This window comes from Pipistrellus hanaki (assembly GCF_964339955.1).
Source record: "Pipistrellus hanaki genome assembly, chromosome: 13".
NCBI lineage: Eukaryota > Metazoa > Chordata > Mammalia > Chiroptera > Vespertilionidae > Pipistrellus > Pipistrellus hanaki.
Genome location: NC_140515.1, coordinates 51124886 through 51187305, shown reverse-complemented (window position 1 = coordinate 51187305; position 62420 = coordinate 51124886). Strand labels below are relative to the sequence as shown.

Here is a 62420-nt window from a genome sequence, read left to right as displayed (position 1 = left end):
GGATTTATATTATAAATGGTTGTGTGTCCTGTGGTGATGATAACCCAGTAGGAGAGGATGCTCTTCTAGACACCCCTTGAGGTCCTTCCCAGGCCTAGCCTGGTCTTCTGCTTCTCATCTAACTGACCTCCATCGAACTGGTGTGTATCTGCAGCCAGCTGTGAATAAGAGGGGATCTCAGCTTCCAAGGTGTCCATCCTTTACATCTTGAACTTTATCACCTGATCCTGTGTGCCCTGCTCTTGGTAATCTTAGCTGTAGACTTACCTGACTCCCTGAGAGCATTGAACCTCACAAGTGATGATAACCTCCTGCTACCGTCCCTGGTTTCTTTCCTGAGCCATGCAGACACACTCAGCAAGCCATGGGGCTCAAGACAGTGCCATAGTCACCGTAATAGTAGCAACTGCCATTTAGTGAATGAGACTTCAGCACTGGCTCATTCAGGTGCCACCCCATGAATACTCACAATGCCCAGAGGGGGATGCCAGGGTCACACCCATCAGACAAGTGGAAGCTAAGGCTCTGAGAGATTTAGCCAGCCTGTCCCTCGGGACACCTCTCTAGTACTGGCCCATCACAGGTAAGTTTGTTTGAACTGTACAGAGACAGAGGATGGAAGTTTTCATGAAAAAAAAAAACAAAACATTTAACTTCTATTCATTAACTTCCTCCATCCTTTAGGTTTGTTTCCAAGCAGATGTCAGGTGTTCCCAGTTTCCTGGAGGCCTTTGGCTATTTGATTGCCCACCTCGCAGGTGCTCACTTGAAAGTGGGAAGGAGGTAGGAGCGTGTTTGTTGTTGCTTTGCACAAAGTCCCTTTTCCTGGATGAGAGCTACAACGAAGAACCCAGTGTCAGGGATTCTTTCCCACCATGTCACTGGGCTTGTCACCCCAGGAGTGGGACTCCTGGGACAGTACAGGGCTGGGCCACATCCAAGAGTCCCGCCCATGGAATGTTCCTGATTTCACACGGGAGGAAACAGCAGACCGCACTGGTGACTTCTGCAGCTTTACGTAGAGCTCCTGGGTCAGAGCTTGGGAAAACCCTTGATTCCTTCCGCTGGGAGATCTGTGAAAGGTGGGACCCCGTGAACACAAGGGGAGCATGCGATCTGCTGTGCCTGACGCCGAACATCTGAACCTGGGACCAACCGCAGGTGCGCCGACCTTGGTTGTCAATTCTCTTGGCTCATCAAACCTCAGCTCTTAGGAGCCCAATCAGGTTAGAGTTTTCAGGGAGTCCTGGGTTTCCAACTACGTACTTTCCCAGGGGAACTCTCCTCTTCCTCCTATCAAGGGCTTGCAAGCAAAATTTTTAAAGCAGTAGCAATTCCGTTGGAAGAGAAGTAGGCGCTGCAGATTCTGGGCTGTCAGGTCTGGGCCCCAAGGGCACAGCTTGTGAGTAGGCAGCACACAGCCCGGAGAAGTGAAGCGAGTGTGTGTGTGTGTGTGTGTGTGTGTGTGTAGGGGGCTGGGGCATGGGGGATGAGGGTGCAAGTGGCTGAATTTCTCATTCCTTCTGTTTCTAATTTGCATTTAATTAAAAGGAAAAGATGCACAGGCTGCCCCAGGGGGAGTCCAGGTGGAACTAAGTCCTGGCAATGTAGTCCCAGGGAACTGCAATCTGCAAATATGTTTGAGAAGGAGTCTTTGCCAAAGGACCAACGCTGTATTGTCTACCCTTCTTCCAGGAGGTATTTTAAAAACGAAAATGGGAGCCTGCAGTCTCAAAGGGTGAACAAATCCCTTTCTGATCCTGCACTGGTGGGAGTAGGTGTGTGTGGGTGCGTCAGCGGGGAGGGGCAGGGACCTGCATAGTGAGGAGGGGATGGCCTATTTGGTGTAAGGAGAGGAGAACAGAGGCCTTCTTGATTAGGGCCGTCACCCCACGCATGATAAGCAGGATGCGTCTGAAACGGTCATGATGCTTGTTTGAGCATGGCCTCCTGTGCCCCTGCCTCACTGTGCTGCCCAGCCAATCCACCAGTGGGCTCTCCAGGGGCCCAGCCACCCTTTGTCCACATGGGGAGGCTAGAGAAAATGCAGGAGGCCCTGCAGAGTGAGGCACCTGGCTGTTTTCCAGCCCGGATCTGGGGCTGTGTGTCAGTCTCAGCTTCAAGCAGAGGCACCTCCCCTGCGGTGGCAGTGAACTAGTTTCTCTGGGAAACCCATCTCCAGGCCCTCTGACAGCCCGTGGGCGGCTCTGAGCTCCGCCATGCTCACATCAAGAAGTGAAACTTCTGCCAGGACCGGTTTGGCTCAGTGGATAGAGTGTCTACCTTGGTTGCAGGCACATCCCCAGTAGGGGGTGTGCAAGAAGCAGCTGATCGATGATTCTCTCTCATCGATGTTCTAACTCTCTATCCCTCTCTCTTCCTCTCTGTGAAAAATCAATAAAATATATTTAAAAAAGAAAAAAGAAAAAAAAAAAAGAAGTGCAACTTCTATCAAACTTGGTTGCCTTCCCATAGGTGCCCCCAGGAATTAAGATCACAAGATGATTTTGACACTTGGGACTCCATCTATTCCTGGTCTCAAATTGTCACGTAGTCCCTTTCCCTTTAAGAAAGCTCGTGAGCTACTTCAGCGTAGAGATCATGGGGTCTGTGTGGAGCACCCCCCACTGGCATTTGGAACCAGGTGAAACACGGCTGCCTTTGTATGTAAGCTTCCTGGTGACCTTGAGAAGCCCGGGGTGTCCGCTTTGCAGATGTAGAGACTGGGGTGCGGAGAGGATAAGCTGCCTGCTCATGCCCTTCCCTCACCACTGTCAGCGCCCTGCTCTGTCCCTCGCTAGCACAGTATCAACACAAGGAATGCTATTTGCTGCCCCACCATGTCCTTGACAGCTCTCAGACTCGCCCTTCCTGCCAGCCAAGACTGAGCCGTGCACCCATCTGGGATCTGGTACAGCATCAGTACCACTGACTCCTGCAACTCCAGTTAAACCTCTTACCTGTCCCACCACACCCAAGCATCCTCAGCCCTGAGCAGCACCCAGCACAGATGCCTCTGAAGGAAGATGACAACTGTCAGGCAGGACATGAGACCACCCTCTCCAATCTCAGCCTCCACGCTGGCAGGCCACTATTTGCTTGCTCCTTCTCTCAGGCTCTTTGCAGCCAAGCTCAATCATGCCCCTACTCACTTTCTCACCTAAGAAACACCCCTACCTCATTTCTCCTGTGCCCCCTATTGTCTCAGCTTTCTTCCACTCCCCTCCTGTGGTAGATTATATTTCCCCCAAACCGGCTCAGCAATGTTTCTAGTCCCACAAAGTCTAGTGCTACTGGGACTTTGACAAACCTCATCAAGAGATAGTCTACCTTCGCACCCTTTGAACTGAGTGGGACTTTCTTAGTTTCTTTAGGAACATAACATGGCAGAAGAAAAACTGCACCATTTTCAAGGCTAGGTCATAAAAAGTTATATAGTCTCCACCTGCCTCTCTCTCTCAGAGAGCCCAGCCACCATGTTGTAAGGAAGCCCAAGCAGCCATTGGGAGAGGCCTCCTGTTCCAGCCAATAGCCCCAGCTAAGTGCTCAGCCAATAGCTGCCATCAACCACTAGACATGTAAGCGACTTCAGCTTCTAGCCCTTGCCCCCTTGATATCAACAGAGACAGACTATGCTCACCCAGGCCTACTCCAGTTGTAGACCTGTAAGCAAAATAAATTTTTTAAGTCATGATGTTTTGGGGTAGTTTGCTGTGCAGCCATAGTAACTGGAACACCCTAATGGGTTTTTAATCCCAATAATTAATAATAATTGATATATCTCTTTTCTGATTACCTCCCCGTCTTTCTTCACAAGCTTTTAGGCTGGTCTACTGTTTGTTCCAACTGTTATTTTGCGTCTTGGGCAGCAGCAACTAACACGTTTGTTTTTTAGCCTATAAGTGTTTTCAAATGCCGCAAGATCCCTGCCTCTGGCTGCTGCTTAGTACGTATCTTGTAGGATGAAGTCCATAAGACCACAGGGAATAAGACCTTGTGTGTTGTAGTTTTAACAAAGACCATCTTGATCCAGTTTTGAGGCTATGGCTAGAGGCTGGTAAATTCTCCTTCCTGAGCAGCCAATTCAGTTCCCACACCCTCACTTCCGCTGTCAGGCTTTCACATTCATGGCCACTGTACACCTGCCCTACAGTCCCAGGGCCAGGGAACTCAATGAAACCAGGTACAATAGCTCATGGCAGAAGAAAAACTGCATTCTTTCCAAGGCTAGGTCATAAAAAGTGATATGGCTTCCACCTTGCTAGAGACCAGCAATCAAAAGATAGAAATTATGTAAAGGAAGTGAATAGAACTTTTGGAGTTGAAAAGGACAACTGGAAATGAAAAGAAATCACATTTAGACACATCATAATCACACAGACACAAGGGCTAAATCAGCTGAAAGGGAGGGTGTAAACAAGAGAGACATGGAACAGTCTTTCTGGCCAAGGTCCGCTTAGTCTCGTGCTTAGCATTTCGACATGGTTCTTTTTGAAAAGATGTTTCAGTCTTGCCTTCTTCCATGGACCAACAGTTCGAACTCTGCCCCTTATGAGCGCTTCTCTTCCTTTCTCTCCTTCAAGGACCTACTGAGCGAGACCATCCAGACACCACGGTGCTCTGGGTGAGAGCTGTCTTGCTTAGCAGCAGTTGGCTTTGCTTACCTGGTCCAAGCTCTTTGGGAGGTTTGTGTGAGACATGTCTGGGTTGCCTAGCAACAGGGCTCAGATGACAACAATCTGCTGAAATGACAGAGGGATCCACCCCCAAGGTGCTTCTCTTCTTCCTTCAGAGGATGAGGACTGGAGTCTTCAGTTGCCAAGACCAGGCCAGGCCAGAAGCACTTGAGAAGCTCACCTTTCTTAGCTCCTTAGTCACTTTCTGTCCCAGCTTTCTGCTTAGGGTTTATCACAATTAGTAGCTATCTCTTTTGTTTTCTTCTTTATTATATGTTTTCTCACATTGGAACACAAGTTCCTTGAGAGTTGGAATGTTGTCTGTTTTATTCACTTCTGTACCTTTAGCACCTAGATGTGAACCTGTCCTAAGACCATCGGAAAACACAGATATTTACATTACGATTCATTAACAGGAGCAAAATTACAGTTATGAAGTAGCAACGAAAATGATTTTATGGTTGGAGGTCACCACAACATGAGGAACTATATTATAGGGTCGCGGCATTAGGAAGGTTGAGAACCACTGCAGCCACTGCAAAGACAGAAAGAAATCTCACCTCTGTATAGCCAAGCAGCTACAACCCATGACATACATGACCATTGGGGAGACTCCTTGTGGCTGCCTTTATTGGAGAAACACACTTCTCAACCTCCTCCCCTTCCAGGAGCCATCTTTTCAGGCTGAAATCTTCTGATCCTGTGTAGGTATTTGCCACTTAATAATATAGGTGCATATCCATTTCCTCATTCCCTGCCACTGGCATATAACCTGTCCTGTCCCTCAGTGCTCTGGGTCGGCCTGTCACTCCTCTGCTGTGTGAGCTCACCCATGGCGGCTGTAGCATGAGCAGGTGGTATTGAGTTCCCCCAGGGGAGAAGCAGACTCTCAGCCTGATCTGGAAGGACCCCCTATGAAGCAATGCAGGTGATGCAGGGAACTGAGCCCACAGGCATGTTCTTCTATAAATTTCCCTTTTGATTTGGAAACTAGGGTCTGGTTAAGTGTGGCAGCCATCTGCTGGAGGCCCCAGGTCCCCTGGGGTGGGGGGTGGGGGGTGGGTGTGGCTTTTGCTTTATTTTCTTTCTTTTAACTCTGTTCTTTTAAGGGCAGTAAATGTGGCAAGGTAAATATATGGGGGAAACTAATGGAAGGTAAGGATCATTTATTAAGATTTGTCATGTAGAGTTATGCTGGTGCCTTCTCTGTTGGGAAGATTGGTAATTAAGAATCTTCCTGGCAGGGGAGAGGGAGACACCTGTACAGATGGATATTTATGATGCCATTAGGAAGGGAAATTTAAACCCTGTCTTTAGGCAGATAGCGGAGGGTGGAGAGTGTTCTTTATGTTTATTCTCTCTCAATTGCCTTCAGCAACAAATAACCCTTTATGCCAAGTGGCATATTTTAAGATGGCACATTCTGATCCCCTTCAGTGGTGTTTTATGTCCTAGAAGATTGTCTAATTAGTTTTTGCTTATGTAAAGAAGTGAGATTATCTATTTTAAACATATGATACAGAGAAGCGAACCTATCATAAGAGGACAATCAATGAATTTCTATAAGCTGAGCATGTCAGTGTAATCAGACCCTAGAGCCCTCCTTGTCTCCCCCTCCCCCCCCAAGCCTCCTTCTAGTCACAACTCCTACAATGATAACTACTACTACCCTGCCTTCTAACTTCCTATATTAGTTTTGCCTGGTTTATACCTTACTAGAGGCCTGGTGCACAAAATTCATGCATGGGTAGGGTTCCTATGCCTGGCTGGTGATCAGAGCAAATCGAGGCCTTCCGACTACCAGCTGGGGTCTTCCTTCATTCCGTGCTGCCCTATGGTGATCAGTGCACATCATAGCAAGCAATCGAATTGCCGGTCTCCTGGTCGAACTCCTGAGAGGACACTTTGTATATTAGTCTAATATGTGTGTGTGTGTGTGTGTGTGTATACACATACACACACATATATATTAGAGGCCCAGTGCATGAAATTTCGTGCACTGGGTAGGGGGATCCCTCAGCCCTGGTAGTCCAGGATCCCTTGGGGAGCAGGCCTAAGCTGGCAGTCAGACATCCCTCTTGCAGTCCAGGACCCCTTGCTCCTTACCACCCACCTGCAGCGGAGGTGGGAGAGGCTCCTGCCACCACCTTAGCACTGCTTTGGAAGCTGGAGAGGCTTCTGTCAGCACCACTGCGCTCACCAGCTGTGAGCCAGGCTTCTGGCTAAGCGGTGCTCCCCCTGTGGGGGTGCTCTGACCAACTGGGGGCAGCACCTGTGTTGAGCATCTGCCCACTAATGGTCAGTGCACATCATAGCAACCGGTTGTTCCGCTGTTTGGTTGATTTGCATAGTAGGATTTTATTATATAGGATATAGATATGAATGGAATCAGACAGTTTGTAGTTTTCCATCTGGCTTCTTTTACTCAATAGTGTGTTTATGAGATTCACTCATTTTTGTTGATGTATGGTACTTCATTGTGTGAATGTACATCTCCATCTATTTAAACCATTCTATGATTGATGAGCATTTGGGTAGTGTGTGGTTTGTGGGCTATTATGAATAGTAAGGTATACAAACATCTTTGTTCATATCTTTTGGTGAACATATATATGTATTTCTATATACCTATGATATGGTCATTTTTAGTAGATACTGCTCAATGATTTTTCCCAAAATGGTTGAGTTACTATTGGTTTTCTCTTTGATTTTTAAAATTGTGGCAAAATACACATAATATTAAATTTACTACATTAACCATCTTAAGTGTACAGTGAGTTATATTAAATATGTTCATAATATTGTACAACCATCTATCTCCATAATTCTGTCCATTTTGTGAAACTAAAACTCTATACCCATTGAAAAACGACTCTCCATTCCCTCCTCCCTGGACCTGATTTTTTATGTTAATGTTTTTGAAAACCATGATAAACTTTATTATTTATTCTAATAGTTGATTCTGTTGTGTCTTTGTTCATGATACCCTTCCTTTCATTGAAAAGTTTTTAGATCATTGCGTAGGAACACTTTGGCGTTGCTATATGATTTGGTGTGTTCATTATGTAACTTGGATGAGAATTACCTCACTTTTCAGAGTTGCCCACTGATCTAATTAGCACTAAGTAAATCATCCTTTAGGTTTGTGTGAGGAAATAAGCCACACTAAGTATATCCTTTCTTAAAATGTATTTCCTCCAAGTTCTCTGCCATTTTTCAATTTTTCTGTTTGTTTTCTGATTCCCATCGTGCTGCTGTTTTTCTGTGTAGCTGATAAAAAAGTCTCATGTGGGGAAACTGGCATTTACTAAATGCCAGCTCAGTAGGAGGCATTAAACAAGGTACATTACCAGGGGGTGTGGTATACTAAATAAGCATAGCTCATATTTTTTTACTTCTAACTGCTAATTTTAAGTTTTGTAGCTGACTGTTCTCATTATTGGTCCCTTGTAAGTAAAAGAATGTCTGAAGCTCAGTGTCACTAGGTCTATAACCATAGACAAAGCCCACCTTACAAGAAATCCGTGCTCTAGCCTATCATTTCTTTCTTTTTTTTTTTTTTAAAGAAATATATTTTATTGATTTTTTACAGAGAGGAAGAGAGAGGGATAGAGAGTTAGAAACATCGATGAGAGAGAATCGTCGATCAGCTTCCTCTTGCACACCCCCCACTGGGGATGTGCCTGCAACCAAGGTACACGTCCTTGACCGGAATTGAACCTGGGATAGAGCAGGCCAACGCTCTATCCAATGAGCCAAACTGGTTTCGGCATAGTCTCTCATTTCTTACCTTTTCCTTTTTTTGTTGTTTTTGTTTTGTTAATCCTTACCCACGCATATTTTTCCCATTGAATTTTTCTTTCTTTTTAGAGAGAGTGGAAGGGAAGGGAGAGATAATGAAACATCAATGTGAGAGAGACCATCGATTGGTGGCCTCAATCAGGGCCAAGGATGGAGCCTACAACAGAGGTACATCCCCTTGACCAGAATCGAACCCGGGGCCCTATAGTCCAAGGACCAATGTTTCTTGCAGGGCACTTTTGGGATAAAGCCTCTACCACTGGTGAACCGATAGTTCTCTCTCCAATCAGGCGAGGGCTTCTTCATTGTAACTGCAGACTCCTGGTTTCTCAAGGTTAGCTAAGATAATGTAGGTCAAGCCCTTGGCACAATGTTAGACTCTCAGGCATTCGGCTCAGCCTCTCCAGTCCTAAATCCTGCTTGTCCTTCTAGAATGGACTCGTAGACAATACCTAAGGCAACCAACCCACAGACTGGCTGCTTCTTGTGCATCCCCCAAACCAGCCCATGGGAGATAATCTTAAATTACTTGCTCAGACAAGTTTTGGGATAATAGAATGTAATCTCTCCTTTATCCACTCCTTCCAGCCTGTTTTTGTACATTATATAAAGAGAATTGGGTAATACGTATTCTATTATCTGGCTTCTTTCACTCAAAATAGTGTCCATGAGATTCATCTGTTGTAGTTGTGCCTGTAGATTGCTCATTCTCATTGCTTGAATGTACCAAAATTGGTTTATCCATTGTAGTGTGGATGAGCATGTGGATAGGAGCTAGTTTGGCTGTTATGAGTCGTAGGGAATATTTGTCACGGTGTCTAGATAAAGATGTATTTTTGGAATACATTGAGGACATCATTGCAGGTCACAGGATGGATGGATGTTCAGCGTTAGTCGACACTGTAAACCTATTTTCCAAAGTGGTGGCATCAATTTACATTCTCATCAGCAGGGTATGAGCATTTCAGGTTGCTGGTCCTCTCCCTCATTTGCCACACATGCCCTCCCTGCTCCTCGGGCTGCGGGAGGTCCTGTCAGCCCTGCCAGCTTTGGGGTGGGGGTTTCTCAGTGTGGGGGTTTCTCTCTCCAGACTCACTTATAGTTTGTGTTTTGCATCTTTTAAATTTTAGCCACTTTGTGTACTTTGTAGTGGTATCTCGCTGTGTATTTAATTTGCATTATCCAAACGAGTAAACAGGGAGCATCTTTTCAAATGTTTATTAGCCATTGAAGACTTTTATGCAAGAGCATGACTCAGGGACATTTGCATTCCAAGAAATGCTCTCCAGCTTCTGGTGTGGAATAGCTGGGCGAAGAGCAAGGTTCTAAGTGGAGATACGAATGAGGGGCTCATGGCCGTGATCCAGGCAGAAGGTGACAGGAGGTTGGACTAGGGTGCTGGTAGCTCAGATGTGGATGGATTTGCTACTTTAAAGGTAATATTGACAGGACTTGGTAAAGGAATAGGTGCAGGGGCTGAGAGAAGAAAGTATAAAAATTATAACAGTAAAATTTCTGGGGAGCCCACCATCCCTTCCTATCTATATTTAGGTTGCTATCATTATATATTTTTTCTTTAAGATTTTTTTTGTTACGCTCCAAAGACTGCAAAAACACACTTTAATTGGAAAAAAGAAACACCCCGTATAAATGCGTGTTTAAAAAAGACAGTTCATTTGCATATGGTAATTGAAAATGACCTTGCCATTATTCATTTTTTATTTGACTTATTTTCCAGGGTTTGTAAATTTTTAGTTTTCAGATGACTCAGAAATGAAACCAGACAAGGATCTAGATAAATATTTCTTTGGTGGTGAGAGAATTCTCGGAAGCGCAGAGACCTTCAGAGACCGGCTGGAGGAGTCAAGTGTTTCAAGGGGTGTCTTAAGAGCTGCTCTTTCTGGGGTTCATCTCCATGCCAATTTTAGGAAGGATGCAAACCCCATGGGAATCCAAAGGACCACCCGGGATCTTAAGTGCACCCACACTGAGAAACCCCCGCCCCAAAGCTGGCAGGGCTGAGAGGACCTCCCGCGGCCCGAGGAGCAGGGAGGGCATGTGTGGCAAATGAGGGAGAGGACCAGCAACCTGATTCTTGGCCAAAGCTCAACAGGCTTTGGCCATGAGTGGCCATCCCTTCCTCTTATAATTTTTATTCTTTTAGGTAAGTCCAAAATCATCATTTCCTGTTAAGACATGAAGCTCGATCTTAACTGGGACAATGAGTCCTAACCTAGGCTTTCAACAGGGGAAATATGCACCTATGTGACCGTGGGCTTCCACCCAAGACTAGTATGGCAGACAGCCACCATCACGGGAGGTGTCCTGTCCACAGTGTTCATGTTGGACTGGAGGATGTGGCGGGCAGCCCTGCCTATGAACTTTTTCCTTGGGTCCCTTTCCTGGGGGGAGTGCCTGCTTCCCCTGAACTGACTACCTGAGCGCGCCAGCCTAATGGGCTTCATTCAGCTCATGCAGGCTGAGCAGAGGGAAGGATCCTTGGGAGTCTCTTAGCTGTTCCCTGGAATGTTCCTGAGTCATGTTGCGTTTACCATGGCTTAGGGCTCACAGGAGTCCCTGGTGTCTATGAACAGAGTAGCATCATTTTTATGTCCCTGGAACACATTTTTTTCCCATTGACCTGGTTTCTTATGGTAAAGTCCCATGATGCAATGACATCTGTCTCTAACACCCTTAAAGATGGACTTTTTCACTGAGAATGGGAAATGGTACAGTGAGTTCCCACACTTGCATTCTCTCAGGATTTCCTGTTTGATACAGATGCTTTCCTCTAACAATTTCCCAAATATAAAGAGAAGTCAAATGTCAAAATGTCATCTGATGACATTTGTTCTCTAAACAAATCAGTGTACTCTAGTTGTGTCCCTTAAAAAAAATTATATATATATATATATATATATATATATATATATATATATATTTATTTTATTTTATTTTATTTTATTATTATTATTTTTTTTAATTTAATTTAATTTAATTTTTTTTTCAGAGAGGAAGGGAGACTGAGAGAGATAGAAACATCAATAATGAGAGAGAATAATTGATCAGCTACTTCCTGCGCATCCTCCATTGGGGATTGAGCCCACATCTCAGCCATGTGCCCTGATTGGAATCAAACCATGACCTCCTGGTTCGTAAGTCGATGCTCAACCATTGAATCACATCAGTCAGGCCATCAATCTTTTCATTACAGTCTTTAAAATTAACGTCTTGGCTGAAACCGGTTTGACTCAGTGGATAGAGCGTCAGTCTGCGGACTGAAAGGTCCCAGGTTCGATTCCGGTCAAGGGCATGTACATTGGTTGCAGGCACATCCCCGGTGGGGAGTGTGCAGGAGGCAGCTGGTCGATGTTTCTCTCTCATCGATGTTTCTAGCTTTCTATCCCTCTCCCTTCCTCTCTGTGAAAATTCAATAAAATATATTAAAAATAATAACAAAATAAATTAATGTGTTTGTTTAACATGCTTATTTGGGAATTAAAGAAGCATTTAGACCACTGTGAACCACTGTGGCACAGATCACACAATGTACCAACTTTAAGTTCAAAATATCATCACGATTTTCAAATATTACAAAGCATGACATGGAAATGTCAACACTAATAGCAATAGTTTCAGATTATGTAGAAGAGTTTTGTGTTCCCCACCTACCCCCACCAGAGTATCCATCTCTTCATCTGAACAGTAGGGCCGGCTCACACTCTGTCTCATTCTTTCCCTGTCTAATTCTTTCTTTCCTCTTAGTCACAATTTGGATGTTGGACTCGGGCTGTCCTCCAGAAATCCTGGAGCAATTTCTCCCCAAAGACTCGGCTCAGAGTCTGTGAGTTCACCAGGTACACTGTGCCCAGAGCCCAGGAGGACGGCTGTGTGAGTGGGGAGGGAACTGCCTGCTCTCCTGGTTTGTGCTCTGTGGACTTGGCCTCGGAAAGAACTTCACGGTCTGGTGCACTGTTTGAATGTGGCTGTTAAACAGGCTCAATAACCTGATATTAATTTATTTCTCTGATGAGTAAAGAAAAGGAAATATTGTGTGTGTGTGGGGGAAATCCTACCCAATGAGAGAGTCATTTGTACCACAGCTCAAATACCCAATGAAATGAGAATATCTTAGCTTTGCTTTCATAGTATTTACAATGGTGACATCTTAGTTTTGCAGTTATAATCTCGACTCTCTACAATACTGGATTGACACTTGCCATTTGGAATCATAGAATAGGATTTTTATTATATGATTTGTGATATGAAAAAAATTCACAATCTCATCTTTAAAAATTTTTTTAATACTCATCTGAGGATATTTTTCCATTAGTTTTTAAAAAGAGTGAAAGGAAGGGGAGAAAGAAAGAGAGAGGAAAAGAGGGAGAGAGGGGGGGGAGAGAGAGAGAGAGAGAGAGAGAGAGAGACAAAGAGAGAAACATTGATGTGAGAGAGAGACACAATTGGTTGCCTTTGCACATGCCCCAACCAGGGCTGCAACCTAGGTACATGCCCTTCTAGGCCTCTTCAGTCCCGAGGCTGGCACTCTTTCTGCTGAGCCAAACCAGCAAGGGCTCCATAATTTAATATCAACACATTTCTGCTCGAGTGTGGGAAAAGCAGAGTCATTCTTGTCCATTTCCTCTCCCAGCATGCAGATGGGGCCGGCACTGTGATCTAATCACGTCTGTGATTTTCACCGGCTCCTCTGCCACGGCCCCAGGGGACCTGCTGCTGACCGCTGACTGTTCCCTATCAAAGCCGTGTGTGGGTGGGCCTGTGAGAGCAGGCCCTTAATTGTGTAAAAACATTCTTTTTTGCTTCAGATGGGGCTGATGCCCTCACCTCAACCCTTATTTCCCAATTCACAACCCAGCTGCCAAAACAACCTCTTCTCCCGGAGCGTGAAAATCATAGCGTGCGTCTCCCTTCCGTGTGCCACGCAGGTGTCAAGGGCTGAATTATACAAACTTCCAGTCGCAGCACGGAATGTGCAGCCCAGGGAATATGGCCAATAACATGTAACAACTTCATATAGGGCAGATGGTGTCTATTCTCAGCATGGTGATCGATTACATTGGAAGGTATATAAATGCTGAGTCACTATGCTTATACCTGAAACTAATATAATATGTGTATATTAGTTATAATACATTAGTTACACCTGATGTAACTAATGTTGCATGTCAACTATAATTTTAAAAAATGAGTTGGATTGTATTTTGTGGTTTAAATCTAAGTTGAGGTAACTTCTATCACGCTCACACATAATACAGATTTCTCTTTCCTGTTGTGCCCAACTTTTTAAAAACTTTATACAAAAAGATTGCCCAAGATGATATTGAAAAATAATTCCACCCGCCTTACCATTTTGGTTCAGTGGGCAAAGCGTTGGCCTGCAGACTGAAGTGTCCCAGGTTTGATTCCAATTAAGGAATCATGTACCTTGGTTGTGGGCACATACTCAGTGGAGAGTGTGCAGGAGGCAACTGATTGATATTTCTCTCTCATCAGTGTTTCTGACTCTCTGTCCCTCTCCCTTCCTTTCTGTAAAAAATCAATAAAATATATTAAAAAAGGAAAAAGAAAAAGAATGACACCCAAGTTAGAGACGATGGCATAGTGACTGCATATGGTGGGCTCTATGCCACCGGAATTGTCTTTGATACGATGGCTCCTAGAAACTCAAAGGTAATCTGGGTAAAAGAAAAACCATGTTGGTTTGAGAAATGGCTTCCAATCTCATGAGCAAGGCAACTTCTCTGACATTGCATATACAGTCTATCTACATCATGCATATATTTCAGGGTTCCAGTCTAATCAGTCAACACGGAGTCTTTTTGAAAAAATAGAACCATGTAAGTATATTTCATAAGGATATGGTTTCTCTTAATTTTTTAAAATTAGATTACGGCCGGCACCGGTTTGGCTCAGTGGATAGAGCGTCGGCCTGCGGACTGAAAGGTCCCGGGTTCGATTCCGGTCAAGGGCATGTACCTTGGTTGCGGGCACATCCCCAGTAGGGGGTGTGCAAGAGGCAGCTGGTCAATGATTCTCTCTCATTGATGTTTCTGGCTCTCTATCCATCTCCCTTCCTCTCTGTGAAAAATCAATAAAATATATTTTTAAAAAAATTAGATTACGAATTGAGGGAATCCTGGGATGGAGGGTCACATCTATCTTATTTGAAATGGATTTTACCTCGGTATCGATTTCTCTTCTTTGTTTCTAATGCTATTGTGTCCTTAGTGATTGAACATAGCAAGTACCCCTGAAGACTTGATAATTATTCATTGGAAAAATATATGAATACATTGACCAGGCGGCAAGATATGGTGGGAGGAGCATGGGCAATGGAATCAGACAGACCGGATTCCAATTTTGCTTCTGCAACTTATTGGGCTGTTGGGTGACTTTGGGTGAATTTCTTAGGCTCTTTAATGCTCAGCGTTCTCAAGTCTTTAAAAACAGGAGACAGCCTCAGAAAAATGGCAAGAATGATCCTATCTCAAGATATGAGGTTTAAGGGAAATGACTCACCTGGAAGCTTCTGATAGTTTGGAAATGTTTGTCTCTCCCCTCACATCGATCTTCTCTACTTGGTGGAGATTTTGAGCATGTTCAGAGAGGCGAGTGGGTTAGACCCTGAAAGTGTTACATTTAAACAGAAGGACTGTCTTGAAGTTGAGATTGAGGAGCTTTCATTTTTCCCCCAGAAAAGCTTTCATCCTTATTAAACCTATCAATAAGTAGATTTTGGTGGCTTGCTCTTCTCTGTTTCATACTGAGCCTAGCTAGAATATGCTGCCACAAGGGCTGCAAATTTTTTTCCTGTAAAGAACCATATAATAAATATTTTCAGCTTTGTGGGATATACAGTCTCTGTTAGAAGTGTTCAAAAGTAGCAAAGACAACCTATATATCAGGGGTCTTCAAACTACGGCCCGCGGGCCACATGCGGCCCGCAGAGGAGTCTGATCCGGCCCGCCAGGTTTTTTGGGCAGTGAGCGCAGCCGAGGTGTTACAGTAGAAATTAGTAGTTCATATAGTCCGGCCCTCCAGCTCTCTGAGGGACCGTGATCTGGCCCCCACTTTAAAAAGTTTGAGGACCCCTGCTATATATAGAAAAGCATAATAGGCAAATAGACTGGATGGTGGAATGACCACTCCCTATGACACACACTGACCACCAGGGGGTAGACGCTCAGTGTAGGAGCTGCCCCCAACCCACAGGCCCCAATCTAGTGATTGGGGCCTGCCGGCCAACCTCTTGGTCCCTTCCCCTGGGCCGCCAAGCTCTAATCACCCGATGGGGGATGGGGAACGGGGGTGGGGCGTGGGCAGCAGATGCAGGTGGTGTCAGGCCAAGGTGGATGTGATCTCCCCGCTGGTAGCCCCCGCACACAGGATGTGTCAGTGGCAGCGGGCAGGACCAGCCTGCCAACAGCCTGGGAAGATGGGCCCTGATCACAGGCCAGGCCAAGGGACCCTCCCTGTGCATGAATTTCATGCACGGGGCCTCTAGTATATAAATGAAAGGTATGGCTGTATTCTAATAAAACTTTATTTATACAGACTGACAGTGGGTGAGTTTGTCTGTGAGGTCCAATGTAGCTTGCAGACCCCTGCCCTAGAGCAGCAACCTTCAGCTAAATATTAAAACCAGGAAATGTCTGTCCACTTTCTCTCTGTTTAACCATGAGGACAGCACCTACATCTTAGGTGACTTCTATTCTTTAACATAAAGATGAACAGGGGGAATTTAATGCCAACTGAATCATTGATAAATTTATTTTAAATTATTATATAAGAGAATTGGAGCCTCTAATTTAGAAATTCCTTTATAGCATTCCCAGTGTCAGTGTGTCCCATATATAGGCATGCACCATATATGCATTTTGCAAATGTGCATGTGCATTTATGTGCTTATGGTCTTATCCTGGAGTCTTAGGACTGAATAGCATTTACTTATTATATCTCTCCTTTTTGCTTTTTAAGGGAATTTGGTATTTCAATAGAGAACCCACGTATTTTTGTACTACAGCTTCGCCTTTTCAGACTTAGGCCTAGTTCAGTTTCCTAGCTCTTCTATCTAATTATAGGCAGTGTTGTCAGAAATTCTGAGTAAGTTTTAAAAGTAACATAGTATTGCCGAAACTGGTTTGGCTCAGTGGATAGAGCGTCTGCCTTCGGACTGAGGGGGTCCCACGTTCAATTCCATTCAAGGGTACATCTCCAGTGGGGGGTGTGCAGGAGGCAGCTGATTGATATTTCTCTCTCATCAATGTTTCTGTCTCTCTGTCTCTCTCCCTTCCTCTCTGTAAAAAATAATTAAAATATGTTTTAAAAAAAGAATACAATTTTAAAATAAATAAATAAAAATAACATAGTATCCTGTAATACCTGAAATCTTGCTCTGAATTTACAATGAGACTGCAAGGACTTGAGAATGTCTTGGACTTCCCTTTTGTTACTGTTCCATACTTGAAAACTCATGAGTAGGTTTGCAAATGAATGTGGTTTTATTGCCATAATACAGAAACAATGATCTGCATCTTGCTTCTACAGCACTGAGTGCCATATTTCTGGGCATCAGGATAGCCCAGATGGCAATTTCAGCAGACACTGGGATTCATTTGAAAGCAAGAGATTGTATCCAGGAAGGTAACATGTTTTGATGCATTCCTTACACCATGTCTTCATCCATCTGACACACAGTTATCTGAACTAGAGTGAGAAGGTAGATTACACGCATTAAAGACGTTCACAGGAAATCCTCTATTAGTATTTTATCCTAGGCAGTGGGTTTTGACTTTTTTTTTTTTTTTTTTTTTTTTTTAAATCTTTTCAAAGATTGACTTCTTCTTTTTGAAAACCTTTCACTAGTGTGGACTCGGGTTGCCTGTGGTGGTGAGTCTTTCACACCAGACTGAGGCATTTGGGCTGACTTGGCCAGTAGATAAGAATCACTGGCTGAATGGAATGTGCCAGGGACTGGGTTAGGTGTCAGCACTGGGGAGAGATCAGATTGGCCGTGCAGTCATTTCAAGCACCCTACTTTCCTATCTTTCTCGGGGTAAGGAGGGCAGAATGGTTGAGATTTGAATCATGGCTTGGCTGTTTCCTCATTGTGAGGAACGGGTGCTGGAGTCAGGGCTGCACCGGGCAGGTGGAGCAGTGTGTGGAAAGAGAGGGTGGCCACGACAAAGCAAGGGCATCACAGTAACTGGAGCCCTGCGTATCCATGTGGAAATGGCAGAAGGGGAGGGTTAGCAGGTAGACAAGACCAGAAGTTGAAGGGCCTTGAAGAGCATTCTAGCCTGACCAGTGTGGCTCAGTGGTTAAATGTTGACCCATGAACCAACAAGGCACTTGCCTGAGTTTTGGGCTCAATCCTCAATGGGGGTGTTCAAGAGGTAGCTGGTCGATGTTTCTCTCTCATTGATGTTTCTATCTCTCGATTTCTTTCCCTTCCTCTTTCTCTAAAATAAATAAGAATGTAAAGAAAGATCATTCTAAGGGGTTTAGATTTTAACTCTCAGGGGACTTGGAGCCACTGGCAGATTTCCAGTGGAGAAATTATGTAATCATAGAGAGTAATATTGAGCACAATTTCTTTGTCTCCAGGAAGGCTGATGATCTGGGAGTAAGAATGGAAAGGATGTAAGCATGTAGGGGAGGAAATGTTTGGGATGGTCAAGATGGGATGGCAAGAGAGTGTGAACAAGGCAGTGGCAGGGAGATGGGAGGAGGACGGGGAGAGAGCAGTGGATTTGGTGACTGGAAGTGGAGTTGACAGTATCTCAACATTTCTCTCTTGCTCTCTTTGTTGTTAATCCTCATCTGAAATTTTTCATTGATTTTTTTTTAGAGAGAGTGGAAGGGAGAGAAAGAGACAGAGGAAGAGAAACACTGATGTGAGAGAGACACATAGATTAGTTACCTATGCACACGCCCCGACCAGGCCAGGGATGGAGCCTGCATTCGAGATACATGCCCTTGCCCGGAATGAAATCCACGACCCTTAGTCTGCAGGCCGACACTCTTTTCACTGAGCCAAATTGGCTAGGACTCAATGTTTCTCTTAATAGAAACATAGCAGCACATTGAAGTTTAGGTCTGCTGCGTGTTTCCCCACATTTTTCTGGGACAGGTAGCTTACCTGGGTTATTGACAGGAGCACATACGGGCAAACCAACCCACAGGAGCACATTCCAACCCTATCTTCACATTACGTCCAATAACATCCCATTGGCCAAAGTCAGTGAGCTTAAAATCAAGGTTAGGGAAGTGCACTCCATGTACTATAAAAGGTGGTTGTCTAATTCTACTGAGGGATAGAGTGAAGAGTTGAAAGTAATAATATAACCTACCACGGACATGATGTCTGAAACCCAGGACCAAAGGAGGAGGTGGAGAGGGACAAAGGAGTATATCTATTCAGAGCATTTGCATCTCTAAGGAGCCCATCTGAAACTCTGACACAACACTTCCAATTCTATTAGCCAGGGACGTTTCATATAGCCAGTCCTGGCTGCAAGGGAGGCTGGGAAATCTACTCTTTATTCTAGGTTGCAGTGTGCTTGGCTGAAAATCAGGGTCTGTTACTAGGTCAGAAAGAGAGAATAGGTATTGAGTAAGCAATTAGCAATTTCTTCCACTGCTCACCCAGATGCATCTGGTTTATCCCTCACTGTTTTGCGGTAACCCGATGATTTGAGTTAAGGTGTTCATTGTAATTGTTTAAAGTATATCACTAATCAGCATATAAATGGTTAGGAGCCAGGATTCCTGTTTGTGAAAGGGATGTTGCAGATTGGAGAGGGTGCAGTCTGGGCTGAGGGACACCTTCCCTCTCGCCCCTCCAGTGCACAAATTTCGTGCACCAGGACTCTAGTAACTAATAACAATAGAAGAATTGTAACAATATTTTGTAGTAAAAGTTATGTGAATGACTTCGAGCCATTCTTACGTAAAATAATGGTTACTTGAACACAAGCACTGTGTTACCACAACAGTGGGCCTGGCCACTAGGTGACTAATGGGTGCCTCGTGTCTGTATACAGTGTGATCATACAGTTGGCCCTGGGACTGAAGGGTCCTAGGCTCGATTCCAGTCAAGGCCATGCACCCCAGTTTCAGGCTCAATCCCTGTGCAGTAGGCAACCAATCAATGTCTCTCCCCCTTCTTCCACTCTTCCTGAAAAATCAATGGGAAAAGATCCTTGGGTGAGGATTAACAACAACAATAACAAAAAGTGAAACCACAGGTAAAGGGGCCCACTGTGGGTTCATTTATTTATTTATTTTAGGTTGGCAAACAAGAGTTATTTGTTTGAAGGTAAGCCAGGTTTTGCGGTGCAAAAGATAAAAGCGATGTGGACAGTGATGTCTTCAAACTGTAGGCTCTTTCTTCAGGCTTTTTTCCTCCACGTTCCCTTGTCAGGGAGGCTTTACTTAAAATGACAACACTCCCCATTCCTTGATATTTTCATTATGTCTCCCCCCCCACACACACACCCCCTCACTAAAAGGAGAGGGACTCAGAGGCTGGTCATTTGTCATTTTGTTCACTGTTGGTGAACCCATCGCTGAAAATGGCCCTTGATGATCAACCTTGGGCCATGGAACAAGCTAGAAGCAGAAGTTCCTTTTCATACAGTAGCTTTATGAGGACGGTGAAGCCATGTTGTGCCTGAGGTAAGGAGTCTGAGAAGAAGAGGCAATGTGTGAACATGGCAACCTGCAAGCGTGAAAAGAGATGGGTCCTTAGGTCATTCCTCAGGATGAAGCAACAAGGAGCGGCCTCCTGACTTCTGTGAGTTAGGGAGAGAGAGAGAGAGAGAGAGAGAGAGAGAGAGAGAGAGAGAGAGAGAGAGAGAGAGAGAGAGAGAGAGAGAGAGAGAAGAGAGAGAGAGAGAGAGAGAGAGACTGCCTCTGAGAGCTGACCCGGCACTATCAGCTCAGACTCGGTATTCTGCGGGATCTGAACAAATTCACAGAACACCAACACTGGGCAAGGCCACTCTGTGAATTGATGGATGGCCACAAAATCAAGATCAGGCTGAAAATGGAACTCCCCTTTGACCCAGCAATCCCACTTCCAGGAATATATCCCAAGAAATCAGAAACACCAATCAGAAAGGACATATGCATCCCTATGTTCATAGCAGCACAATTACAATAGCTAAGATTTGGGAAACAGCCTATGTGCCCAACTGCAGATGAGTGGATTAAAAAACTCTGGTACATCTACACCAATCATGTCAAACTCCTGGCCCAAGGACCACATGCCTCATTCATTTGGCCCATATTAGCCTTTGAGTTTGACATGCTTGATCTACACAGTGGAATACTATGCTGCTGTAAAAAAAGAACGCTTATCATTCCCAACAACATGGATGGACGTGGAGAGCATTATGCTAAGCAAAATAAGCCAGTTGGAGAAAGATAAATATCACATGATCTCACTCATTTTTGGAAAATAATAAACAATATAAACTGATGAACATAAACAGATCCAGATACAGAGAAGCATCGAACAGACCGTCAAACTTCAGAGGAAAAGCAGGGGGAAAGGAAGGGGTAAGAGATCAAAGGACTTGTATGCATGCATATAAGCATAACCAATGGACACAGACACTAGGGGGGTGAGGGCATATGCTGGGGACTGGGGGTGGCTGGGGAGAGGGCAATGGGAGAAAAGGAGCATATGCAATACTATCTGTAACACTAAAGTTTAGACAATAAAGAAGAAGAAAAAGACCAGGCTGTGATCCAGCTCGTGGACGTGTGGAGAGAAGGGCACGGCTTTCCCTTGCATTCATCATCTCTCCCAGCCTGGGAGCCCGTGGAGAATATGGTGTATGGTGACCCCTCACCCCCCTTCCCTGGCTGTGTGGCTACAGACCTGGGGATCTACAAATATGAGGGTTGGGCACATGGTGCTGGGAAGGGGCATAGAGGTATGAGCAGCTGATGGTACCCGGAAGATGGGGGGTGGAGGGATGCTTTGCAGCCTGTGTCTCTGAGGCCTCGAGTGTGGACCAGAGTGTGCGCAGGTCTCCGGATCCGGGGGCACCCAGGATGGAGGGCAGCTATGGGCCTAGAGCCAGTGTGACAGCAGCAGCGGGAATGGGGTAGGAAGGAGGAAGGGCGTGGAGCGGACAGTTTGGACTCTGCCAGGAGGGGCGAGGATTGCCGGGGCGCTTGGTCTGCTGGTTGCAGAGAGCGTGGGCGAGACGCATGTTCAAAGCCCGACCCCGCCTGGCTCCTTGGTGTGCGCGCCGGGGAGGAGTGGAAAGGCGGGGCCGGGCGGGGCCGGGCGGGGAGAGGCGGGCTCTGCGGGGTCCCCGGGGACGCGTGGAGGCGCTCCCTGTAGTGGGTGCCAGCGCACGCCCTGAGCCGGCCCCGCCCGGTCCCCAGGGCCCCCGCGGCGCCCACCCGGCCGGGCGCAGAGTCGGGAGCTGCGGGGCGAGCGCGCGGTTGCTAAGCCAGGCGCCCCCGGAGCGGTCCCGTGGCCGCCGGCGGGGCGGGCGGGGCGGGGCGGCGGGAGCCTAAGAGCAGAGCGGCGGCGGGCTCCCGGCTGCAGGCATCGCGCCCCGCCTCCCGCGCCCGCTGGACCGTCGAGCCGCTGCCCGCTGCCCGCGCCCAGCGCGCACCATGCCCGCCGCCGCGCCCGCCCCGCGCCCGCCGCCCCCCGCCCTGCCGGCCCCCGGCGGCCCCGCGCCGCCTGCCCCTCCGGGTAAGTGCCTGCGCTCCTGCGGGGCCCCGGGGGAGGTTGTCGCCGCCTTGGTGGGGGTGGGAGCACTCTGTCTCCTGAACTTGGGACGCAGCTCCGTGCGGGGTGGGGACACGCGGGGGTGATCGGCCCGCGGGGGTGCTCCAAGTGCGGTGTGTGTGTGTATGTGTGTGTGCGTGTGTATATGTGTGCGTGTGTGTGCGCGTCTACACCAGCTGAGACTCGCTTGCTCGGGGAGAATGCTGTCCGGAGCTGCCCTCTCTCGCCAGCCCGAAGGGGCTTCCGGAGAGACGCGTGGGCATCTGGCGAGGTGAGGCGGACTTCAGAGGGGAAGGCACCACCAGAGAGGGCGCTGAGGTTTCCTGCACCTCGCCCCCTGCCAGGTGCTTTCCCTGAAGTTGACCTCATTTCATCCACTGCACAAACCCGAGCCCGGTTGTCCCAGCTGAGAGGACCGAGGTGCCCAGACTCCTGAGTTGTGCCCAAGGCCACAGGGCCTGGAGCGGGAGAGCTGGGATTTGAACCCAGGTCTCCAGAGCTCTCTGACCCAGCTAAAGGGAAGGGGACTCTCCTTAGAGCTAGGCAAAGAAACACACAGAAGACCATCAGGAAAAAGGATAGAGGCAAAGCATTTGGGAATTAACAGGAAAAAACAAAACTGAGTTGGTGAACTATTTCATTAATTAACCACCAATAGAGGAGCGCATTGACACTGCCTTCCACGTCTGGCGCTGGGGGCGGTGTTGGGAGGTGGGCAGAGGCGGCTGGAGACACCTTTTCGGAGGACCCACCTGTTGGGAGTGGGGGGTGAGAAGTTGTGGAGAGAACTCAGTTGTTATTCATCCCCACGTTAGTCATCCCTCTCCCTTCCCCCCTCCCTGTTGGCCCCATTTCCTTTCTTTGAGGTGTTGTCCAGGATGACAGCTGTCACAAGGGAAGCTGGGTCCTGCCTTGAGAATACTGGCATTGGGTGGTCTCCTGCTTTGACAACTGTTAGGAGCTGATCTGTTGGGCTGCTGTTGTGTGAAGGATGGTGGTCACAATCAATGGGGCATCTAGAGCAGTAGCCAAGCGTGGCGCTTATCCTTCGGGGCAAGAGAGCAAGAAATGGGTCCTGGGAAGTAAACAAGGGAAGAGGTGTTGGGTTTGCCTGGCAGCACCACCTCAGAAAAGCATTTCAACTCGATATTTGGATTGGCCTGGGGGGTGCCCTCCGACGCTCCCCTGGGGAAAGAACAGAGGCAGGACAGGACTTCTGGAAGATGCTCTGCCACTGGTGCCATTTAGGTGTGAAAGGTCGCTGGGTCAGGGTCTTTGTTGGCGAGCTAAAGGAAGTGCAGGACTGGTGAGGGTTCCTGCCTGAGAACCCCACGGGGCTGCAGAGTAACAGAGATGGAGTCTCAGCATTATCATGGCCAGAACTTTGGCAAAACTTGGAGAAAGAGATCTTGGATAGTGGGCTGTCATAGATGCTTCGTGCTGCACTGTGTTTCCTCAGAGACCTTTGTGCCCATCGGTACCCTGGTCCCAGCTGCCAGCCCCTCCTCTTGGTTGGAGGATGACCTTGGGCCGCTGGAGTCAGCTTGTCTGGAGGGAGGAGCGGAGAGCATGGAGTGGCTGGGAATTGACATCTCCCAGGGGGCAGCCCTGACCAATGACGGAGACACTGCAGTATAAATAGTCCGGCTCCCCTGCCCTTGGTTGGGACACTGGAGACGGAGCATCCTTTGTCTGCAGAGACTCACGGTGGAGCTGTGTCAGTTGACTTCCATGGGTCTTTGCTGGGCTTGCTTTTCTTTCTCCTCTCACTTCTTTCCTCCCCTACTTGTTTTCCTAGTGATACTTCCTAATAAAACACTTTCATGGGGATTCTTATTCCAGGACCGGATTCTAGAGAATCAAACAACAAAAACAAACAAAAAACATGGACCCTCTCACTCGCAACATTATTTTTCTCTTGGAGGAAAACTGTATCATTAATCTTGGGTAGGCTGAGCAGGCCCGTAGAGAGCCCTTGTACGCATTCCCACAAGGTGCCTCCTTCCGGGCAGAGGGAGCCCTGTGCCCAGGCATGGGGTTAGCAGGGAGGGGTTCAGTGCCCCTTAGCCCCCTCATCTTTGTGCCCTCAGTGCTGCATGCAGTGCCCAGCAGAAGGGGTGGCACGGTGCTTGGGCCGCTCTGCTCAGAAAAGCAAAACCAAGTTGGTACCCAACTATTCTGAGCCTCAGAGTTCCTTAGTTGTCCTGAGATCTCATTTCTTGGCTTCTCTCATCCCTCTTTTTCCCAGTTCAAGGAATCTCCCCCAACCCCATGTTTTCCTAAATATTTGGATATTTCCGGCACAGGTTTTGCTTTTTTTCTGGTGCAATGTCGAGCTGGTTAAATGTCTTAGCTTCTTTCTAAAGCCACTAGGTGGGAAGAAAAGGCTGTCTTGGCCAATGGACAAAAGCGGCAGGGGGTGGTGTCAGGTCAGAGAGGGTGGGCAGGTCTCCACCCGCCTGGCCTCCCAGGGGGCCTCTGCCTGACGGGCTCACTGAGTCAGGGCTTGGGTGGGCTGCTGTGGGCAAAGGCTCTTGCCTGATGAGAGTTCTTTTCCCTGCATCCATGGGGCCAGGATATCTGGCATCAGGGTTTCCCCACCTTTTCCTTTGGTGGCCTAAATTTGGCCCATCTGGTGGTAAAGCATGTGGGGGAGTTCTTGGGAAAGTTTTTATTTTTATTTTTTTAAGCTACCTGGTAATGTAGGTCAGAGGAGGAAGTTACCAGGAGAGTGGAAGAGAGGAAGAGAGGGAAGAAGACATCTGTCCTGGGAGCCAGGGACTGAGGGCTCTGGCCCTTTTTGCCTAATCAGGCACACACGTCTTGGTCTTTCCCAGGTTCGAAGAAAGCCCCGGAGATCTGAGGCTTTCTGGTTTCCTGGGGCAAGTCATCGACTTCTGTGGGAACCTCAGTGTGTTCACCTTTATTAACTTACTAATAATTGTCCAGCCAACCTCAGAGGGCTGTTTGATGATAAAAGGGAAAACCATTTCATGGCTTCATCAACCTTATTGAGCAAGCCCGTAAAACCCGTGCCCAGGAGAACCGGCTGTGTCTCGGGGACCGTGGAGTACAGGAGGCCTCGTGGTGTGTGCAGTCAGGGATGGGGTAGAGAGAGCACCAGCTCAGCAGCTGTATGAAGGGCAGGGAGGTCTCCAGAGCTGCTGCGGCTGGTCTTGAAGGCTGCATGTTCAAGAAGGCTGATGGACTCAAGGGCTCTGTACATGGCAGGGTGCCATGCCATGTGTCATTTCGGGGATTCGAGCTCTTGAGTCCATGAAAACTGCCTTCTCATCTTGGCTCTGAAACTTCACAGCTGTGTGATTCGGAGCAAGGTACCCAATCGCTCTGAGCCTCTGATTCCTCATTGATAAAATGGGCCTAGTCATGTTCCGAGAATGTGGTGAGGTTAAAGCTCTTTGCAGATATTATTGTAAACAAAAGGATTGCTTTCAAGTTATCTTTTAGGCGGGAGAGACGCTGTCTGGGTTCTTAGGGATTTGGGATGCTATGTGCTATGCCACCTGAGTTGTATGATGGCTCAATGCTCTCATCAGTTTCCTCTCCCCATATTTAGTCCGATTTGTTATTTTTCTCATTAGCCTGTGACAGTTAAAAGTATATTTCTTGTTGCCTACTACATCATCAATACAAGAATACGTATGGTGGCAGCACTTGGTCATCATGTGGTCATTTGGATGAGCCAGAATATGTTCCATTGATTTTTCTATTGATGATCTTTAAAAAGGTGATCATGAAAATGAAAGCACCAAGTGAAGCGGGAAATGATTGTAGAGAACATCTGAGTCCCCCAGGACATGTGTGAGGCTTCCCCAGAATTTGAGAACAGGTGGAAATCCGCCAGAGTGTTTCGTGGAGGGGAGATGACCCGCTCTGTGGTTTAGAGACATCACTGTCCAGGTGTGTGTGTGTGTGTGTGTGTGTGTGTGTGTGTGTGTGTGTGTGTGAGGGGGGTGGGGTAGGAAGGCCGGAGACAGATGGATCAGGTGAAATGTGATGAGGATGGGCTCCCTTACTTGAGTGAGAGGCATATTGGAGGTGGAATCCACAGGCCTGGGAGATTGACCGGCTGTGGGAGGGGAGGGAAGAGAAGAGGAGGAAGAGAGGACGCTTAGTCACAGGGATCTGGGCAGCTGATGGTGTTGCTGACCACACGTGTCCACAGAAGGAATGGGAGAGCCCAAGGCCAGAGCTGTGTTCAGCCACATTCATCAGCCCATCTTTCCTAACTGTCTCGAGCATTCCTAAGCCAATTTCTCAGGGACTGCTGCCTGTTGTGGTGTCTATTTGTTGGGCACATTTAATTAGCATTCATTTGGATGAGTAGCTTGCTTAGGCTTTCTGTTGTGTCTGCTGGTGAGGGTTCTAGTGACCTTTTGCCTAATTAAGTGCACACTTTTTGCGTGTGTTCCACATGTTGGAAGAAAGTGACAGAAACTGAGAGAAGTGTGGATGGTTCTGTGTTAGAAGCCGTCACAGTATGTAACGTGAGGTTGGCTCTCTGCCTTTAGTTAGTAAGAGCACCAACAAGCAACTTTCCACTCTTGTGTTTTTGGATGCAGATGCTCCACATTCTCCAAGGAGACAGCAGGCTGGGTGCAGGTTAATAATCTCTGGGTAATTACATAACAGGGAACGTGGAGACTCAGCACTCTGGGGAGGAGAGGGGCTGAACACGAGGTCACTCAATCAAACAAAAATTTCACAAACTGCTCTGGCTGGTATGGCGCAGTGTGTAGGATCTTGTCCGTGCACCGAAAGATTGCTGGTTTGATTCCTGGTCAGGGCACATGCCTGGGTTGTCGGCTTGATCCCCAGTAGGGGATGTGCAGGAGGCAGCCAATTTATATTCCGCTTTCACGTAGATGTTTCTTTCTCTCTCTCCCTCTCCCTTCCCCTCTCTACCTCTAAAAATCAATCAGTAAATCTTAAAATATGTTACAAACTGAAAACAAATCCTTGTGGCGGAATCATGTGTTACTTAAAGTTTTCAGCGTTAAATAATTTAAACTGTAACTTGGTGATTCCTCTTTGTATGAATTATTAACCTAATGCACCAACTGTTGGGAGCCCTGTGAGCCGGCAGTGGCATTGACCTGATTGCTCTCGCTCATGACAAACGTCTGCTTGTCTCTTGGCCTTGGTACAGGCATCACTTTCATGGCAGAGCCCCTGTCACCCCCAGAGACCACACACTACTGGAGGATGGGCACTGTGCCTTTTGTCATGGGATCCCCCCAAAGTAGCAGGGCGTTTTCCCTGACAGCCATCTCCACACCCTTGAGCTGGTCCAGGGCACCTTTCAAGAAGCATCTTTGGGCCTCAGCGCAGGTTGGAGGAGCGAATTCCCTGGCAGTCATCGCCTTGGCTTTAAGAGTGTCTTTGCAAGAATAGATTGGATGAAGCTGGTTGTTCAGTGTATTCCAGATGCTGAGTTGCTTTCTGATCGGCTGCAACCAGAATCATCCTCTGGAGTTTGCATCTCTGCATCTGAGGCAGAGACAGTGGGCGCTTCCCAGATATCACGTGCTCCCCTTCTTAAGCAGATGCTGTCACTCCCTGTCCGTAGTCCCTGTTCTGACAGTTGCCCTGCAATCCACTGCAACCCTTTGTGAGAACTTTCTCTAGTGCAGGGGCATGGTTGGCCCATTCTTGGGGCAACTACTAGGATGATGAAGCTGATTTGTTACTGCAGCAGAGCTTTGCCTATGCTGACTAATATATCTTCAGGAACTGAGCTCTGCCTCCGTAAGCCCTACCCAGCATACTCCATGCTCCAAACAACTTTTAGTTCAAGGACCTGAACACACCAAACTGTGTGTCATTCTCAGGTGGAGCCCAGGCACTGCCATCACATCTCTCCCACTGCTCAGCATCCTTGGTAAGGTCTGAGCTGGAGGAAGGCTGCTCAGTCCACACTGGAATTCGTTGGAACAAGAAGCTTTATTATGGAAGCCACTGAGCTTCTTGGCATCTGTTGGTTGGGGCACCTTCCTACCTGACCCATGGCATCAGCACTGTCCCTTTGGGGGTGCCAATATGTAGGTCAGCCCATCAACCACCTGCATCCTGTAGGGCAGGGAAGAACTCTTGGGATCGTTTACTTGTGTTCTCCTTTAATGTTTCTAAATTTCCAAACTCCTCTTCTCTTCAGTGGTTTGATGTATATTTAAGTTCACTTACGTTTGGCTATTTTTGGTTTATCCCCACCCAAGGACATTTTCCCATTGATTTTTGGGAGAGTAGAAGGAAGAAGGAGAGACAGAGAAAGAGAAACATCCATGTAAGAGAGGCACATCAATTGGTTGCCTCCTGCACATGCCCTGATCAGGGCCAGGGATTGAACCTACAACCAAGGTATGTGTCCTTAATCAGAATTGGACCCATGACCCTTTAGTCCTTGGGCTGAGGCTCTATTCCCTGAGCCAAACTGGCTACGGCTGCCTATGGCTTTTAATTAATATGAAATTGTTTGATATAAACTTGTGAAATAAAAATCCAAATTCATTTTATCTCCAAATTAATAACCAATTGTTTTAATCTTAAATAAAAATTATTTTTATCTTCCTGATTAGCTTGTAATGATCTTTTATTATACATTAGATTCTCATGTTGAAAAGTATCTATTTTGGGGTTACAGTTTTCTTTTTACTTAAATTCAGCTATTCTTGTATAAGTACCAAGATGCTGTAATTATAGCTCTGTAATATATTTTACTATGTTCATTACTCATCACTCATTTCTCTTCTGTCTTCCTTCAACAATCCTATTAGTGCATCACACCGACAAATTACAGTGGGAAAGAATTGATGTGTTCAGCTTATTAGTACTTCACACTCTGGGATGGACAGTCATTGAATTGGATCTTCTATGCCCTCTCTCAGTTTTGTAGTTTTCCTTGCGTTGATCATATACATTTCTTGCTAAAGTAATTCCTAGGAATCCTTTTTACTTTGACATTATACATGTTCTTTAAAAAAATATTTTATTGATTTTTTACAGAGAGAAAGGGAGAGAGAGAGAACATCAATGAGAGAACATCAGCTGCCTCCTGCATGCCCCCTACTGGAGATGTGCCCACAACCAAGGTATGTGCCCTTGACCGGAATTGAATCTGTCCACAGGCTAACAGTGGACAGGCTAACACTCTATCCACTGAGCCATACCGGTTTCGGTGACATTATACATGTTCTTATTTTTAAGTTGTATTTTTTCCAACTGGTTATTGCTATTATATAGGAAAGCATAATCTATATGGTTAAAAATTTTGGCTTTATAGTTTGTCTACTTTCTAATTATATTTTGAAGTAAAATCATACAGAACTATTTCATGACATTCCATGTACTCTAATTGTCTTTGCAGGTGGCACAGAATAAACAGATAGAGACATTCTAGAACTGAAATAAATCCGGGGAGGGAGAGAATAAGGGGTAGAGAGAGGAGGACACGAGGAGTTGGGCTGCATAGGAATCAGGGGGTCCCGCCCACTTGGCAGGTGCAGTTATAGGTGCCTGAGAACAAACAGCCTGGGCTCATCCTGTTTTCTCGTGGAGACATAATCGCTTACAAGTTTCAGCGTTTCTTGTAGGTGTCTCTGACTGTCCTAGACATTACTAGCCTTCATCATAGTCTTCCCTTTGCCAGCTGACACTTGCTGGTGAGAACATGCTGGTGAGTCTGGATAATAAAAGATAATGGCAGGATGCCGGTTCTTCAATGATCCTGAAGACAGGCCTGGCCAGTCAGACTGGCTAATGGAAAACCAAATAAAAGGCCGCCACAGCCCTGCTCAGTGTCTCACCTTGGGTTCGAGTTATGATAACCCCAATCATTGGCCATACTGATTTCAAGAGAAAAAAGAAACAGAAAGACACCCAGTGCAGTAGATGGAGATGAAGCTCCTTTTCCTTTTCTTTAAAGAAAATATATATATTTTTTATTGATTTCAGAGAGGGAGAGAGAGAGATAGAAACATCAACAAGGAGAGAGAATCATTGACTTCCTGCCTCCTGCACACCCCCCACTAGGGATTGAACCTGCAATCTAGGTATGTGCGCTGACTGAGAATGGAACCGTGACCTCCTGGTTCATAGGTGGATGCTCAACCACCTTGCCATGCGGGCTGGGCTCCTTTTTCTTTTTGGAACTGGGAGCCAAGAGGTGCAGACCCCCCAGCAATCTCATGATGAGGCCGCTCCTGAGTAGGAGGTTACACGAGTGCTGTGTGCTGGCTATTAGGATCTTGTAGTCCTTACTTTTAATGCCATTAATATTACTTTAAAACTCAAAGGAGTTGATTGTTTTCTTTCCTATTTAAAAAATATCTTTGATTGATTTTTTACAGAGAGGAAGGGAGAGGGAGAGAGAGAGTTAGAAACATCAATGAGAGAGAAACATCAATTAGCTGCCTCCTGCACACTCCCCACCGGGGATGTGCCCGCAACCAAGGTATATGCCTTTGATCAGAATCGAACCTGGGTCCCTTTAGTCCGCAGGTCGATGCTCCCTCCATTGAGCCAAACCGATTAGGGCTGATTGTTTTCTATAAGAACAGCATAACTGAAGATGTTTTATAGGTCTTGAAGATGATGATCTTTTCCAAGCATGTCCTCTAGCGTGAAAGGAAAACACGAGTCCCCACTCACATTAAGGGGAAATACAGAATAAGAAACCCCCTCTCCCCAAGAACCAGTGGGGTGACCCCTGTGGTTCCCATGTTCTCTGCCACCTTTGTGAGTTGCTTGCTTTTTCCCAGTTGCTTTGTCTACATTACAAAGCGCCGGCAGCCGGCGGCCAGGTGGCTGCCTGGTTCTCTTTATTTAGTTGTGCTTTCCTCATCACAAGTACAAAGTAGGTGTGTTTGAGAGGCTGTTTTCAGAAGGGACGGGAGTGTTCCTGTTGAGGTGGAGCAGGCTGGGTGAGGAGACAGACCCATGTCTCTTTATCTTGCCCCCAGGCTGTTCTCCTGGCCGTAAACACAATGGATGATGCTCAACCACAGAGCCACATGGGTTGGGCTCCTTTAAGTAGGCCTAAGTGAGGATGTTATTAAAGGAACAAGTATATACTTGATGGATTTTTATCTCCAAAGGGGAGAAAAAGAGAGTTTTATATTTGTCATGCTGCCTTCAATAAGTGTCAAACATTCTCAGCAGGTTCTGGCTATCTGGAGGCTGATGTTATGTTTCTTTAACCTACAATTAACTACCACCCGCTAAGAAATTCAAGCAGTAATAGGTCTGTTGTTTCATAGCTATTCATTCATTTATTCATTCATTCATTCATAGAGAGCAAGGGAGAAAGAGAAACATCTATGTGAGAAAGACACATAAATTGGTTGCCTCCCACATGTACCCCGACCAGGGCTGGGATCAAACCTGTAACCCAGGTACATGGCTTTGACCAGGAATGGAAGCCTCAACCCGTCAGGACACAGGTAGACCATGGCTACCTTTTGTTTTTAATGAAATATGAGAGGAAGGATGGCTTCTACTTAAGAATTTGGAAAAAAAATAAAAATAAAAAGCCCTCACACACTCAGTGCTCATTCTTCTTTTAAAATTTAAAGGCCTTTCATAATTTTGGGCAATGGTGTGGGTTTAGGTTCCTTAGAAGCAGAACCTCAGGGTAGGAGTGTGTGTGCGTGATTTTTCGGGGGGTGGGGTGAGGGGCTGCTGTCAGGAGAAGAAGGGAGCGAGGGGAGCAGGCGTGGTCGTACCCACAGGAGCTCGGGGGCATGAATTGTACCTGAGCTGGTAGGACCTTAGAGTGAGGGGCTGGGCTTTTGTACCCTTCCCTGTGCCCATGGGTCATGGCCTGCCCTCTGAGGCACATTGCGTGTGTCACTCCCTGGGTGGAGCGGCTCCCAGCGGAGGGTAGTTCCTGGGATAAGTGAGCTGTGGTGGCCCCTTAACAGCCAACATTCATAAGAGCTGGTGGGTGGGTGGGGCCGCTGTCCGGTGAAGGGCTGTGGGTGGGTACCTACAGCACCCACAGCTGTGCTGGCCCTGTAGCGTGCTCCTCACTGAAACATGGAAAGTCCCGAGGACAGGGTGCTTTGATCGCCCAGCACGTTCTGATGATGATGCACCCAATGGGGAGGCTGCTTTCATTAGCTGATTTCCTGGGTTCTTTCGCCCAACACCTGCTTGTGCCAGCCCACCCCAGACCTGGCACCAGGTCTGTGCATTTGGTATCTCCCCAAGAAAGGCCCATTTATGTGGTAGAGCCCATCCCTTCAGATTACATATTCCTGGCAAAGCCAAGAGACAGCGTCGCAAGGGAGCCTGCAGCTCCTCCACCACTCCTAGGGAAGCCAGACCTGCCCCCCCCCCCCCCCCCCCCGCCCACCCTCCCAAGGCCCTGAAGGCAGCATCTTGGTGAAAACTTTTATTGATGCCCTCGGAAGGCCTGGGCTGTCTGAGGGAACGATGGATGGTTCTGCCCTCTGGCGTTGGCTTCTCAGCAGAGGGGCTGGCTCGCCTTGGTGCCCCTGTTGGCCATCTGTTTTAATCAGCAAGTATGAGTGCTTCCCACAGGCAGGTCTCCTAGGCCAGTGGTTGGCAAACTCATTAGTCAACAGAGCCAAAGATACATAGTACAACGATTGAAATTTCTTTTGAGAGCCCCATTTTTTAAACTAAAACTATATCGGTAGGTACATTGTTATTAACTTAATTAGGGTACTCCTGAGCTGGCCTTTGCTAAAAACTCAAGGGACCAAAGAGCCGCATGTGGCTCAAGAGCCGCAGTTTGCCAACCACTGCCCTAGGCCCATCATTTTGTTACGGTCTTCACAGCCATCTGGGAGCTGGGCAGGGGGTGGCCATGCGGGCCCCATGCCAGGGAGGACCATGGACACTGAGATGTAGGCCAGGCCCTTCTTGGCTCTGGCACCAAGGTGGGTATTGGGGCCACAGCTAGAGCTTCGGGGTGCCTGTTGGATGCCTTTTTACCCTGAGGGTTGTGGTACCATGACTTTCCTACTTTAAAAAAGTATATATTTTATTTTATTTTATTTATTTATTTATTTATTTATTTTTAATATATTTTATTGATTTTTTACAGAGAGGAAGAGAAAGGGATAGAAAGCTAGAAACATCGATGAGAGAGATACATTGACCAGCTGCCTCCTGCACACCCCCTTCGGGGGATGTGCCTGCAACCAATGTACATGCCCTGACCGGAATCGAACCTGGGACCTTTTAGTCCGCAGGCCGACGCTCTATCCACTGAGCCAAACCGGTTTCGGCAAGTATATATTTTAAATTGATTTCAGAGAGGAAGGGAGAGGGAGAGAGAGATAGAAACACCAATGATGAGAGAGAATCATTGATCGGCTACCTCCTGTACGCCCCCTACTGGGGATCGAGCCTGCAACCTGGGCATGTGCCCTGACTGAGAATTGAACCGTGACCTCCTGGTTCATAGGTCGACACTCAACTACTGAGCCATGCCGCCGGCGGGGCTCCTGCTTTTAAGTAAGAGGAAACCCAAGCCCAGTTTAAATTTTCTAATGGAAGAAAAGTTTGCACCATAATCTTCTTTACCCCAGCCTCGCTCTCCTTTGTTTGGAATCTTAAAACACTTTGGGGAGCTGTTGTTTTTAGATCAGCCTGTCTGTGGGGCCATCGGGGCAAAGCTCACTTGCTTATTGCCAGCTGCAGGAACACTGTGGCTTTATTTTGTCCGGTTGGGGTGCTGGCAGGCTTAACGATTAGGACACAGCTAAACGGAGGCTGCTCTGCTGGGTATTGGTGCCCATGGATGGGTCTGTGTCCGGCTTCATTTTCTCTGGAGGATCCTGTGAGCTTTGCTTTATTTTGTGATCCAAATGACAACCCTATGCCCGCCGGAGCCATTGTTCAAGAAGATTGAGCATCCATGGCAGGACTGTTTCAGTTCTTACTAACTAGCTGTGTGGCCTTGGGCTAATTGCTTACCCTCTCTGGTCTGTAGTCGCATTTGAAAATTGAGGGTGGTGGGCTACTGGCCCTTTCGTTTGTAACTTGCAAAGATTTTCCAGCCTTTGTGTCTAGAACATGGATCCTCCTTAGAATTCTCCTTTGCATCCTGCTAAGATTGGATTGCTGCCCTTAATTTTATTGAAGGATATTTACAAAGGGTGCATTTTTCAACAGAAGCAATTTCCCCCATGAATCCAATCAGTCATATAAATGACCATGTCGTGAATATTTATGCAAAGTTCTTCCTCAGGGTACCCAAACCTCAGATAAATAGCACAGGGGAAGCTATTTATTTCTCCTTGAGTCAACTTTGGTAATATGTATCTTTCATGGAATCCATCCATTTCATTTAAGTTGTCTTATTTATTAGCACAAAGTTATTCACAATATTCCCTTAATCTTATTTTACGTAAACAGGCTCAGTGTTTTTCAAATGAGTATTCTCTCCTGAATGTGAATGAAAAGTTATATATCTTTTGGACACATTTTCTCTCCCATAGATTTACTTGCTATTTAATTTTATGTTGTATGTTAAGGTTGTCTTTTATTTTTATTTTATTTTTATTTTTATTTTTTAATCCTCACCGGAGGATATGTTTTTATTGATTTTAGAGAGAAAGAGAGAGAGGGGGAGAGAGTGGGCGAGAGAGGAAGAGGGAGAGAAACATCCATGTGAGAGAGAAACATTGATGTGATGAACAGTGATGGGCTACCTCCTGTACACTCTGCCCCAACCAGGGGTCGAACCTGAAACCTGAGTATGGGTGCTGACCGGGAATTGAACCAACCAGTGACCCTGTAACTCCAGCCAACTGAACCCCACTGGCCAAGGCCATGAAGGCTGTCTTACCAAGAAGTCAAAATCAGCCATGACCTGTTTGGCTCAGTGGATAGAGCGTCGGTCTGCGGACTGAAAGGTCCAAGGTTCGATTCTGGTCAAGGGCATGTACCTTGGTTGCGGGAACATCCCCGGTAGGGGGTGTGTAGGAGGCAGCTGATCGATGTTTCTCTCTCATCGATGTTTCTAACTCTCTAACCTTTTCCCTTCCTCTCTGTAAAAAAGTCGACAAAATATATATATTTTTAAAAGAAGTCAAAATCATGTAAAAACCACAGACCCTTTGCCCTCTCTGTTCTGTACAACAGTAAGTGGGGGAGGGCCTGCCTGCCCCTCAGATAAGCATCTGACACATGAGGGTGAGAGGTGTCAGGGTCCGGCACCGACACACGGTTCAGAGACTCCCAAGGTCTTCACCTCAGTCTGAGGTCTGCCCAAACCGAGGCATGAAGATGGAGAAATGAGATCGATGAGCTCAGTTTGGGTTTTGAGTGATTTCTGCAGCCTCACCTATGGGGATGGACGGATCGTGGGAAAGCTCAGCTAGTCCAGTGCTTGCATGTTGTGTGACACAGGTCAGCGGGGGCAGAAAGGAAACCTTGGTGAAGTCTTGCGGGCATCCGTCTGCTGCAGACTGGCCCCAGGTGGGTGTCCTCACCGCCCCTTCCGAAGGAGCGGGTCCAAAGAGCCAACCTGGACAGCGCCGGGAAAAGCAAAGCTCAGCCTCAGTCAAGGTTATTGTGGATCCTGGAGCTGCCATGGCAGCTGGGATGGAAAATCCAGGGCATAGGTGCAGCAGCCGGCCGGGAGCCCTGCCTGCTTGGAATTTTACTGAGGGAGCGGCTGCTCCCCAGGAGTGAGGTCGTGGGGGAGCTGGGAGTGTGGGGAGGAAACAGTAAACCCCGAGGTGAGACGGCAAGAGAAGCTGCCCCCCGGGAAGCTTTGGGCAGAGAGGACCGGCGTCAGGTGTCCCGGAAGACAACACCAGGGCCAGGGCGGCCTCTGGAGAAGCTCCCCACAGTGGCACACGGACCGCGGGCAAGAGGGGGCATAGAGGCTCCGTGTGCCGGAGTGATCGGAAGTGGGAGGCAGGGTCCGTTGGAGGAAAGCCGTCAGGGAGAACTGTGATTGCGTGGCCATTGGATGTCCGAGGCCTCGGCAGCCCTTGGAGCAAGTGAGGCCGCGTTAATATTCATGTTCGGCTTGGAGTCCCGGTGGCTGTACTGCTCCCCCGGGACCTCAGCCGGCGGCAGGATGTCACCTGTGCTCAGGTGCAGTGGCTCCTGTTCTTGCTTGGTCATTCTGTCACTCCTCACTGCCCCTCCCCTTGCTGTTCCCTGGCTGTCAGTGTGTGGTCAGGGGCCCACATTGCCCGCTCCTCCCCGGGGCCTGTGGCCTGTGTGGCTCACTCTGTTGTACCTCATCACCCGGGTCCCAGAGCCTCCCACAGGCTTTTGAAACACTGCTCCCTCTCATCCACCCTGAACCCTGTGCATGTGCCCTGACCGGGAATTGAACCATGACCTTCTGAATCCTAGGTCGATGCTCAACCACTGAGCCACATGCCAGGCTGTGTTGAGGGTTTTCCTCTGAGAAGCACCATGGGAATAACAAATGAGAACACTGGCCGAAGCTGGTTTGGCTCAGTGGATAGATCGTCAGCCTGTGGACTGAAAGGTCCCAGGTTCGATTCTGGTCAAGGGCATGTACCTTGGTTGCGGGCACATCCCCAGCAGGGGGTGTGCAAGAGGCAGCTGATCGATGATTCTCTCTCATCGATGTTTCTAACTCTCTATCCCTCTCTCTTCCTCTCTGTAAAAAAAACCCCACACCAATAAAATATATTATACAAAAAGGAGATGAATACTTTATAAAAACAAAACAAAACAAAAAACCAAAAAAACCAAAAGAGAACACTGGTTCCTCTGTGCACATACTTTGGAAGGTCACCTTCCTTGGCATCCTCCAATGTTTCCGTTGAGGAAGCACACACTAGTGTCACTCCTGCAGCCCCCTCTCTCAGCACCAGCTCTCGCCGACAACTACAGAGGCAGACGACAGCGTGAGAGAAGAAGGGGAATAGCAGATGCCCATAAATAGCGCCGCTGTCAGCGTGATGGTTAAGCTCATAAATCTGTGGCACGTGGGAAGATCAGTCTCAGCCACCACTTGTCATCCACCCTGACACCTGTGTCTAGATGGAAATCATCGCAGAACAGATTGGATGTTATAATTAAAAAACAAAAAAAAAAGTTCTGGGTAAATATGCTCGGTCAGATTGCCCATTCTGGCACCACGGGAGTCTTTGCGACAATTCAAATGCTCTTCAAAGTCACTTGTAACTTCTTTTTCAAGGAGGCGCAGACGGCAGGTTCCTACACGTAGGACAGGACATAGGGATCCTGTGGGGACACTTGAGGAACTCCCCGCCCACCCTCATGGTCGAACTGCTCTACACATTCGGCCATTTCCCTGTTTCCTTTCCTGACCTGGAGAGGAATGGAAATCTGACCGCCTTTGGTCTCCTCTCTTTTATGCTGGCTGGGACAGGTGATCAGGAAACACAGTCTTGGTTTATCCATGTATTCAGTTTATCTGGAAATACAGTGAGAATGAACAAAAGGCTCTGAACATTAAACAATCTTGGTTTCTTTGTCCCCCTGCCCTTTTTTTTTTAATAATGAGAGAAAAAACCTTTTGGAGGAGAACTTTCTAATGTAGACTGAAATTGTCGATTGTTTTAATCCCTCCAAAGCAAGAAAATCTCAATCAGAGCTTTAAATACCCACCCTGTTGTTTGTCTAGGACAGTGGTTGGCAAACTCATTAGTCAACAGAGCCAATATCAACAGTACAATGATGGAAATTTCTTTGGAGAGCCACATTTTTTAAACTTAAACTTCTTCTAACGCCACTTCTTCAAAATAGACTCGCCCAGGCTGTGGTATTTTGTGGAAGAGCCACACTCAAGGGGCCAAAAAGTCGCATGTGGCTAGTGAGCTGCAGTTTGCCGACCATGGGTCTAGAAGCTCTGTGAGGCCAGGTGAAGCTGTGCCCAGTGGGATTCTACCTTCTCAATAGATGACGTTACTACCAATGAAGTGATCATACAATTAGATCATTGAGATAGTGTGGACAGGATTAGTAGCTGCCAGTTACTGTGCCCTGTGTGTTAAGTCCTCTAAATAAATTGTATTCATTTTGTTAGTTATTCTTCAAAATAGTCCTGGGAGGAGAGTGTTAGCATCCTGACTTCATAGATGAAAAGAGTGAAATGTTAATACTTTGCCCAAGTTCACACACACACACACACACACAGTCAGTGGCCATGCCAGGATTCAAAGCCAGATCTGTCTCAGACTGTGACATAACCTCTTCACAGAGTGCCTCTCCATGAATGGGTTGAAAATCAAGCTGAGAAAAGTTGAGGTGGGTGAGATTAAGGTACTTTAAAAAAAAAAACACAAAACATTTTATTGATTTTTTACAAAGAGGAAGGGAGAGGGATAATTACTGTAGAAACATCGGTCAGCTGCCTTCTGCACACCTCCTACTGGTTAACAACCAAGGTACATGCCCTTGACTGGAATCGAACCTGGGACCTTTCAGTCTGCAGGCCGACACTCTATCCCCTGAGCCAAACTGGTTTTGGCAAGAGTAAGGTTCTTTAAAGTTCCAGAATGTTCTGACCTCTGGTTGGTATTTCCTGAGGAGCAAACCTTGGACCTTTTATCTCCGTTGGGGATCCTTGAAGGTCACCCCGCTTTAGGGAAGCAGGCGCTGTGTTCTCAGGGTCAGGCCTTGCCTAGAATGGGCTCCTGAGGTGTGGTCCAACCTGGGGGAGAGGGGTTTCCCTGGGAGGCATACAGGGGCCACCTCAGGCCCAATGCAGATCCTGTTCCACACTCATGGCCTCTCGCAGCGGAGACAGCGATTAGACCTAACGTACAAAGGCCCCATCCTTTCAAGCAGATCCTCCAAGGTCACCCTTAGAATCAGTGACCTCTAGGAGAGCCTTGCTGAAGGTCAGAGGGCTCCTGGAACCCACGTTGACTAACACTGCGTTGTCCTTTCCCTCCGCAGGACATCGAGGCCTGTGTGATCACTCGCTCAGATACCTGAGCTCGAGACTCATGGAGCGGAAGCTGCAGGGCCCATGGCTGCCCGCCGGCCGGGGGCACGTGGAGAGGCCGTGCCCGGGCCCCCGCGGCTCCCTGGTGCCCGTGTCCGGCCCCCAGCACGGCCTGCACTGCGTCCACGCCGCCGAGCGCGGCGCCCCGAGGCCCCGGGTGGTGACGGTGGTGAAGCCGGGCGGGCACCCCCTGCGCAAGGTCACCCTGCTCCTCAACAGGCGCTCTGGGCAGACCTTCGAGCAGCTGCTGGCCGACGTGTCCGAGGCCCTGGGCTTCCCGCGGTGGAGGAGCGATCGCGTGCGGAAGCTGTTCAACCTCAAGGGCAGGGAGATCCGCAGCGTCTCCGACTTCTTCCGGGAGGGGGACGCCTTCATCGCCATGGGCAAGGAGCCCTTGACCTTGAAGAACATCCAGGCGGCCGTGGAAGAGCTGTACCCCGGCAGAGCCCGGGCCCTGACGCTGGGCCAGCAGAGCAGGGTCCCTTCTCCGAGGCTCAGGAGCAGGCTCTACAGCAAGGCTCTGAAAGGGGGGCCCCCCTGTGGCGGGGAGGCCGAGCCGGCCAAGAGCTGCGGGGAGGCCGCCGGGCCCAAGGCAGCCATCGCCCGGCCGGGGAAGACCCCCCTGGAGCCGGGGCTGGAGGACGGGGCGAGGGCCCAGAAGACGTGGGTGAGGGGCACCCGGGAGCCCGAGCCCGGCGGCAAGCCCACCGTGGAGAGGCTCGCCAGCGGGGAGAAGCACCTGGGCGTGGAGATCGAGAAGACCTCGGGGGAGATCATCCGGTGCGAGAAGTGCAAGCGGGAGCGGGAGCTCCGGCAGGGCCTGCAGAGGGAGAGGCTGTCCCTGGGCACCAGCCAGCTGGACCTGGGCAAGGGCCCGCGCCACGACGTGGACAAGCTGGTGAGGACCAGGAGCTGCAGGAGGTCCCCCGAGACCCACCCTCCGGGCGGGGAGGACGGGTGGAAGGGTGACGGCCACAGGAGCAGGCCCAGGAACCCCACTCAGGAGCCGAGACCCAGCAAGAACCCGGACAAGAAAGAGGATATAGGTCCCAAAGGTCAGGAAGGTCAGCCGCCAGGAGCAGCCAAGGCTAAGAAGGACGTCACTGTGGCGGAAGCCCAGCCTGTCCGAGAGGAGGGGCCGAGGGATGGGAAGAAAGACGCCAGGAGTAAGCACGGTGGCTGGATCCTCAGGGAGCCCCAAGCCGACCCCGAGAAGCCCCCCAGGACCCGGGGGGAGGAGCAGGAGGCAGAGAAGGAGAAGAAGCCGCCCGTGTCAAGCGGGAGGAAGATGCTTCCCAGAGATGACCAGCCCGCCGGGGTAGAAAAGGAGCCCAGGATGCGGGCAGAAGAGAGCAAGCCCGAGAGGCCCGGCGGCCGGAGGCGGCGGCCCGCGGGCATCATCTCGGCCAGCGTGGAGAAGCAATACGAGCCGGGCCGGGCCATCGGGGACGGCAACTTCGCCGTGGTGAAGGAGTGCCGGCACCGGGAGACCGGGCAGGCCTACGCCATGAAGATCATCGACAAGGCCAAGCTCAAGGGCAAGGAAGACATGGTGGACAGCGAGATCTTGATTATCCAGAGCCTCTCTCACCCCAACATAGTGAAGCTGCACGAAGTGTACGAGACGGACTCGGAGATCTACCTGATCATGGAGTACGTGCAGGGCGGGGACCTGTTTGACGCCATCATCGAGCACGTGAAGTTCCCGGAGCGCGACGCCGCCCTCATGCTCACGGACCTGTGCAAGGCCCTCGTGCACATGCACGACAAGAACATCGTGCACCGGGACCTCAAGCCGGAAAACCTGCTGGTAAGCCTGACTCTGCTGCCTCCGGGCTGTCACCCTGATGGCCAGAACAGCGCCTCTAGGCGGTTCTAACCTACGTGTGCCAGTTGTGTGAGACCCAGGTTGCAGTTCATAACGTGCTGACACAGATGAGTTTTGATGAGGTTCTTGAAAAAGAAGCCTTCCAATGTAAATAAAATGGGATGTGCTTCCTCATCCCTGTCAGGTGGACTGAGGGGGTGGACTTGTTTCTTGGGCATGTGCGTGAGCTCCGGCGTGGGTATTGGGGTGTCTGCTGGTAGTAGCCGTTTGCTCTGCAGGCGTGGTGTCCTCTCTCCCGCTGAAACCACCCCTGAGCCTTTTGGAGGTAACTTCCTGCCGCGAGAGTTCAAAAGGCTCACGTTCTGGGACCTCGGGGTGGAGTGGATAAGAGGCTGGTTGGTCCTGGAGTCAGAGAGCTGACTTTTAAAAAAAAATTATTTACTTCTTAAAAAAATATATTTTATTGATTATTTTTACAGAAAGGAAAAGAGAGGGATAGAGAGCTAGAACATCGATAAGAGAGGAACATCGATCAGCTGCCTCCTGCACACCACCCACTGGGGATGTGCCCGCAACTAAGGTACATGCCCCTGACCGGAATAGAATCTGGGACCTTTCAGTCTACAAGCTGAGGCTCTAATCCACTGAACCAAACCGGTTTTGGCTCAATTCTTTATTTTTTAAAAATATTGAATTTATTGGGGTGACATAGGTTAGTAGAATTCTATAGGTTTCATCAGATAACCTACTTAGAATCCTGGCTTTCTTAGTTACTTGCTCTAGGGTGAGTCCTTCCCCTCTCTGGGCCTTAGTTTCTCATTTTTCAAAGAGAAATGACACAGCAGTACCTGCTTTGGAAGGTGGAAGGAGGACTGAGTGCAGGAGAGAGAGAAGCAGCCCTGACAGCTAGCACCCAGCCTGGCACCCCCGGGAGACAGTGTGCTCTCCCACTGAAATAAACAGTTTCACAGAACACCATCAGCTAAGGCACCCTGCCCATGATGGGGTAAGACAGTGGTCCGTAAACCTCAGCTCGAGAGCCACATGAGGCTCTTTGGCCCCTTGTGTTTTCTAACGCCGCCACTTCAACATAGACTCGCCCAGGCCGAAAACCGGCTTCTGTGCATGGGCCCCGAAGTTTCAATAGCACCATATGTGCACACCCACACATGGTATTTTGTGGAAGAGCCGCACTCAAGGGGCCAAAGAGCCGCATGTGGCTCGAGAGCCGCATTTGCCGATAGCCAGGTTAAGACAAATGCAGGACCCCTTGCTAATCATGTCCAGATGCAGATAGAAACAAGATCGTCAGACCACAGACATGGCCACATCTCCCCCTTCTGGCTGCTGGGAGTGACTGCCTCTCTTCATCCGTCCCGCCTTCTATTATAGTTAAGAGTCACTATGATGCCATAGACTGAGTCACTCCCTCTTCCTGACAGTACACAATTCAGAGCAAAATCCTGCCTTTTTTTTTTTTTTTTTTTAAATCCCTTCCCCTAATCACAGAACACAGCCCAGGTACTGCGGTAAGTGTCTTGAACACCCTCTTCTTAGGTGGCTGGGTCCCAGGGGTGTGTGTGCTCCCTGTTGCCACGAGTCCAAAGACCCACCGTGTTCCTGAACCAGAAGTGTGCTCCTGGAGGCCTTAGGATAGCATACTTACCCACTCTCTTCTTCACCGCCCTGGCCACCGTCTGGGACCGTCTGTGTTTAGTCTTCTGGTTCCTTTCTCTTACTGGGAAGAAAGTTTTAGGACAGGAGGAACTTTGTTCTATTCAGATTGTACCCCGAAACCTAGAACAGCTCTGTCACATGGTGGACGCTCATGACATGTTGGTAGGATGAATGAACGAATGCAGACATATCCTGCTGCCTGGGAAGCAGTGAGGATTCAGTGGCAGCTGCCATCGTTGCTATGACATGAGCATAACTCTGAAGTTAAGGTGGGGATTGTGGATCAGCACTGAAAGCCGGATTGCTGCAGGTAAAGCAATCGTGGATGGAGAGGGTGATCTTGATGAGCCATATTATTATGATTTATTTTTTTTGATCAGGGATTTAGCCTGTTTCCTCTCATTTCCATGGCTGTAGACCCAGCCTGGAAACACCATCCCCACGCATTCATCTATCCATAAACTGTTCCCCCAGGACAGTGGTTGGCAAATCGCGAGCCACATTTGGCTCTTTGACCCCTTAGGTGTGAATCTTCCACAAAATACCACGGCCTGGGCGAGTCTATTTTGAAGAAGTGGCATTAGAAGAAGTTTAAGTTTAAGAAATTGGGCTCTCAAAAGAAATGTCTATCATTGTACTGTTGATATTTGGCTCTGTTGGCTAATGAGTTTGCTGACCACTGCCCCAGGAGAATGAAGCCATGATCCAGTCAAGCTAATTATCTGGTGAAATGAGAACTACCTTGACCACTCAGTCAGGTAACCTTGTTTTTGTCCAGATTCACAGAACTGTGGTCTGAATGACCATCAAATAACCCTTCTGTGAAAAATTTCATTTTTGTGCAAGCTGAGTGCCCTCATCCTTCCTTCACTTGCTTTTTGTTCGTCTTCTGGGTCTGAGTGTAATCTCCACGTGTGATGTGCTACCCGCTATTCATATGGCCCCTTGGAATGGCAACAGAATAGTGTTCTTTAATGCTTCTCTGATGTTCCCTCCAGTTGTCTCAGCAGGAGGGGCTCTGCCTACAGGCCTGGGCTGGTCTCAGGAGCCAGACAAGTTGGGTGTGTGCCTCCTAAAGCAGAGGCCCCGCTATGCAAGCTCTCCGAGACGTGGGATGAAACCATTGACCTCACACGGTCATTTTCTGTCGGGGACAGCCACCTGAGCTTGCATTTTCTCCACAAGGTCCTGGAACCAGTCTGTCGAGCTGGCTCCTCTCTTGGGCCATAGAGGCACTCACGGGTGTTGAGGGACTTACTTGTCAGCAGTTTTAAAAATGGAAAGTGAGCAGTGGTGGAGATTGTGTGGAGGAGTTCACTTCAGGAAGTCAAAAACGGCAAGGTACATGGTTAGTGTGGGTAAGCTCGCGGCCTCAGAGAAACCACTTTGCAACTCTTCATGGGTTGGACTGTCAATAAGAGTGTTTTCAGTGCCCTGAAGGGTAGTGACGTGTGTGTATGTGTTGTGTGTGTTGTATTGTGTATGTTGTATGTGCGTGTGCTGAGAGAGACAGAGGCAAAATGGGAGAGTCGCTATACTTTCTCATTCTAAACACAAGAGTTGTTTATGTGGAATAGATAAACATCTCTTCTCCCCTGTGGATAATTTTGTCTGCTTGCATGTATAAAAACGAATAGACCTGTCATATTTATTAACCATTTGTCCTTTTTCTGGGTGAGTCATGTTCAACTTATTGCTGTGTTAGGAGTCTAAATGCTAGCTAATGTCAGCGCTGTTTGGTTTCAGAAACATCTGGATTGTGTTGGATGTAACTGTGGGCTCATTATCTGGGTTTAGAAAGCTGTCATCTCTATACTTGCTGATACAATAATGATACTGAAAACTCGCTAGGTCTTCTAAGGTTTAATATGAGTAAATATGACAACTGTCCATCAGTTAATGCTCTCTAGTTTAGTCTTCTGCACGGGTGTTGAGCTTTGTATCATCAAAGCAATTGTTTCTTCCTTGAATGGATGGTTACTGTCCGTATTAAGACCTGCATTTGCTAAGCTTAGAAAAATGATTAGGTGAGAACTGACTTTTGATTACATGGCTGATTGCATTGTTGCTGCTTTTAGAGACTTTCTGAATATACCAAGAGCTCTTAATGATGACAGCAAGCTTATTTGTTTTTTTAAAAAGTATATATTTTATTGGTTTTTTTACAGAGAGGAAGGGAGAGGGATAGAGAGTTAGAAACACCAATGAGAGAGAAACATTGATCAGCTGCCTCCACCCCCTACTGGGGATGTGCCCGCAACCAAGGTACATGCCCTTGACTGGAATCAAACCTGGAATCCTTCAGTCCACAGGCCGAGGCTCTATCCACTGAGCCAAACCTGTTTCGGCTTATTTTTGTTTTAATCAACAGAAATATTTACATCTGATAATTGGGCTCTAGAATAAAAAATTTTAGGCCTATATCACTGAGTTTATTTCTACAGATTGCATTTCCTGACAGGATGCTAGCCCTCTTTCCCCCTTCGGGTTATTTAGACTCCTGAGACCTTGCAAAGTAAGTTTTAATTATGAGAACTTCCTGCTGGCAGAAATGTCAGTGTTAATTGCTTCTCCTGCCAGTGTGCACTCCTGGGCGGGGCTGGGATGTGCTGGCCCCGCCCTGGGAGGCCGGGAGGAAGCAAACAGGAGCCGGAAAGGCGATGATGGCCAGACCACCCACGCGGGATGGGAAGCGGACAGGCCAGGTTGGTTATGGCCAACAGCCAAGAAATTACAGCCAGCAAAGAAAGCGGAGCGAGTAGCGTGTGTGGGGGGAGTCTGAAGAGATGTCAGACAGGAGCAGGGCCTTTGGGAGTATCTGTCCCAGAATAAGGGACAACAAGGGGCATGCTCCTGCCTGGAAACAGGGCTGGAAGGAAGGAGACCCGTTGGCCTCCTCAGCCCATGGGGCAAGGCATCTCTCAGATGCTTTCCCTTCCTCCTGTCCATCATCACATACGGGAATACACACACTGCAATACCCGCCAACTTAGAACAAAAACAAACCCTTGCTTTCTCCACAGGCCCCTTCAGCTGCGGCCTCGTTTTTATGATCTACACATGCACACCCTTGAAAGAGGTGTCTCTATTCACCGTTTGCTGTTTTCCACGTTTCATTCTCTCCCGAACTCCAGCCAGGCTCTCCTCCCCACACTGCACCAAAACCACCCTGGTCCGTCAGAAAGATGGGGCCACTGCTGACCCTCTGCTTGGGGGTCAGGAACGTCAGAGATGCCCCTGAGTCTTCTCTCCCCTCATCCTCACAGTCAGTCCCATTCTCTAGTCTTTTCTTTACCCTCAGTATGATCTTCATTCCTCACTGCACTGCCCAAGCCCAAACCCAGGCCCAAGCCACTGTCACCTCTTGCTGAGACTGGTAGTCACCTCTTCACTGGTTCTTCCTCTTCCTCCGAAGCCTTCTTCCTCACAGAAACCTGACTGGCCTTCTCCAAATGGAAATCAGAACCTGTAACTCCTCTGGTCAGAGCTGTTGTTGGTTTCTCATGGCACTCAGAATAGAGGCTAAAGTTCATTTCCATGGCCTAGAGGCCCTGCATGATGTGGACTCTGAAAGCCTCACTCCAACCACTAACCACTCACTCATTCCTGCCCTGCCTTTCGTGGCTGTTCCTCATTGGGCCAAATATGCCCCAGGACCTTTGCACTTGCTATCTCTGTCACCTGAAAAGCTGATTTAATATGATTTTTTTCAAATATTATTTTCTCAGCAAACCCTTCCTTAACTACCCTATAAAATACCACACCCTGCCACTGTCCAATAGAATGTCCTATGATAATGGAGTTGTCCTATATCTACAGTGCCGAGTATGGTAGCCACTAGCCATATGAGCACTTGAAATATACCTTGGGAGTCTGACTTGAACTTTATATATTATCTACACCAATAAAAGAGAAAGATGCAATCTATACTAATAAAAGAGAAAGATGCAAATTGACCATACATTTGTGACATCCACCAGCCAATCAGTAGTGAGTATGCAAATCAACCCAACAAAGCTGGCAGGTTAAAATTTGCATACACAGGCGCCGAGTAGCTGGAGGGTGGGGTAGGATGCTTGCATCATTGCCATGGCGACTACACAGGCGTTCTGCACTGTCCCAGCTGCTCTGGGCCTCTGGGCAGCGTGGGAAGGTGGAAAGGTGGCTCTAGCCGGAGCTAAGGCAGTGCCTGCAGCCAGGGGAAGGAAGGCCCATTCTTGCACAAATCTTTATGCATCGGGCCTCTAGTTTAAAAATAAATAGCAAATGTGGTTAGTAGTTAGTGGATACCATACTAGACAACATAGCCTTTATCCCACTTTTTATTTTTTATAACACTTATTACTATGTGAAATTACATGTTTTTTTGAATATATATATATATATATATATATTTAATATAAAGAGGGTTTCATAAAATCAAGAAGTTTACCTGTTTCATTTGCTCTATTTCTAGGACCTTGGCCAGGAATTAATGTTTGTGGAATGGATATGAGATGTTAAAGAAGATTGACATAATATGTAGGCTCCAAAGGCCTAACATGTGCCAGATCCCAGGGGAGACTTTTCCTTACTGTTTTTTTTCAGCCATTTTTTAATATTACAGTATCTTTGCTGTTGAAATGTAAATTGATTTTAGGCATACCGATGTCAATTGCTTTCTATGATCAGTTTGGTCCTCCTAGCCAGTTGAACTATGATCAGTTTTGGTCCTCCTAGCCATGGAGGAAAAGGCCAGAGGAACCATGCAGGGTCAACTAGGACTTTGGCCAAAATACATGAGCTGTACCACATCAAATACTTTTTTTTCTTAGGGAGACTCTTGCTGTTTGGTCTGTATTCTGCTGCCCCCTTCTGTTCAGAGGTGATAACAACAAGATCACCCTTAACATTGACCTGCCATTGAAGGAGAGAAGGGAGGCTAATTGTTAGAAAAGCAATGACTCCTTTAGAAGCTGTGAGACCATCCAGATGTTACCTGGTGCTTATGTAAATAATAAAGACTAAGTTGATTAAAAGCAGGGTTCTCTGATGTGGCTGGAAAGGGAGGGAAGTCCTATCTGGTTTGGCTCAATGGGTAGTGTCGGCCTGTGGACTAAAGGGTCTTGGGTTCGATTCCAGTCAAGGACACATGCCTGGGTTCCAGGCTCGATTCTCAGTAGGGGGCATGCAGGAGGCAGCCAATCGATGATTCTCTCATCATTGATGTTTCTCTCTCCCTCTCCCTTCTTCTCTGATATCAATAAAAAATATATTAAAAGAAAAGAAAACAAAAGGGAGTGAAGAAAGCATATGGGTCAATAGTCATACAGTTCTGTGCAAATTAATCATTCCTTTTACCTTCATGCAAAAATATTAACAATTAGAACCCAGTTTGTCAGTTCTAATATGTAAGCATAAAGCTCAGTTCCGTAGAATTACTTTTTAAAAGACTTATTATGTGCAAACTAGGACAGCCATCTCAGGCTGTTTCAGAAATAAAAGTCTTCAAATGAGAGTTTAAAAATAAGAGCCCCACATCCTGGGTACCCCTGAGTCCCCAGACTGCTGGTCACCCCAGGGCAGGGATGGGAAACCTTTTTTTTTGCCAAGGGCCATTTGGATATTTATAACATCATTCTGCTTTTATAATTCACTTAATATACGTTTATGTTGCTATGAGAAAAGCTCCTTGATTTATTGAATTTTGAGTCCTGCCTCAGGTTGCCTTGGCAGGGCCAGACCAAATGACTTCTTGGGCATCATACAACCCGCAGGTCTGACGTCCCCCATCCCTACTCTGGGGCCAGCACTTTGCAGGGCAGATTACAGACACGGAATAGAACTCTGCTTGCTGGAAATTTTCACCCTCTCTTCTTCGTTTCTTTTTAAAAAATATATTTTATTGATTTTTTTGCAGAGAGGAAGGGAGAGGGATAGAGAGTTAGAAACATCGACGAGAGAGAAACATCGATCAGCTGCCTCCTGCACACTCCCTACGGGGGATGTGCCCACAACCAAGGTACATGCCCTTGACTGGAATCAAACCTGGCACCCTTGAGTCCACAGGCCGACACTCTATCCACTGAGCCAAACCAGTCAGGGCTTTTTTCTTTTTTTAAAAACATATGAGAAGATGCAAACTCAGATCAGTAAAGAAATTGTAGACCATCCAGCTCCAAGTCTTGGAACTGGAATTCAAGACTCCTAGTCTGTTTGATTCTCAAATCATCCTTTCCCCTTGTTCCCCCCAATCAGGGCAGGTATTTAATATCTCTCCACTGTTAGTTTGTCTACTTCTTCATTCTAATTCCTATTTTTTAAAAAAATCCTCCTCCCGCCAGACTTTGCTTTGCCCACAGGCATTTTCTAGCCATCACTGAAACTGTCTGTGCTCCCAATGTCATTGGTTCTTGTTTGAGGTCATACCGCCCAATAGGACTCTCTGTGGCGATGGGAATGCTTTGCACCCGCACCGTCCAATATTGTGGCCATTAGTCGCCAATGGCCGTTGAACACTTGCAATATGGTTAGTGCATCTGAGAAACCGGATTTCACATTTTTAAAAAATATATATTTTATTGATTTTTTTACAGAGAGGAAGAGAGAGGGATAGAGTTAGAAACATCGATGAGAGAGAATCATCGACCAGCTGCCTCTTGCACACCCCCTACTGGGGATGTGCCTGCAACTAAGGTACATGCCCTTGACCGGAATAGAACTTGGGACCTTTCAGTCCACAGGCTGACGCTCTATCCACTGAGCCAAACCGGTCTCGGCCGGATTTTAATTTTTTAATTTAAATAGCCCTGTATGGCAATAGGGTATAAAATCTAACTCATTAATTTGTCCCTGAGATCAAATTGGGTTCATCAGTGTTGGGCTAAGGTGTGCAGGTTTATTGTTTGTGATCTTGACCTCTTACGCTTGTGGTTGCATGAGTTTTCCTTCTTTATTCTCACCCCAATTTTGGTGGTTTGGGGATTTTGGTTTCTTCCAGGTTCAAAGGAATGAGGACAAATCGACGACCTTGAAGTTGGCTGACTTTGGCCTGGCGAAGCACGTAGTGAGACCAGTGTTTACTGTGTGTGGGACGCCGACTTATGTAGCGCCCGAAATTCTTTCTGAGAAAGGTAGGTGTGGCACGTTGCTCTGTGGGACTCTCGCTCACTTACTGATTAAGGTTTCATTTTTTTAATATTTCATATTATTTCAGTATGGAACAAAGATCTTCGAGTTGGTGCTAAGCTGGCATTTAGGTTTTAATGGGAATATTGGAAGTTATTCTCCTTGACCAAAGCATGAGAGCTCTTTCTAAATTAGGGGTTGCAGCTCATGCCACGTGTGAAAGACCATGTGTGTTATACAACCCTGAACTGATGATCTATACCCTGTTCATCGTGTGTCCCTTGAGCATGCAACTGGATGTCATAGCCATGTCATAGCCATGTCAAATAGGAGTTTCCAAATGTGTCCTTCCCATGTCTGTGCTTATTTTATGACAGACCAGTAATAAAGGGTCACACAGTGGCCGGAGTCTTAGGACCACATGTTGAGTCACCCTGGTGTGTCCCCCACGTTGGTAGGAGTGGGCCCCATGTAGGTAGGAGTTGGCAGTCATGTTCGGAAGAGGCTCTTGCTTGCAGACCACTGAGGCCCTCTGTGATGCGAGCCATGATTCTCCACTGCTCTCCTCATCACACCCGATCCAGCCTGGCCTCAGCTGTGCTTGTGTCTCTGCCTCCGCTGCACAGGTTACGGGCTGGAGGTGGACATGTGGGCCGCCGGTGTGATCCTCTATATCCTGCTGTGTGGCTTCCCCCCGTTCCGCAGCCTGGAGAGGGACCAGGACGAGCTCTTCGACATCATCCAGCTGGGCCACTTCGAGTTCCTGGCCCCTTACTGGGACAACATCTCTGAGGGTGAGATTTGGGGCCTCACACTAGGGAAGAGGGGATGCAGGGCTGGAGCCGCTCTGGGTTCTGACTGTGAGCAGGTTCCAGGTCAGGTGTGTGAGGCGAGTGCAGAGCCCCCTACGGCACCTGCACAGAGGTGGGCTGTCCACGTGTTTCGCTTCATCCTTTATTTCCTGCTACATCACTCAGTGGTTCTCAACCTTCCTAATGCCTTGACCCTTTAATACAGTTCCTCATGTTGTGGTGACCCCATAAAATTATTTTCGTGGCTACTTTGTAACTGTAGTTTTGCTGCTGTTAATGAGTCGTAATGTAAATATCTGTGTTTTCCAATGGTCTTAGGCTCTTCAGTTCTCAACCTGTGGGTCTCGACCCCTTTCACAGGGTCGCCTAAGACCATCGGAAAACACAGATATTTACATTATGATTCATAACAGTAGCAAAATTACAGTTATGAAGTAGCCACGACAATAATTTTATGGTTGGGGGTCACCACAACATGAGGAACTGTATGAAAGGGTCGCGGCATTAGAAAGGTTGAGAGCCACTGGTCTATATCCTCTGAGGACCGGAGGGAGTGATGCTGGTATTCTCCAGTGATTGGAGGGGAGGCTCAGAGAGCAAGCCTGGGAGAACCAGGAATCTTCCCTCCTCCCTGCCTGCCCCCTGGCCCCCTGGGTGTTACCACTCTCTCCAGAATCACTCATGATTTTGGGCAGAAAAGGAAATTAATTGTGAATTTGCACGGTTGACTACTTAGGCTTCTTCGTACACGTTCTTTAATGTTGTCTGTAGGAAGGCCTATTTGTCAACGTTGGAAGGAAGAACGCACATCTTTCATTTCATACCTTGATAGTTTGGTTAACAGATGGAGAACATGTAGACGGATGTGGCCTCTATTTGTCCCCTTGGGCTGGTCCTGGCCTGCGATGCTGGGAGAAATGACCAAACACCCTGTAGAGCTGCTTATCCAGCAGGTAGCCCCCAGCTGCACAGTGTAAACCAGTGTTTCCCAAACTTCTCTCATGATGAGAATCACCTGGTGGAGTTGTTAAAACACAGATTCCTGAATCCCAACTAAGAAGTGCTAAACTAGAATTTTTGGGAACATATAGGTAAAATTGCATACCTAACTTAGTGCTCTGTATATAAAATCTGTCTTAGAGCACTAGTTAAGTATACAATTTTACCTATATGTTCCCCAAAATTCTAGTTTAGCACTTCTTAGTTGGGATTCAGGAATCTGTGTTTTAACAACTCCACCAGGTGATTCTCATCATGAGAGAAGTTTGGGAAACACTGGTGTAAACGTAAAGCGAATTAGAAGTGAATGCAATACACATTCAGCTCCTTAGTTGCACTAGTCACGTTTCACATGCCCAGTGGTCCCAGCGAGTAGCCCAGAGGCGGAGAGTGTCCGTGGTCACAGAAGGTTTCGTTGGACAAGGCTGCTCCAGGGTGGCACGTGGTGCTGACGGGAATGTCTGGGTTCAGTTCCCGGCTGGGGAAGAGACACTCAGAACCATCTGCTTTCATCTCATTTTCCTCCTCCTTCTCTCCCTCCGACAGCTGCCAAAGACCTTGTGAGCCGGTTGCTGGTGGTAGACCCCAAAAAGCGCTACACGGCCCACCAAGTCCTTAAGCACCCCTGGATCGAAACCGCTGGAAAGACCAGCGCAGCCAACCCAGGGAAGGAGCGCAAGGAGGCGCCCCCCGGCAGCGAGGGCCACGTCCGGGGCCAGCAGGCGCGGGCTGCAGAGCAGGCCCCGTGGTCTCCGCCTCCGGCCCCTGTCCAGCCCTCGGTTCTGCTCAAGGACAGAGGATAGACGTTTAGGGGAAACATAGTGCAAAGGGCGTCATCTCCTAATTGGAGAATCAGGGGAGGGAGAGATGCTCAGTATATTTTAAAAGAGAAACTTGAGTCTTAACGTTAAATGTTGTAACGTATTTTTAGATTTGTATATTGGAAGCCTTTAATACTAGTTTTTTGTGTTTTTTTTTTTTTTTTTTTTTGGGGGGGGGGTGGGAGGGGGAAAGGGGAAGAGTTGTTACCAGTATGGAGTTTTTGGTGATAATGATGTGTTTTGTTTCCTCCTTGTTATCAAGTTCATGGTATATGACACGAGTGGTGCTTCCCGGGGTCTCAGTGCCCCCTGTGAGAGTCATAAGGTGAATCGTAGTCTTTCTGTGTTAATAAATCGTGCTCTGAACACTGACGTGGGTCCTACTCTGATTCCTTCTCAGCGCTGGTGGTGGGAGCCAGGGAAGCCTGGGTTAGCCACGCCTCCCAATGCCAGCATGGCTGCATGGACACGTTGTCATGGACACGCGACGAACCTGTTTGTGTATTTCAGTCTGAGGCCTGTTTGTGTATTTCCGTCAGCATGTTGGTCCTAGCTGAAAATCAGACGTGGTGCAGTCTGAAAAATGGAGACACGAAACTGTGGATTCCTTCTTGCCCTTTCGATACCCATCTATACAGCTTTTAAGCCAATTATCCCCGAGCCAGAGCCACTTCTACGTGAAGTCAGGCACTCAGGCTGCGACTGTGTCAACATTTGCAGATCTCGAGGGAGCCACTTAGTGCATTAATGTGTCAGACGTACGGTCAATGGATTACACGCAGGCTCGAAGGAGCTCAGAGGGGTCAGGCCTGTTCCCACCTGCAGGACGGACACATGGAGGGCGCAGAGGGCCTGTTCTGGGTTATTTCAATCCAGATTTCTGAGCCAAAACTTTGGTCTTTTCAGATGATGCTGGGAGTGTGCGTGAGCTGAGAGCAAAACATGATGCTGTTATTTACCAAACCTTCTGGGTTATATGGAACCTGGTCAGTCGGGCACAGAATCAGTCACAAAGTGCAGGTTTCTCAGCCCTCTCCTCCCTTCTCTACCGGTGCTGGAGTTCCCCTTGAAGGGGGTGGGAAGGTAAGATCAATTAGGAGTAAAGGTGTAGCACTAGAGCAGTGGTTCTCAACCTTTCTAATGCCCTGACCCTTTAATATAGTTCCTCATGTTGTGGTGATCCTCAACCATAAAATTATTTTTGTTGCTACTTCATAACTGTAATTTTGCTACTGTTAATGAATCGTAATGTCAATATCTGTGTTTTCCGATGGTCTCAGGCGACCCACAGGTTGAGAACCACTAGCAGGGTTACCTAAGACCATCGGAAAACAGATATTTATGGTATGATTCGTTAAAGGGTCGCGGCATTCGAAAGGTTGAGACCCACTGCACTAGAGAGTTAGTAGAAGGAATTGCTCAGACAGGTATTGGAGAATGCAGAAGCACGAAGGAGGCTCTGAACTAATTTAGAGATACAATTGCAGGGAACGACTTCCACTCCTAGGTGGGAGGCCGAGGGCAGAGGTTGGGGTGAGTAGAACCTAGGAACTTGGAGGAGAAACCCCTTGTCCTGGACACTCAGAGCTGCCAGATCCTGCTTCAAGGCTGAAGGGATGAGCTGCTGGTGCTACTGGCCGACAACTCAGTGGTCACCGTCTACAGTGAAGCAGGACAGGGGCAAGTGGCATTGAGTGACCGGTCCATTAGGGTGTGACCAGTGGAGACAGCGCTGATGGGCCATTCTCCTAGTAAGCGTTGGCTGAGCCCTGCGTTGAGACAGCATCCCAGCCAACTTCTCCCTCGCCCGGTCCTGCTTCTTTCCCTTCTCTTGAGAGGTGATGACCCTGGGGCCACTGCCTAATACACCACCTGCATGTTTATCTCAACCTCAGAGTCAGCTTCCCAGAAAACAGGGCCTGTGACCTTCCCTGAAACCAGAACTGCTGGAAGGGGTACCACCTGGTGCTTTAACCTCAGGGGCTCGGAAGAGGGGGCCCATGGAGCTGGGATCTTCAATCTTCACGTTAGCATCATTTGATCCTATTGACCACTCTCTTTTTGAGTCGTTTCTCCTGTTGACGTCTGTGATGCCCCATTTTCTTGGTTTCCTTCTTGCATCCCTGTCTGCTCCTTTGGGCCTCCTGCACAGGTGTAGGCTTCTCCCATTTGCTACAAGTTGTAGTTCCATCGTTAGTCCCTAGGGCACATGTGTCAAACACAAGGCCCGCGGGCCAAATCCAGCCCGCCAGGCCTTGCAATGTGGCCCGCACCGCGCTGCCATCACTGCACTCCGCTGTCAGTTTATGACATTGTCAGTTTATGACTGTTCAGTAAACCATTCGGCCCACGATTTAGGCTGGATTTTAGATTTTGGCCCCTTCTCTGATTGAGTTCGACACCCCTACCCTAGGGGAAGGCAAATCAAAACCACATCAAAATGGCACCATCCACCTATTAGAATGGTTACAATTAAATGGCTATGATGAGAAGACTGACCATAGCAAGGATTGTGGAGGACTCTGAGCAACTGGAATTCTTGTACATGCTGTTGGGGATGTAACAAAGTCTTCTCCATTTAGGAGAACAATTGGGCAGCTCCTTTAAAAGTTAAACATGTATCTACCCTATAATCTAGCCATCCTACTAGATGTTTACAAGAGAAATGAAAGCCTATGTCCTCACAAATACTTGTACAGATATTCACAGGTACTTTATTTGTAGTAGTTCAAAAGTGAAAACATCTGGAATATCCATAACTTGGTGAGTGTATAGACGATGAATACTATTTGGCAATGAATTGACACGAACTCTTGATACATGCAACAATGTGGTCAAAACTCAAAGTTTTGGCTGAATACAAAGAACCAGACCAAAAAAAAAAAAGTCTATATTCTGTATAATTCTATTTATACACAATTCTAGAAAATGAAAACCAGTCTACAGTGACAGAACATAGATCAGGATTATCCGGAGAGAGGCAGGTGGGAGGGGTTATAAAGGAACACCAAGTAACTGTGGAGGTGATGGATATGTTCACTACCTTGAATGTGACAATGGATCCATGGGTGTATATATGTCAAACCTTAGCAAAGGGTACACTTTCAATATGTACAGCTTATTGTGTGTCCATTATACCTCAATAGAGCTGTTAAAAAATACTATTCTTGTCCAGTTGGCATAGCTCAGTGGTTGGGCATTCACCTATGAACCAGGAGGTCATGGTTTGATTCCCGGTCAGGGCACATGTCTGGGTTGCAGGCTCACTCCACAGTGTGGCAGAGGCAGCCGGTCATCGGTGTTTCTATCTCTTTCATTATTGATGTTTCTATATCTCCCTTCCTCTTCCTCCCTCTCTGAAATCAATTAAAAATATTAAAAAATACTATTCCTGCATTACCTTCAGGACTAGTTCTAGACTTCAAAACAGTGCTCTTCTGTTACTCCATATTCCCAAGTTGTGTGACCTTGCCCTTGGTCCCAGGTGGGATCACCATGGCCATCCCTCCGAGGGAAATACTGAAAACTGAATTGCTATAAAATTGAATCTCCATGGTTGTTTTTTCATTCATTCTAAGATGGATGCTTTTCCATATTTCGGCATTTCTTCAGTTGGAGTGCATTTTAAATTGACAAGTACTTAATAGAGTTTCCTTTCCCCTTTGAAAGCGCTTATTAAATCTAGGGTGTATCTTACAGTAATGGTGTCCTAGAATCTGGAAATCAATCACAGTGAAAACTCTGTAATTATTTTCCAGGAAGCAATAGTACTTGGAATAAATGGTGGAACTGTCTCTTTCCCTTGGGCTGTATTCTTTTTGTTTTACACAGACACTGTACTGAGAAGCCTCAGATATGTATTTTGTTGTTAGTGGTGTATTGTTTTTCTCCGTGTTTATTCTCCTGATAGAATCTGGGAATTGAATAATACGAGAATATAAAGGTATACCGAGATTTGTTCTGACAAGTTTCATATCACTGACGACACCTGGCGAAGGAAATTTGACCTTAAGAAAAATTACATTGAGAAATCCAGCTGCTATTATGAAAACTGTGCAGCACAGAGAAAATGAGGCTTTGTCTATTGAGATAACTTCTGTAATTTATGTCAACAGAAAGCCAGTAACTTCATCATGATCTGAGAGGAAATTTCACTTGAGAGATCTTAGTCCCTCTCTTGATCTGATGGAAGGAAGCATACTGTATCAATTCTCAGCTCCAACTTCCCAAGAGAACTCTGGTGGGAGGTGGGGGTGAGGGGCAACCCACAGCTTGTGATTGCTCTCATTTTATGCTGGTCATCACCAAAGGCTCCCAGGCGTTTGATAGAGAGATTTATGCAGGAGCATTGCGGAAGTAACTCTGGAAACAGAAAAATACGATTTTAATGAGCATTCTTCCTGAGACCAAGGATGTCATTTAAAATTGATATGTTTCTCCATCACATGCAGATTCATCCAGTTCTTTTTCTTTTTCTTTTTCTTTTTTTTTTCTTTTTTTTTTTTTTTTTTTAAAAATTGAATCTTAATGCAAGTTGCCTAATTAATCTGTTTCTCTACGTGGATATGGCAGACATTTATATTAGCCTGAAACCACAGGTGTGCAACCATCATTGCGTAACTTTATTTTCTATCAAATGAATTATTTTTTGACTGTAGGCTCCCAGCTCTACTGCCTTGTGAAATGCCAAGTCGCAGGGTGGTGCTGTGACTACCATCCTTTAGTGATCAGTTCCCATGGGGCTACCGTTGACACCCCCACCGTCCCAGCCCACTTCCCTGCTGCTTCCTTACCACCCCAGGGCCTGGAATCGTTTGTGCAACTGTCCATGGTCTGATTGAGAAGGCTAACCCTTATTTTGTAAAACTACAATTTGGAATTCTCTGCTGTTTTTTTCAGATGGCCTCTTATTCTAAAATAATAACTTTGCTTTCCAGCCTGCTTTAGCCTGCTTGACTAATAAACAAAGTCAGACAGCTAAGTTTACCATAGTCAAGCAGGCTAAAGGTAAACTTAGCTGTCTGACCTTGTAGGCCAGGGACTAGATACGCTCATACACTCAATGCCATGCCAGGTGTATTTTTTAATTGGCTACAACTGTGTTGTTTTCAAGGCCACCAGTGAGATAACCACTAAGCACACACAGGGGTGGCTCTTTAATAAAAAGGGAAGTTCTGCTTGTAGCTCTGCTTAGAATTTGAATTCATTTTCTCTGAGCCCACCAGTGAATAAAGTGTGACTCCAAACTTTCCAAGCATTGCTTGATTTATTCCGGTTCTCTGTAACATTATCTCCATGGTCACACTGATTCTTCTTCTTTGAGGTTCTGACCCCTCACCGAGTCCCCACTTGGATTCCAGGGGCACCCAGAGCTATAGAATTCTTTCTATTCCCTCAAGCCCATTGTTTGGGGGAGAACCTTTTCTTCCTCTTTTTCTCTCTGCAAACTCCTTTCTCCTTCTCTCCATCCTCCATTGGTCTCCAAATCCCCCCCTGGGCCGGGTTGGGATTAGGGTAAAGTGAATGAAGAATCCTCCCCCATAGCCACCTTAAAAAGCATGGATTAAAAATTTTTTTTTGATTTTTAAAACTGTTGCATTAAATTATTATTTCATCTTGGTTGCTATGGCTCGCTTCTCTTTTCTGTCTTGCCATGTGCCCTGAAACCAGCTTGAACTGAAGGGAAAAGAGGGGAAATGCAGGAAGAATGAACTGTCAATGACTATTTCCAGACAGATCTCGCCACACAGAAGTAGCGTGTTGGGCTCTCATGTCTGCCGTTGATGAACAGATGTACACAAAGAAGATCCCTGCTCCCTCCTCCACCTCAGTCATCAGCGGCAATGAAAATTGCTTTGCAGCTCAGACTCTGGCTGTGGAGACGTGGCCGGTGGACAAAGCCTTAGAAGCTAGCAAATCACAGCAGAAATGATGGTGGCCCATGACCTGCTAGGCGCCTCTCAGTTTCCTTTTCCTCATTTCTTTGAGGCCCAACTGCTCTCTGCCTGGTGGTGGCCCCGGGTGGCTCTTCCCTGGTACACTCATTAAAAAACAAACAACAAAAATGCCTTTTCCAAGAAGAGTCTCCATTCCCCCAAAGTGCATCAGCAGAACTGGATGCTATTTTTATAAAAGGCCCGGCTTTTGCCCAAGGGCACCAACAAGGAGCTCTTGGGAAGGAGGGGGAGCTGAGCCTCCGGATGGGAGAGTGATTCCTTGTATTGTGTTTCTTTCTTCAAACTTGACCTGGTTGGGGGGAGATAAAAACCCCCACCAGGGAAGCAATAGAAGGTTGTGAAAAGCCAGCAGAGCGGGTCCCCTGCCTGGAATGGGAGAGGCCTGGCCTTTGTAACAGGGAGGCAGCTGCTTCCAAGCTGCCTGGCTTGGCTTCTGCAAACGCATAAAAATCGTTCTAGGGCTGAACATCGCTGTCCCCCCCCCCCCCCCCGCCCCTTCCCCCCCCCCCCCCCCCCCCGCCCCGCTCTGCCTGACGACTCCCTTGAAAATGACAGAAGCCAGGAAGCCAGTCAGAGAAAGACAAAGGCCATATGACTTCACTCATCCGTGGCAGCTAATGAACAAAAGAAACGAATGAATAACATAGACACAGACTCACACACAGAGAGAGAACAGACTGACAGCTGTCAGAGGGGAGGGAGGTTGGGAGGCTGGGTGAAAAAAAGTGAAGAGCTTAAAAAAAAAACAAAACCCCAAAACTTCATAAACACAGACAACACTATGGTGATTGCCAGAGGAAGGGGGCTGGGGGAGGTAGAAGAGGGTATTGGGGGACAAAGGGTGACGGAAGGAGATTTGGTTTGAGTGGTGAGCACAATATGACAGATGATGTATTATAGAATTGTACACCTGAAACCTACATTTTATTAACTCATTGCACCCCAATAAATTCAATAAAAATGAAAAAAGAAAGAAAATGACAGAGGTACCATGGGACATGTAGTCCCATATTTACTGCTTCTGAGTGTGTGTGTGTATGTGTGTGTGTTTTCCAAGCTTTCCTGCACAGGCCTCCCCTCTGAGGGCCTGAAGGTCGCTTTCACTCACTTTGTTTTCCCAGGCCGCACCTTCACTGCTGACCTCACAGCACTGCCAAAAAGAAGGAGCCAGCAGTGGCTTCTCCTGCACACACACGGCCTCTCCCCTCTGCTTCCTTCCATCCTCCCAAGGCACTGTCTTCCACAGCACGCATCCATGGCACAAGCTGCGTCTTTGCAAGGCAGACGGACAGCCCAAGCTACACAGGCAGAGAAGGGGCTTATTGCAAGGTCATGGGGCACATCTCAGGGAAAGGTGTCCTGCGAACCAGGGGTCACTTGCCCTGATCCTGCAGCCTCGCCATCTCTCCGAGGCCAGTGGGCTCTCAGCTAGGTCTTGGGCTGGTGCCCTCTTTTTTCATCCTCTGCACGTAAGGTTGCTTCATACCAGCGTCCTGGGGCTCGTTCCCTCACGTTTGTGGGTGTCCTGGTGCCCAGCCTGGCTCCTGAATCTCCAAGACCCTGTATCCCCTCTCCCCAGAGCTAACTGGCTCAGTCTCTCAGGAATGGAACTTTGGCTCACCTCGAGCCCAATCAGCTGTGTCTGTCTGATGATGGGGGCGGTCCCATGGCATATGGGCTGCCCCTATTGGAAGACAGTGAGTGCAGTGCGCTTACTGGTTTTTAATCTTCTGAGGGGGTAGATCAGCGTTTTTCAACCGCTGTTCCGCGGCACACTAGTGTGCCGCGAGATGTTGCCTGGTGTGCCGTAGGTGCAGACAAGACAAGAATTTTATAATTTTTCACTATTTTGTTTACTTAATATTTCATAATAAAGTAATTATAAAATACTTTCTTTGTGTTTATTTGATTCCTATTCAAGAGAATTACTTTATATACAGTCAATGTAGGCACAGAGTTAAATTTTTTAACATTTTCTAATGGTGGTGTGCCTCGTGATTTTTTTCATGAAACAAGTGTGCCTTTGCCCAAAAAAGGTTGAAAAACACTGGGGTAGATGGTCTAAGAAGGGAGGGGTGAGGCTGGACAGAAGATCACTGGCACCTCTAGTGCCACCCTCACTCGCCCCTGCCTGCTTGCTGTCCATCGCTCAGGGGCATCCTCCTACTAAGCTAGCCTTCAAGGAGACACCACCCTCTTCTGGTGCTCAGATTCCCTGGGCGTCTCTGCTTTGGGTTTTGATGTCAACGGGTTGCTGCAGGGAAAGGTGTCCTGGGAACCATGGGTCACCTGCCCTGCACCCGCAGCCCCGCCTTCTCCCTGAGGAAGGTGAGTTTTACAGATGGGACCCCCGGTGGAGGAGGAAAACGGTAGCATACCCGCTGTGTTGAAATAATTTTACTCACGTATTCAACAAATAACACTGAGTGTATATGGGGAAAGGGGGGAAGAAGTAGGGAGACAGGTTAGAAGAAGTTAGAAGTAAATCATTTTTTATAATGTAACTTAAGTGTCTAAAACAATACTAGGTACACATTTCTTTTAAAAAATATATTTTATTGATTTTTTACAGAGAGGAAGGGAGAGGGATAGCGAGAAACATCGATAAGAGAGAAACATGGATCTGTTGCCTACTGCACACCCCCTACTGGGGATGTGCCCACAACCAAGGTACATGCCCTTGACAGGAATCGAACCTGGGACCCTTCAGGCCGCAGGCCGACGCTCTATCCACTGAGCCAAACCAGTTAGGGCTAGGTAGACATTTCGTACCCTTATAATTCATACTCAGCCACAAATGAAAACAGAATGACAAATGAACATCAAAGAAATCGACATCAATAATCTAGTATACCAACGCGAGATGGACCCTGCTTTGCTTCTGCTACATGGCCTCTGCGGTGACCATTTGCTCCCTCCCGTTCTCAGATGCTGATGAGATAGGGTGATGCCCATACCATCGTGAGCCCTGCAATGGGCTCAGATGGAACTCCCAGCTGCATCGTTTGGCCTCTAAGTAGAAATGCTTTCATGAGAAGACAGTTCACCTCGGCTCTGTTTCACTAACAACAAAAACAGCAGCACCTGACCCAGCCTCCTCTGCTGCTCCTAACAAATGCAAAATAAAGGCAGGCCTGGAATCTGGCTGGGTGACTTTCCTTCCATCATCCTTCCAACGATCTGGCATCTGCTTGCAATATGTGTTTGGGTTATCATGAAAACGAAAACACGCACAAACAGCTCACACACCGTGGGGGGCACTTCAGATCCTCATCAGCGTGCACACGGCACCGTGCGACCCACCAGGTTAAATGCTTTTGTGTTAATGGCTTTCAAGAGAGAAACAAACAAGGCTTTTCTCAGGCTGGGCAGCAGGTGGTGCTGTTGACACTTGGAATGACAGCAGCGCCAGTGGGAAGTAGCAGGTAGGTTGGTCAGCTTTGGATATAATTTGCTGGTGTTGCATTGCAATGTGTTTACTGGTTTTGAATCTTTTGAAAACACCCCCTCTGCAGTGATCTCATCTGGGCCGAGTTGGCCAAGTTTAGCCCAGTGTAGCCCAGGCAGGGGACTGGGCTGCGGTTTGGTGCCTGGTTCTGTTTTACTCGGGGCCGTGAAAGCCCTGCTGGCCCCAGCTTAGAAGTTGATGGTTCGCTGGGAGACTTTTGTACTCTCCCTCCCTGTCATGAAGGCTTCTCCACGCTGGTTTATTCCCGGCCTCACACCTGCAGGCTGGCAGGTTCTTTCCAGAACTAAGACCGGTGTGTGTGTGTGTGTGTGTGTGTGTGTGTGTGTGTGTGAGAGAGAGAGAGAGAGAGAGAGAGAGAGAGAGAGAGAGAGAGGAGAGAGAGAGAGAGAGAGACCTTCCTCCTCTGGCCCTTGACCTGCCAGTCTAAGGCAGTGGCTCCCAACCTTCCTAATGCCGTGGCCCTTTAATACAGAACCCTTTAATACAGTTCCTCATGTTGTGGTGACCCCCAACCATGAAATCATTTTTGTTGCTAC

At 47.6% G+C, this 62420-nt stretch overlaps 1 protein-coding gene across 1 annotated transcript; it reads left to right on the top strand.

Moving 5' to 3' along the window:
- Positions 1-21914: 21914 nt before the first annotated feature.
- Positions 21915-52830, top strand: DCLK3 (doublecortin like kinase 3). Its single transcript, XM_084902234.1, has 5 exons — positions 21915-22221; positions 39166-41024; positions 49699-49831; positions 50453-50620; positions 52184-52830. The coding sequence occupies exons 1-5, from the start codon at positions 22140-22142 to the stop codon at positions 52438-52440; spliced, it is 2499 nt and encodes an 832-aa protein (XP_084758360.1). The 5' UTR covers positions 21915-22139; the 3' UTR covers positions 52441-52830.
- Positions 52831-62420: the final 9590 nt, after the last annotated feature.

What these genes read in the sequence shown, in the direction of transcription:
- DCLK3 (XM_084902234.1), top strand. Translation starts at nt 22,140, where the DNA reads ATGCCCGCCGCCGCGCCCGCCCCGCGCCCGCCGCCCCCCGCCCTGCCG. An exon ending in CGAAATTCTTTCTGAGAAAG is followed by an intron (nt 49,832 to 50,452) that starts GTAGGTGTGGCA and finishes TCCGCTGCACAG; the next exon opens with GTTACGGGCTGGAGGTGGAC. An exon ending in CTGGGACAACATCTCTGAGG is followed by an intron (nt 50,621 to 52,183) that starts GTGAGATTTGGG and finishes TCCCTCCGACAG; the next exon opens with CTGCCAAAGACCTTGTGAGC.